The 72,089-nt window shown below is 43.5% G+C and overlaps 1 long non-coding RNA gene across 3 annotated transcripts; it reads right to left on the bottom strand.

Moving 5' to 3' along the window:
* Positions 1–13,798: 13,798 nt before the first annotated feature.
* LOC138855500 (uncharacterized) lies at positions 13,799–57,388 on the bottom strand. Of its 3 annotated transcripts, none has more exons than XR_011394747.1 (5): positions 57,356–57,388; positions 48,372–48,515; positions 47,384–47,747; positions 21,752–26,693; positions 13,799–21,702 (listed from the first exon to the last, which is right to left on the bottom strand). It is a non-coding gene; the product is annotated as an uncharacterized lncRNA (long non-coding RNA). The 3 variants fall into 3 exon arrangements; XR_011394746.1 differs by having other exon boundaries at positions 13,799–24,485; positions 24,535–26,693; XR_011394745.1 differs by having other exon boundaries at positions 13,799–26,693.
* Positions 57,389–72,089: the final 14,701 nt, after the last annotated feature.

The following is a 72,089-nucleotide window of genomic DNA, read 5'->3' as shown; positions in this document are numbered from 1 at the left end:
GCAATGATATCAAAGTTCCCAGCACATGCTACCAAACGTAGTTCATTAATTTTATTTCTTGCACTTTGACTGTTAGCATAAAATACCATCATTTGTACTTTCTTCTGCACATTTTTCCTATTGATCTTTGTTTTTACACAATTTCTGAAATTATCATTACCCAGAGTTACTCCATGACAGTTACTATTAAGATTTTTAATATCAGAGCATAAGTCAATATATCCATACTCATTATTTATCATTTCTAAACCCATACCTCTAACTAATCCTAGTTTAAAGTCTTAACAACCCACTCAACTGAGTTAGCAAGAAAACCCACACCTGCCCTGGATAAGTGAACCCCATCCCTGGCATACATGTCATTTCGGCCATAGAAGTTGTCCCAGTTGTCAATGAATGGTACTGCATTATCCTTACAGTGTTTATCCAGCCAACAATTAATACCAATTGCTCTGGACAACCATTCATTACCAACACCTCTTCTTGGCAAAATGCCACATATAACAGGGCACCCCCCCTTCTTCCTAATTATGTCTATAGCTGTCCTGAACTTTCTAACTAAATCCTCATTTCTACGCTTGCCTACATCATTGCCTCCAGCACTGAGGCAAATAATAGGATTGATCCCATTACCATTTATGATGATGTCAAGCCGGCTAACAATGTCCTCCATCCCAGCCCCAGGAAAGCAAACCCTGTCTCCTACTCCTGTCCTTCAAGCAGAATGCCCTATCCATGTATCTAACCTGGCTATCCCCATCAACAACAATATTCTTACCTTCCTTGTCGTTCGTCGTGACGATCCCAGTAGTCGACTCACATTCGTCGGGTGGCACCGAGAATGTGTTGGAGGTTTCCATGAGTTTCCACAGCAGTCTCTTTCTTCATCGTTTCTGGCTTTCTATTCGTCGTCTTGATCGTCAACTTCGTCCCCTGCTGTCCAGCCACTGACCACGATCCCTTCTTGACCTGAGGACTCGAAACAGGACTACTATTACGAATCCTCTTGTTTTCCTCGGTCAATCGCCGTATCTCCATCTTCTCTACCCTCAATTCTTCCTTAAGCTGCTGGTAAAGTTGCTCGATGGAGGGCATCTTGGTTCAGTCCACGGGGAGCACACAAGACACTTCTTCACAGAGTTAAGTACAGGCCACCACTGAGAGAAGTACAGGTCACATGCTATCAAACGTAGTTCATTAATCTTATTTCTTGCACTTCGACTGTTAGCATAAAATACCATTATATGTTTTTTCTTCTGCACATTTTTCTTATCTTTGTTTTTACACAATTTCTGAAATTATCATTACCTAGGGTTACTCCATGACAGTTACTATTAAGATTCTTAACATCAGAGCTAAGTCAATATATCCATACTCATTTTTTATCATTTCTAAACCCATACCTCTAACTAATCCTAGTTTAGTCCTAACAACCCCCTCAACTGGGTGGGAGGGGCTGGGTTTGATTGGTGTCATTGGGCATGGGAGTTATTTCTTGGGTAGCTTTAGGTAGAGGTCATTTTGATAAGGACCTGCCTCGCATGGGCCAGTAGGCCTTCTGCAGTGTTCCTACATTCTTATGTTCTTATGTTCTTAAAAATACAAAGGTGGTGGTGGTAGTGGTAGAGTGGAAGCAGTTGTGATAGTGGTTGATGGTGGTAGCAATGGTGGTAGAAGGTAGTAGTGATGGTGGTAACAGTTGTAATAGTGGTAGAAGGTCATAGTGATGGTGGTAGAGGGTTCCTTCTTTAGTGATTCAGCGATTCTACCAACTCCTCCAATGTTGTTGGAGTTATATAGGGCTACAGAAAACACCACTGCCTCAGCTGCTGCTTCACCACCATTATGGACGGCTTACTCTCGGTGGCCCTTATATACCCAACAACAACACAACACAACACCTCTCGTGACATACGTAATGACTTATTTTATTCATTCTAGAGTATATTCCATATTTCTATGTTATTAATATTGTTTATTATGCCATATTAGTTGAATTGTGATAGATAAATAAGCCGAAGAGTTGATATTAGTGTCATAATCTCCAACAATAAACTTGCCATCCCTCCCTCACACAAACAAGTCTTCAATAAGAACATAAGAAAGGAGAAACACTGCAGTAGGCCTGTTGGCCCATACTAGGCAAGTCCTTTACAATCCTTCCCACTAAGAACATAACAATAGAAGAACACTGCAGGTCTACTGGCCCATACAAGGCAGGTCCTTATCAAAATGACCTCTACCCAAAGCTACCCAAGAATTTACTCCCGTACCCAAATGACAGAAATCAAACTCAGCTCCTCCAACTCGTATATTTGTCCAAGCTCTTCTTAAAGCTACCCAGGTCCTAGCCTCGATCACCCTACTGGTAAATGTGATGTTAAATAAGAACATAAGAACTTAAGAAAGGAGGAACACTGCAACAGGCCTGCTGGCCCACACTAGTCCGGTCCTTCACAAATCCAACCCACTAACAGAACAATGCTACCCAAGCAATAACCTCAGGTGAAAGTCAGACTCAAATCCAACCCCTCTCACTCGTGTATTTATCCAACCTAAATTTGAAACTACCCAAGCCATAGCTTTTAGAACATAAAGGAGGAACACTGCAGTAAGCCTATTGGCCCACACTAGGCAGGTCCTTCACAAATCCAACCCACTAACAGAACAAATGCTACCCAAGCAATAACCTCAGGTGCAAGTCCGACTCAGATCCAACCCCTCTCACTCATGTATTTTCTTTCTTTCAACACACCGGCCGTATCCCACCGAGGCGGGGTGGCCCAAAAGGAAAAACGAAAGTTTCTCCTTTTACATTTAGTAATATATACAGGAGAAGGGGTTACTAGCCCCTTGCTTCCGGCATTTTAGTCGCCTCTTACAACACGCATGGCTTACGGAGGAAGAATTCTGTTCCACTTCCCCATGGAGAAAAAAGGTTTACAAACAAACCACGGTACGGGTGGTGTTAGAACCCATAACAAGCGAGTCGTAAACTCCAGGCAGTTCATAAGCCACTGGGCTACCTGGCTTTTTTTAATGTTTTTCTTCTTAATATATATATATATATATATATATATATATATATATATATATATATATATATATATATATATATATATATATATATATATATATATATAATATACATACATATACGTACATATACATACATATACATACATATACATACATACACATACATACATATATATACATACATACATATACATACATACATATACATACAAGGAATTCGCAAGAGCAGGCGAAATTTACACAAACACTGATCTCTGGCTGAAGGAGACTCGAGCCTACAAACCTTGGAACAAGGTACGCAGTGCTTTACCAATCTACGCACACTGGACCAGTGTTTTTAAAAGTCTCCACAACAAGTGAAGACTGGCCAAAAAATATGTATAACATTTTTAGTATATATCCATATATATATATTTTAGTATTTATCCAACCTAAATTTGAAACTACCCAATGTTTTAGCTTCGATCACCCTACTAGGCAGACTGTTCCACTCATCAACTACCCCTATTACCAATGTTCATTTATGCATTTTATTAGTGCCCTAGAGTCCTTATGGAGGGGGATTCCCCTTCCAAATAACCTCTCTTCCCTCTATCCTCCTCCCTGTCTTCCATTCATCAACAACAGCCTTCAATAAAGGTAACTGTCATGTTGAATGTTCATTCTTTTGTGCATGTAAATATATCTTTTAGGTAAAAAAAACAATTGTTTTTGATACTTCTGGGTGTCTGGAATGAATTGGATTTACATTATTTCTTATGGGGAAAATTGATTCGAAAATCGTCCATTTCGATAATAGTCCCACTTCCAGGAACGGATTAAGGACGATAATTGAGGGACCACTGTATACACTTTACCAGGATTCAGCCCTTAATGAAAGGTGTCTTGAGCAAAGGAAATGGAGATCACCTTTTTTTTTTTCCTTGTGATTATTGCCTTCCATTCCCATAAGGTAGTGTATAACCCTTAAGAGTTTAATTTATCCCCATCCTGATAATGTAGTCCAAATTGGGTTTCCTCTCTTTTTCTCTCTCCCTTTCTCTATCCCTGCTAACCTTCACATTCCTATCCTCATCCATCCGAATAGCAGGTGGAGTTGTGGACAGGGACGAGCATGTAAGTCTGTGAGAGGCAGCACCTCAGGGAGTGGAATAAGCCCGCAAGCATGGTCCCCCACTGGTTCCCCAATGGGTTACCCTCGGGGGTTTCTCAAAGGGGGGTCGACTTCTCACTTACTATCTCTAGGGTGTAGTGCTGTATAGCCCTTGTGGTTTAGCACTTTTTTATTATAATCTAAGGTCTAGTAAGTGGCTGGTGGGGGGGACGAGTCCTCACCTGACAAGCCTGACTGACACACTCTTCATAATGCTCAGGGATGACCCACATTATGTTAGCAGACAAGCAGCAGCACAGCGATCCTCACAGCATGTAAGACTGCCGGATCTTACTGGATAACCAGGGGACCACTAACGGCCTGTAATCCTGCCCACTTAACCATCCTAAGTCACTCCATATACCTTACCTTTCATCATCCTGTAATCCTACCTGCACACCTATCCTAAGTCACTCCATATATTTTCTCTCCGATCTCTCCCTCGTATTCTCTTGCCTCCATCTCTTCCTCTCTCCTGACCAACTCTCACCCTCATTTCTTCCCTGTGAGCAGTAATAGTTGAAGGTTTTTACGAGAAATGCTATGAATAGACGTTAGTGAGTAAATTATAATTTTCATTACAGGATTGTGTGTACAAGAAGTGAGGATCCAGAGAGGTGACTGCTTTTCAGAGAACTTAAGTGTCAGGTCAAGAACAAAGGTAAGAAGGTTCTTGAACACCTTCAGTGTCCAGACTCCTGATCTGAAGTGTCCAAGAATCTTCAAAACAATAACAAAAAAATATTTATTTCTTATGACATGGTAGAGAATCTTTTTCTGAAGGCAGTCAAACAAAAAGCACAAAATTTGATGGAAAATTTTTGAAAAAATTCAAATTATGCTGAAATACCAGAAAAGTGGGACTGATTAAAACTTGTACCACTAATTGTTATGAATATAGAGATTATAATAATTCAAAAATTACTGAGCAACAAATAATATATCTTACACTGATAATAACGTCTGATGGTTCGAGTATATAAACAATGGAACCTTGGTATAAAATCTTAATTCATTCCAGAAGGCTGTTCGAGTGCCGCTCCGTTTGAGTAACGAACAAGTTCTTCTCGACCAATTTTCTGTTTGGTCGGCTGTTATCACTAATCGTAGGCCCCATGGTGACTTATTTATACAGATAATTGAAAAAAAACACCAAAAGATGTGAAAAAACATGACATAGTTTACAGTGAAGTTCTGGCAGGTCGTATTTCTTTGGTCGAGTGGTGAGTTTTGTTCGAGTATGGAGCTGGTTGTATACCGAGGTTCCACTGTAGTTAAAATATGAGATGCTATGCTGCAAAGACAGTCATGTGTGAATAATGGTAAAAGTGTTTCTTTTTTGGTTCACCCTGCCATGGTGGGAGATGGCTGGCGTGTTAAAAAAAAAAAAAATAGAAGATTTACTGTATGCATTATTGTAATTGTATAAATAATGTCAGCACATTTGTGTATCCATATTAGACTGACCAGTTGGAAACATATTGGATGAGTGATGTGATTTGTTTGCTCTAAAATATCGCAAAAAATCTAATATTTCCACTTCTTAGAGGGGGGACGAGTCCTCACCTGACAAGCCTGACACTCTAGTCATAATGCTCTGGGATGACCCACATTGTTAGCAGACAAGCAGCAGCACAGCAATCCTCACAACATGTAAGACTGCTGGATCTTACTGGATAACCAGGGGGCCACTAATGGCCTGTAATCCTGCCCTCTCAACCATCCTAAGTTGCTCCAGATACCTTTTGATCCTGTAATCCTACCTGCACACACATCCTAAGTCACTCCATGTATTTTCCTTCTGTTATCTCCCTCATACCTCTTCAAGGGGGGCTCCTTGGCGTGGTGAAGAGGCTCTTGGTCTGAGGAATTAGACCTATCGGTCTTCTTCCTCAGACCGAACCTAATTACCCCCCAATCTCCCCTCCCCTATCCCATCCTCCCCTTTTTCCTTTCCTCCTCCCCCTCCCCACCCCTCCCTTTTGCCCTTCCTCTTTTTGTCCTTTGGGATTTCTCCCACAGGCGCGCTAGTTCCTAGGTAGGGGAAAGGATACCGGGGTCCATCCCATTCCGTTGAGGTTCTTAGCGGTGGCATAGTTTGCCGTGGAATCTGGATCGCCTGGGGATGTCCCGATTCCTCTCCGGTATCCCAGAGTAGCTTTGGGTGTCTTTCGGGCGACGGGTGTATCTCTGGAAGCCACCTTTCGGATTCCGGGGGTGGTGGCCGAAGGAGGTATGCTTTGTGGCGGATATCCAGCCGCCCTCTCTTTTGTCCACTGAGGTAGCTCGGCAGATGTGAGGTTGCTATCCCGGATTGTTAGTTTACTAGCATGATGGGTAGGGTATGGCACGGGTTCCATGCTGCATCTGCGCTACTTGCGGTGCTGAGGTCCTCTTGGGCGCGGAGGGAGATTTCTGGCCCTTTCATTCCTCCTAGGACCTATCCCTCCCCGGTCCCCCCTTTTTTTTTATCTTTTTTTTATTTTTATTTTCTTCTTTCTTTTTTTTTCTTAAAAACAAAAAGAAAGAAGTAACCTAACCATGGCAGCCCTAGTCCATGAACCTGGTACCCCCGGGCCCCTTCTTGATACCGCACCCTGTTCTGACCCCACCTCGTCTTTGGACCACTCTTCAGACATTCCTCATGCCTCTGTACCTATTGCCGGTGCTGTTTCCTCACCCGCTTCAGGTACTGAGGCCTCGACTGACTCCTTCGATTTATCGGACCTTCACTCTCCTCTGACTATGCTTCCGGCCTCTCCCTCTACGGTGCGGCAATTTTCAAATCGCCGACCCGTTCCACGTCGGACCAACTCTGGTCCCACGCCTAAACGCCAACGACAGTTACCTGCTGATGATACTTCTCCACCTTCTCGTTCTTCTCAGAAACGATCGACACGTCCTTCACTACCTTTCCACGCTCAGTTTCAGACTGAACAGTGGACTAAATTCTTCACTTTACGACCAACTTCCTCTACTGCCTATCTTTCTGACCATAGTATTGGCAAGGCACTCCTACGCCATGTTGGTAAAGATATTTCTTTTCATGCTCTTAAGAGCGGTACGTGCATCATTACCGTACAGAATGCTACCCAGGCTCATGAGCTCTCTCGTCTTTCCCATATCGATACTGTTCCTGTCACTCTTGAAAAACATCATTCCCTCAATTCTTGTAGTGGTACCGTCATTCTGCCACATACCATAGTTCAACAAAATTTCCAGACATGTGGCACTGACATTCTAGAACAGCTGGAACTCCAAGATCTCCCAATCCTCAAGGTAGACACTTACGTTCTTCCTGCCCGTGGGCAGAGACGATACCCTAGCAATGTGGCTCGTTTAACTTTTGACAGCCGAGAACTCCCATCCTCAGTTTATATAGCAGGACATCGGTTACAAGTTCGAAAGGTGATCCCTACACCACAACAGTGTAGAAATTGCTGGCGATTTGGCCATCCAGCGAAATATTGCAGATCTATCGCCGAATGCCCAGTCTGTGGTGCCGATGACCATTCTAATACGTCTTGCAATCGATCTCCCTCTTGCCTTAACTGTCATGAGGCTCATCCTTCGTACTCTCGCCGTTGTCAGGTCTATTTAAACGAGCGGGAAATCCGTTACCTCAAAGAGACAGAAAGTCTCCCTTATGCCATGGCAGTTTCTCATCTCCGCCTCCAAGGAAGACTCCCACGTGTTTCTTATTCCCGTGTTTCAAAACGTCCCCCCACTTCTGGTATCCCATCTTCTACACCCACCTCTGTGGTTACCTCTCCCATAATCACTCCTGTATCTAATCCTTTTGCTGTCCTCGGCTCAGACGTCCCTACTTCAACGCCTCAGTCTAATCTCGCTTCTTCGAGTTCTCTCTCACAAGCCTCAGTATCGACGAGACCTCGTACGACACCTCCTCCCAATCGTCCCTCTACTTCTCAAAAGTCAAAAAAAGGTCCGGTAACACCTCCTACCCATCTTCCACCTCCTCATTTTACCCTCCCTGTCTCTGTCCCTAGTTCTTCCCCTCTCACTGGCTCAGTTACAAGTGCAGAGGTTCACCCTCCTCCTCGTAATGTACCTTCCTCCCCTGTTCCCTCCCAAGTTTCTTCCTCTTCTGCCACCTCCCAGGTTCCTGCCTCTTCTGTCCCCTGCCACGCTTCTCCAGTTCCCTCCACCCTTTCGCCCCCCCTACCTTGGTACAGTCCAATACAGTTCCAATCTTTACTCATCCTCCCCCTACCATTCCCAATATTGTCTCCCATACGACATCTCTGAATTCCGAAACACTTGAAGCAATCTCTGAATATATTGCAGAGACCAAACCATCAATGGACACTGATCCACCTTCCGCTCTTTCTCTCTCCTCTGCTCCATCTGCGCAACTCCTTTCTTCACAGCGCACCGTTCCTTCGCTGCTTGAACATTTTCCACTGCCTCCGCATGTGGACTTTTCTAACCCTTCTAGTCCGTAGGAACCCTTACCTGCGGATTTCAAGTATCTTTATCATTGCCAATCATGGCCTATTTACAGTGGAATATACGCGGCCTCAGGGGTAATCGGGGTGAGCTTCAGATGTTACTCTCCCAGTTTGCCCCTGTTGGTGTTTGCTTACAGGAACCAAAATTACACTCTGCTGTTATTTCTCACATCTCAGGCTATAATTTATTGTATTCTTCAGATCCTTTTCCTGATGGGACCTTTAATGAAAGTGTCCTTCTTCTCCGCACTGATATTCCGTACCATCAGCTATTTGTTCATACTTCGCTGCATTACACAGCAGCCCGTATCCACTTACATAGGTGGTATACGCTCTGTTCTTTATATCTCTCTCCTTCTCGGGCATTATCTATTCCGGATTTTGCCTTCCTTGTTTCGGCATTACCGCCACCGATTCTGTTACTTGGTGATTTTAATGCCCACCATTTCCTCTGGGGGGTGGGGGGTCTCACTGTGATTCCTGTGGAATTCAGTTAGAGGCTTTTCTTGCCACCCACCCCCTCCATGTTTTAAATACAGGTACTCACACCCATTTTGATCCTCGGACTCGTACTCTCTCTTGCATCGATCTCTCAATCTGCTCTTCCTCCGCCGCATTAGACTTCACTTGGTCTGTTCTTCCGGACTTACATGACAGTGATCATTTCCCAATCATTCTTACTTCCCCTTCATATTCGCCACCTCTTCGCACCCCACGCTGGCAATTTAATCGGGCAAATTGGAACCTTTACTCACACCTAACTGTTTTTAAAGAGGTTCCTTCTTCGTCCTCCATCGATGAGCTTTTACACCTCTTCTCGTCCTCCGTTTTCACCGCAGCTTCTCATTCTGTACCCCAAACTTCGGGCAGGCATTCTCAGAAATGCGTGCCTTGGTGGTCTCCTGCTTGTGCTCGTGCAGTACGTTTGAAACGCGCTGCATGGGGCAGGTACCGGTACAATAGAACCACAGAGCGACTCCTTGATTTTAAACAGAAGCGTGCGATCGCTCGCCGTGTCATCCGTGATGCTAAACGCACTTGCTGGCGAGATTATGTCTCCACCATCACCTCTGCTTCCTCTATGAGTGCAGTCTGGAAAAAAGTACGAAAACTGAGTGGTAAATATTCTCCTGACCCGGCTCCTGTTCTGCGGGTTGCAGGTGTTGATATAGCAAACCCACTAGATGTTGCCAATGAAATTGGCAATCATCTGGTCCGTATTTCTCAGGGACTCCATCTATGCCCCTCATTTCTTTCCTCAAAGTCTGCCAGAGAGTTAGCACCCTTGGACTTTTCTTCTCTCAGAGAAGAACAGTATAATGTGCCTTTTACACTTCAAGAACTGGAGGCAACACTCTCAGCTTGTCGATCATCGGCAGCTGGGCCCGACGACATTCATATTCGTGTGCTACAACATTTACATCAGTCAGCCCTTGCAGTCCTATTACGCCTTTACAATCTTATTTGGTCACAAGGAGTTCTTCCACAGCTGTGGAAATCCGCCATTGTTCTCCCTTTCCGCAAACCAGGCACTACGGGACATGAAACCTCCCACTATCGTCCCATTGCTCTTACCAGTGCAGTTTGCAAAGTAATGGAACGCCTAGTAAATAGATGTTTAGTGTGGTATTTAGAGACACACAACAGTCTTTCCACTCATCAATATGGCTTTCGTAAGGGACGTTCTACCATAGACCCCTTACTACGCTTGGATACGTATGTTCGTAATGCCTTTGCGAATAACCACTCAGTTATTGCCATATTTTTTGACCTTGAGAAGGCATATGACACAACTTGGAGGTATAATATTTTAGCCCAAGCCCACTCCTTAGGCCTTTGAGGCAATCTACCATCCTTCCTTAATTACTTTTTAACTGACAGGCATTTCCGTGTTCGGGTTAATGTGCTCTCCCCGGACTTTATCCAAGCTGAAGGTGTCCCCCAGGGATGTGTTCTGAGCACAACACTTTTTCTCCTTGCTATTAATGATTTGGCCTCTAGTCTTCCATCAAATATTTGGTCATCACTCTATGTTGATGACTTCGCTATTGCCTGTGCAGGCGCTGACTGTCACCTCCTTACAGTTTCTCTCCAACATGCAGTCGACCGTGTTTCCAATTGGGCCACCACACGTGGGTTTAAATTTTCCAGCACTAAAACCCACCAAATCACTTTCACTAGACGCTCTGTCATCTCCGATCATCCTTTGTACCTCTATGGCTCCCGTATCCCTGAACGTGATAGTCAAGTTTCTGGGCCTCCTCTTTGATCGTAGGTTATCCTGGAAACCTCACATTACCTCTCTGAAGGCAACTTGTCACAGCCGGCTGAACCTTCTTAAAACCCTTGCTCATCTTTCGTGGGGAGCTGATCTTCGAACCCTCCTTCGCCTACATTCCACCCTTATTTTATCGAAACTTGATTATGGTGACCAGATCTATTCAGCGGCATCTCCTGCTACTCTCTCTAGCCTTAACCCCATTCATCACCAAGGATTACGTTTATGGCTTGGTGCTTTTCGCTCTTCCCCTGTCGAGAGCCTCTATGCAGAAGCGAACGTTCCATCCTTATACGATCGCCGTGATGCCCATTGCCTGCGCTACTATGTACGCTCTCATGATCTCCGCAATCCTTCCATTTATAGAATGGTCACTGATATTAGTAGACATTATTTGTTCGCCGCCCCTGTTTACTCCGTCCCTTCTCTCTTCGCCTTCATTCGCTCTTGTCTTCTCTTCAACTACCACCTTTCTATGTACATGTAGCATCTCACTTTTCCCTACCCCCCTGGGAAGTTCCAGCTGTTCGAGTCTGTTCTTTCTCCCTCCCTTGCTCGAAAGCCCAACTGTCTACGGTCGCTTCCCACTTTTTCTTGACCACTTTCACTCTCATTCTCATGCCATTGCTGTGTACACAGATGGCTCTAAGTCTTCTGACGGCGTAGGATTCGCAGCAGTGTTTCCGGACAGCGTCGTACAAGGGCATTTACTATCTTCGGCTAGTATTTTTACTGCTGAATTATATGCCATCCTTACAGCACTTATCCGTATTGCATCTATGCCTGTGTCATCATTTGTGGTTGTCTCAGACTCCCTTAGTGCTTTACAGGCTATACAAAAATTTGATACACCTCACCCCTTAGTCCTCCGTATCCAACTTTGGCTACGCCGCATCTTTACCAAGCATAAAGATATTGTTTTTTGTTGGGTCCCTGGTCATGTTGACGTACAGGGCAATGAACAGGCAGACACTGCTGCGCGGTCAGCAGTACATGACCTACCAGTTTCTTATAGAGGTATTCCATTTACGGACTATTTTGCTGTAATATCTTCCCACCTTCACACCCGTTGGCAACAACGTTGGTCTACTATGCTCGGCAACAAACTTCAGTCTATTAAACCGAGTATAGGTTACTGGCCGTCTTCTTATCACCAGTGTCGAGGTTGGGAGACTACTCTCTCCCGTCTTCGCATTGGCCATACTCGTCTTACTCATGGATATCTCGTGGAGAGGCGTCTTGCTCCTCTGTGAGAATTGCCAAGCTCCATTATCAGTCAGCCACATTCTGTTGGACTGCCCACTTTATGAACGAGCACGCAGAATTTACCTCTGTCGTCGTCTTCGCTCCGCTGCTCTCTCTTTACCTCCCCTTCTCGCTGATGGACCCACCTTTTCTGGACTCTCTCATTGACTTTTTGACAACGACTGACTTCACAAATTCTGATACCTTCAGCCCTTTCTACTTCAATCTCTTGCTACCCTCTACCCCCGTACTATCCCCTGCCCCGCTGTTTTCTGTAACCTGCTGATCCCCCCTCCCTTCTGCCATCCAATTCCCTTGCTTCCTTCCCTACCCTGCAGCGCTGTATAGCCTTTGTGGCTTAGCTCTTCTTTTTTGATTATAATAATCTCCCTCATATTCTCTTGCCTTCATCTCTTCTGACCAACTCACACTTGCCCCCCCCCCCTCCCCTTGTCATTTCTTCCTATTCTGACCAACACTTGCCCTCGGCTCTTCCTCCTTGCCAACTCGCTGATCTCTTCCTCCTCGACAACTTTTAACCTTAGTCTCTCCTTTCCAAATCTTGCCCCCCTCTTTCTCAACACTTCTCACCTTTGTCTCTGCCCCTCTCCTTTTTTTTTCATTACCTTTGTCTTCCTCTAACAAGTCTCTATACTTCTATTTCTTTCACCCTCTTGCTTATCTCTATGCTCTTTCCTCTCTGGTTTCGTTATCAGGGAAATCTCTTGCTTATACCTTGTCTCTTGTGTTTTCTCATATTCTTTGTCATCTCAGCTTCCCACGTAGTCATTTTTCTGTCTACTTCATGTACTTTCTTGTCCTTTATATGCCTCCTCTCCTCTGTCTCAATAGCTTGCACTTCTACCTGAAAACCTCTTGACAACTATGGAGGTTAAAATAAAAAGTAATAATCTTAGGGAAAACTTTAATTTTCCTTAGTATACATATATATACTGAAAATTGTATAGCACTATTAGTGTAAATTCCAATTCTATGGCCAGAAAGTCTATGGGAATTTCACAACCACTTTCAGAAAAAAAATTTCCCATTTTCTTTGATGCCTACATCATAGAAAACGGAAAAGTCTATGGGAATTTCACTCCCACTTTCAGGAAAAAAAAATAAATTTTCCCATTTTCTTTGATGCCTCTACCATAGAAAACGAAAAAGTCTATGGGAATTTCACTCCCACTTTCAGGAAAAAAAAAATGAATTTTCCCATTTTCTTTGATGCCTCCATCATAGAAAACGAAAAAGTCTAAATTTCACTCCCGCTTTCATTTTCTTTGATGTGTCCATCATGTCTATGGGCACTCCCACTTTACCATTTTCTTTGATGCCTCCATAAAAAACGAAAAAGTCTATGGGAATTTCACTCCCACTTTCAGAAAAAAATTTCCCACTTTGATGCCTCCATCAGAAGTCTAAATTTCAACTTTCAGAAAAAAAAAAAGAAATTTTCCCATTTTCTTTGATGCCTCCATCATAGAAAACGAAAGTCTATGGGAATTTCACTCCCACTTTCAGAAAAAATTTCCCATTTTCTTTGATGCCTCCATCATAAAAAACGAAAAAGTCTATGGGAATTTCACTCCCACTTTCAGAAAAAAATTTCCCATTTTCTTTGATGCCTCCATCATAGAAAACGGAAGTCTATGGGAATTTCACTCCCACTTTCAGAAAAAAAAAAGAAATTTTCCCATTTTCTTTGATGCCTCCATCATAGAAAACGAAAAAGTCTATGGGAATTTCACTCCCACTTTCAGGGAAAAAAAAAATAAATTTTCCCATTTTCTTTGATGCCTCCATCATAGAAAACGAAAAAGTCTATGGGAATTTCACTCCCGCTTTCAGAAGAGAATAAAATGGAAATTTCCCCATTTTCTTTGATGTGTCCATCATAGAAAACGAAAAAGTCTATGGGAATTTCACTCCCACTTTCAGGAAAAAAAAATAAAATTTCCTATTTTCTTTGATGCCTCCATCATAGAAAACGAAAAAGTCTATGGGAATTTCACTCCCACTTTCAGGAAAAAAAAAATAAAATTTCCTATTTTCTTTGATGTGTCCATCATAGAAAACGAAAAAGTCTATGGGAATTTCACTCCCACTTTCAGAAAAAAAAAGAAAATTTCCCATTTTCTTTGATGCCTCCATCATAGAAAACGAAAAAGTCTATGGGAATTTCACTCCCAGATTCAGAGAAAAAAAAATTTCCCATTTTCTTTGATGCCTCCATCATAAAAAACAAAAAAGTCTATGGGAATTTCACTCCCACTTTCAGAAAAAAAATTTCCCATTTTCTTTGATGCCTCCATCATAGAAAACGAAAAAGTCTATGGGAATTTCACTCCCACTTTCAGAAAGGAAAATTTCCCATTTTCTTTGATGCCTACATCATAGAAAAAAGTCTATGGGAATTTCACTCCCACTTTCAGAAAAAAAATGAAAATTTCCCATTTTCTTTGATGCCTCCACCATAGAAAACGAAAAAGTCTATGGGAATTTCACTTTCAGAAAAGGAAAATTTCCCATTTTCTTTTATCCCTCCATCATATTATAATAAAAAAAGAAGCGCTAAGCCACAAGGGCTATACAGCTCCCTCCATCATAGAAAACGACAAAGCCTATGGGAATTTCACTCTCACTTTCAGGTTTCCATCATAGAAAATGGAAAATTTCCCATTCTCTAGCCAAGTAGCCTATAAAATTTTTCACTCCCACTTAGATTAAATTACCCATTTTTTGAGATCTTAATAAAGTAAATGGGAAGCTAAATTTCCGATAAACCACGAGTGGGAAATTTAAAAATTCCATTGTCATTTACCCAAGAAAATTCAGAACTATAACAGAACAAAAGAAACAGCTTCCCATTAGCTATCAAAATGAGACTTCACCAAAGAAAATGGATTAGAGAAAATATTTTGACAACGAAGTAGATTTTTCCAGAACTTGCTTGTATTAACATCCAGCTCTTACAATTTTTATGGAGGAAATACCAAACCTGTCCAGGTGAAACAGGTACATAAACCTGATCCAAGATGGATTACCTTGCATTAAGACATAAGGGGAAGGGAAGAGGTTGCAAGAGGCACAAGTGCACTCCCACTTGGAGTATGCTCCACTTTCTTGGAATGACTGGACAGATCTGCCAGTTCAGCAGAACATTCAACACCTGAGGGATGCAAGTGACCTTACTGTCGTGTACAAAAACCTATGTTTAGGTACCACACTTGGATCCACTGTGGACAGTGAGAACATGGCTACACAAGACAGCGAGAAGACTATACCACAAGATAGTGAGAAGACAGCTACTATGTTACAGTGAGAAGACAGCTACTATGCTACAGTGAGAAGACAGCTACTATGCTACAGTGAGAAGACAGCTACTCCGCTACAGTGAGAAGACAGCTACTATGCTACAGTGAGAAGACAGCTACTATGTTACAGTGAGAAGACAGCTACTATGCTACAGTGAGAAGACAGCTACTATGCTACAGTGAGAAGACAGCTACTATGCTACAGTGAGAAGACCGCTACAGTGAGAAGACAGCTACTCCGCTACAGTGAGAAGACAGCTACTATGCTACAGTGAGAAGACAGCTACTATGCTACAGTGAGATTACACAAGATAGAAGACAGCTACTATGCTATAGTGAGAAGACAGCTACTACGCTACAGTGAGAAGACAGCTACTATGCTACAGTGAGATTACACAAGATAGTGAGAAGACAGCTACTATGCTACAGTGAGATTACACAAGATAGTGAGAAGACAGCTACTACGCTACAGTGAGAAGACAGCTACTATGCTACAGTGAGAAGATTACACAAGATAGTGAGAAGACAGCTACTACACTCCAGTGAGAAGACTACATCACAAGATAGTGAGAAAACAGCTATGCTACAGTGAGAAGGCAGCTATATCACAATAGTGAGAGACAGCTACACTACAGTAACACAGCTACACAAGACAGTAAGACTACATCACAAGATAGTGAGAAGACTATGCCACAAGATAGTGAGAAGACAGCTACTGCATCACTGGATAGTGCAAAGACAGCTACACAAGACAGAAGACATCACAAGGTGGTGAGAAGACAGCTAATCACAGGACAGGGAGGAGAGGACAGCTTCTACACCACAAGACGGTGAGAAGACAGATACAACACCACTGGACAGTGAGAAAGCTACATCAATGGACAGAAAGCTACACCACAGCAAATGGTTATGATTATAAACATTTGTTTTTGGTACCTACAGCAAGGCAGCCAAGATAATACAAAATTGTGCCTCACACCTGTTCAAGAAGAGAGGCTACAAAGCTTTGAATGTGGCACTGGTGTACTCTCACCTTGAGTACACGGCACTCTCCTGGCTTGCCTTACCCCCTCTCCACCATCTTATCTACCACTTTTCGACAAGATAGAAAACTGTGCGTGGAAATTGGGAAGCAATCAGGTCAGATCTAAGGAAAGGAAATAACTATTTTGGATCAAAAACCCATCACTGGCATCAAGGCAGCTCCCTAGAGGGAAGGAGATGAAAAGATAAAAAAGAGAGAACACAAAGTCATACAGTGCATGACAGGTTATCAGGTTCATCTATAAAGTATGAATCACCTCCCAGGTTAGTAGTAAGGAACAATATTGCAAAGCCTAATACAACATACAATATACAATAACACAATGCTTGTATCATCTTAGATCACATTTACAGTGGGAAATTTAAATCACAGAATCTCTGGTCTTCACTTCAGACCCACTGAGTAACTTATACCATCTCATCTGTGTTTGAAATTCCTTTACCTGTGCTCCTTGGAATGAGAACCAATAAGATATATAGTTTACACCTGGAAGATTCTAGGGACTGGTTCCAAATCTGCACTCAGAAATCCCTCCCTATGAAAGCAAGGGGCTGCTGGGTAGGTGGTGCAAAATGATCCCATTGAAAAGCAGGGGTCACACAAGGGCTGTCTTCCATCAGGAACTTCAAGAGTGCTTTGAACCCTGGCCCCTCAAGGAAGGTTCCTTGATGTTGGTGAGGGGCTCTTGATTTAGGGAATTGGATCTGTGCTCCAGTTCCCCGAATTAAGCCTGAATGCCTTCCACATCCCCCCCCAAGGCGCTGTATAATCCTCCGGGTTTAGCGCTTCCCCCTTGATTATAATAATAATAATTTGAACCCTGGCTGTCTTCACACAGGAACTTCGAAGGTGCTTAAAGTACGTCCCTGATCAGTTGATGCAGCTGGGTGTGTGGCAGGGCCATGGGGGGTGCTGACTCCCAAATATATCCTTTAGGCATCCTTAAGGCTCTGAAAATTCAGAATATATAAATCATCTATCAACAAACTGGCCATATCCCACCAAGGCAGGGTCACCCAAAAGGAAAAACAAAGGTTTCTCCTTTTAAATTTAGTAATATATACAAAAGAAGGGGTTACTAGCTCCTTGCTCCTGGCATTTTAGTCACCTCTTATGACACGTATGATTTATGGAGGAAGAATTCTGTTCCACTTCCCCATGGAGATAAGAGGAAATAAAAAAGAACAAGAACTAGTAAGAAAATAGAAGAAAACCCACAGGGGTTTGTATATATATGCAAGTGTAGTGGGACATAAGTGTAAGCAGAAGCAGCAAGACATATCTGAAACCTTGCATATTTATGAGAAAAAAAGACACCAGCAATCCTACCATCATGTAAAACAATTACAGGCTTCCATTTTACAAGCATCTGGCAGGACAGTAGTACCTCCTGGGCGGTTGCTGTCTACCAACCTACTACCAGAATGTATAAAAACTTGAATAATATAATTTGGAATTGGTAAGCTAACCCCAGCATCTATTTACACCAGCATAAAACAAGGACCAGCTTCAGCACAGTTTCTAACTCCACTTGAAGAGTTAATCAGTTCATTGCAGCACTGTCTCTGTTGGGAAGGGCTTCTTTGTCAGCCTACAAGTCTTTACTCCATCTTGGCTTTATCAGTACAAGGACATAATAGAGATAAATGGTATAAAATGCCAACATGATGCAAAAATAAACACGAATGCAGAATAATGTGATCCTTTAATGACAACAGTGGGTTTTATCAAGCCACAAACAGATCTATTTGTGACTTGAAAAAAACCCACTGTGTGGGCGAAATGTAGTCAGTGTGGGCAAAACGTAGTCAATAAAGGATATCATTATGCTGCATTTATGTTTATTTTTCCTGAGGGACATAATGTGAAGATTGTAGAGCTACATGCATAAGACGAGGTAATCAGTCCCTCAGACTTGGAGTTGATGATCACCGTAATTGTGATGACTGTGAAGCACAGGCGGGAAGATTGGTGGTTATATACCGGCGTCAGGTGAGGGAGGTGCAGCAGATGAAGGTATTGTCAGTGGTGGTAGGTCAGCTTAAGGGATAGGTAGTGGGGCAGCAGTGTTTTAAACTGAAGGATAGTGGGGTAGCAGGGCCCTCAAGTACAGCAGTAGTGCAGAACCTAACATTCTGTATACACAGGGTCCTCCTGTACAGCAGTAGCCTAGAACCTAACTTGCTGTGTAAGCAGTGCCCTCCTGTACAGCAGTAGCCCAGAACCTAACATGCTGTATAACCAGGGCCCTCTGTACAGCCCAGAACTTAACCAGCTGTATAACCAGGGCCCTCCTGTACAGCAGTAGCCAAGAACCTAACATCCTGTATAAGCAGGGCATTCCTGAACAGCAGTTGCCTGGAACATAACCTACAGTATAACCAGGCCTCTCCTGTACAGCAGAAGCCTGGAACATAACCTGTGGTATAACCAGGGCCCTCCTGTACAGCAGTAGCCAAGAACCTAACATCCTGTATAAGCAGGGCATTCCTGAACAGCAGTTGCCTGGAACATAACCTACAGTATAACCAGGCCTCTCCTGTACAGCAGAAGCCTGGAACATAACCTGTGGTATAACCAGGGCCCTCCTGTACAGCAGTAGCCTGGAACTTAACCTGCTGTATAACAAGGGCCCCTCCTGTACAGCAGTGGCCTGCAACTTAACTCAACAGGAGACAAGGATGGTTGTTGAATCTTTGACATAGCTCTAGTAATTGCGCTGAGAGGAAATAAAATAGATTCTCTCTACAAGCTTCAATGGCATAATTATCATCAGTGTTATTATCAATCACAAGTGGTTCTTTACATATACCAGCATGAAGGATGTCGTTCCCTATCAACAAGTCCACTGACCTGATGGGAAATACACCACTGGATATACTCACTGAAATATAACTAGTATAATAGCTTGTTTCAATGTATATTTTGTGAAGATGTGCTTCTAACATTACATCTATCTTGCAATAGGTATCGTCAGTTATGGGCAGTACATCTTCTCTTAATAACGTGAGATAACTGCCTGTCGAGCAGTAGCCTAGAACTTAACCTGCGGTATATGCAGGGTGCTCTACAGCTGTAGCCAGGAACTGAACCTGTAAAGCCCTCTTGTAAAACAGAAGCCCAGAACTTAACCAGCTATATAACCAGGGCCCTCCTGTACAGCAGTAGCCCAGAATTTAACCTGGAGTATAACCAGGGCCCACCTGTACAGCAGTAGCCAGGAACTTAACCTGCAGTATCACAAGGGCCCTCCTGCACAGCAGTAACCCAGAACTTAATCAGCTGTATAACCAGGGAACTCCTGCACAGCAGTCACCCAAAACTTAACCAGCTGTATAACCAGGGCCCCTCCTGTACAGCAGTAGCTCAAAACTTAACCAGCTGTGTAACCAGGGCCCTCCTGTACAGCAGTAGCCTAGAACCTAACAAGCTGTGTAAGCAGGGCTATGCTGTACAGTAGTAGCCTAGAACCTAACATACTGTGTAAACAGGGCCCTCCTGTACAGCAGTAGTCTGGAACTTAACCTGCTGTATAACCAAGGCCCTTCTGTACAGCTATAGCCTGGAGCATAACCTGTGGAATAACCAGGGCCCTCCTGCACAGCATTGGCCTTGAACCCAACCTGTGGTATAACCAGGGCCCTCCTGTGCAGCAATAGCCTGAAACTTAACCTGCGGTATAAGGGCGCTCCTGTACAGCAGCAGGCAGGAACTGAACCTGCAGTATAACCAGGGCCCTCCTGAACAGCCCAGAACTAAACCAGCTGTATAACCAGGGCCCTCCTGTAGAGCAGTAGCCCAGAACTTTAAATCCTGTACAGCAGTAGCCCAAAACCTAAAATGCTGTATAAGCAGGGCCCTCCTGTACAGCAGCAGCCCATAACCTAACATGCTGTACAACCAGGGCCCTCCTGTACAGCAGCAGCCCATAACCTAACATGCTGTACAACCAGGGCCCTCCTGTATAGCCCAGAACTAAACTAGTTGTATAACCAGCGACCTCCTGTACAGCCTAGAACCTAACAAGCTGTGTAAGCAGGGCTATGCTGTACAGCAGTAGCCTAGAACCTAACATACTGTGTAAACAGGGCCCTCCTGTACAGCAGTAGTGTGGAACTTAACCTGCTGTATAACCAAGGCCCTCCTGTACAGCAGTAGCCTAGAACTTAATCTGCTGTATAACCAGGGCCCTTGTAAGCATCACTAGCCTGGAAATTAACCTACTGTATAAGCAGGGCTCTCCTGTAGAGCAGTAGCATGGAACTGAACCTGATGTATAACCAGGGCCTTCCTGTACAGCAGTAGCCTAGAACTTAATCTGCTGTATAACCAGGGCCCTCCTGAGCATCACTAGCCTGGAAATTAACGTACTGCATAAGCAGGGCCCTCCTGTACAGCAGTAGCCTGGAACATAACCTGCATTATAACCAGGGACCTCCTGCACAGCAGTTACCCAGAACTTAACCAGCAATATAATCAGGGCCCTCCTGTACAGCAGTAGCCTGGAACTTATCCTGTGGTATAACCAGGGCCCTCGTATACAGCAGTAGCATAGAACCTAACATGCTGTATAACCAGGGCACTCGTATACAGCATTAGACTGGAACTTAACCTGCTGTATAACCAGGGCCTTCCTGTACAGCAGTAGCCTGGAACTTAACCTGCTGTATAACCAAGGCCCTCCTGTACAGCAGTAGCCTTGAACTATACCAGCTGTATAACCAGGGCCCTCCTGTACAGCAGTAGGCTGGAACTTAACCTGCAGTATGATCAGCACCCTCCTGCACAGCAGTAACCCAGAACTCAACTAGCAATATAACCAGGGCCCTCCTGTACAGCAGTAGCCTAGAACCTAACATACTGTGTAATCAGGGCCATCATGTACAGCAGTAACCTGGAACTTAACCTGCAGTATAACCAGGGTCCTCCTGTACAGCAGTAGCCTGGAAGTTAACCTGCAGTATAACCAAGGCCCTCCTGTACAGAAGTAGCCTGGAACTTAACCTGCAGTATAAGCAGGGCTCTCCTGTACAGCAGTAGCCCAGAACCTAACATGCTGTTTAACCAGGGCCCTCCTGTACAACATTGGCCTGGAACCTAATCTGCAGTATAATAGGGCCCTCCTGTACAGCTGTAGCCTGGAACTTAACCTACAGTATAACCAGGGCCCTCCTGTACAGCAGCAGCCTGGAACTTAACCTGTAGTATAAGCAGGGCCCTCCTGCACAGCAGTAACCCAGAACTTAAGCAGCTGTATAACCAGGGCCCTCCTGTACAGCAGTAGCCTGGAAGATAACCTGCAGTATAACCAGAGACTCCTGTACAGCAGAAGCCTGGAACTTAACCTGATGTATAACCAGGGCCCTCCTGCACAGCATTGGCCTGGAACCCAATGAGCAGTATAAACAGTGCTTTCCTGTACAGCAGTAGCCTGCAACTTAACCTGCGGTATAAGGAGGGCACTTCTGTACAGCAGTAGCCAGGAACTGAACCTGCAGTATAAGCAGGGCCCTTCTGTACAGCAGTAGCCTGGAACTTAACCTGCAGTATAAGCAGGGGACTCCTGTACAACAGGAGCCAGGAACTGAAACTGCAGTATAACCAGGGCCCTCCTATACAGCCCACAACTAAACCAGGCATATAACCAGGGCCCTCCTGTACAGCAGTAGCCCAGGACTTAAAATCCTGTAAAGCAGTAACCCAGAACTTAAAATGCTGTATAAGCAGGGCCCTCCTGTACAGCAGTAGCCCTGAACCTAACATGCTGTGTAAGCAGGGCCCTCCTGTACAGTAGTAGCCTGGAACTTAACCTGCGATATAACCAGGGCCCTCCTGCAGAGCAGTACCCCAGAACTTAAGCAGTAATATAATCAGGGCCCACCTGTACAACAGAAGCCTAGAACCTAACATGATGTAAGCAGGGCCATCCTGTACAGCAGTAACCTGGAACTTAACTTGTTGTATAACCAGTGCTCTCCTGTACAGCAGTAGCCTGTAACTTAACCTGCAGTATAAGCAGGGTGCTCCTGTACAGGAGTAGCCAGGAACTGAATGTGCAGTATGAGCAAGGCCCTTCTGTACATCAGTAGCCTGGAACTTAACCTGCAGTATAACAAGGGCCCTCCAGCACAGCAGTAACCCAGAACTTAACCAACTGTATAATTAGGACCCTCCTGCACAGCAGTAACCCAGAACTTAACCAGCTGTATAACCAAGGCCCCTGTACAGCAGTAGCCTGGAACCTAACCTGCTCTATAACCAGGATCCTCCTGTACAGCAGTAGCCTGGAACCTAACATGGTGTATAACCAGGATCCTCCTGTACAGCAGTAGCCTGGAACCTAACATGCTGTATAACCAGGATCCTCCTGTACAGCAGTAGCCTGGAACCTAACATGCTGTATAACCAGGATCCTCCTGTAAAGTAGTAGCCTGGAACCTAACATGGTGTATAACCTGGATCCTCCTGTACAGCAGTAGCCTGGAACCTAACATGCTGTATAACCAGGATCCTCCTGTACAGCAGTAGGCTGGAACCTAACATGCTGTATAACCAGGATCCTCCTGTAAAGTAGTAGCCTGGAACCTAACATGGTGTATAACCTGGATCCTCCTGTACAGCAGTAGCCTGGAACCTAACATGCTGTATAACCAGGGCCCCCCTGTACAGCAGTAGCCTGGAACCTAACATGCTGTATAACCAGGGCCCTCCTGTACAGCAGTAGCCTGGAAGTTAACCTGCAGTATAACCAAGGCCCTCCTGTACAGAAGTAGCCTGGAACTTAACCTGCAGTATAAGCAGGGCTCTCCTGTACAGCAGTAGCCCAGAACCTAACATGCTGTTTAACCAGGGCCCTCCTGTACAACATTGGCCTGGAACCTAATCTGCAGTATAATAGGGCCCTCCTGTACAGCTGTAGCCTGGAACTTAACCTACAGTATAACCAGGGCCCTCCTGTACAGCAGCAGCCTGGAACTTAACCTGTAGTATAAGCAGGGCCCTCCTGCACAGCAGTAACCCAGAACTTAAGCAGCTGTATAACCAGGGCCCTCCTGTACAGCAGTAGCCTGGAAGATAACCTGCAGTATAACCAGAGACTCCTGTACAGCAGAAGCCTGGAACTTAACCTGATGTATAACCAGGGCCCTCCTGCACAGCATTGGCCTGGAACCCAATGAGCAGTATAAACAGTGCTTTCCTGTACAGCAGTAGCCTGCAACTTAACCTGTGGTATAAGGAGGGCACTTCTGTACAGCAGTAGCCAGGAACTGAACCTGCAGTATAAGCAGGGCCCTTCTGTACAGCAGTAGCCTGGAACTTAACCTGCAGTATAAGCAGGGGACTCCTGTACAACAGTAGCCAGGAACTGAAACTGCAGTATAACCAGGGCCCTCCTGTACAGCCCACAACTAAACCAGGCATATAACCAGGGCCCTCCTGTACAGCAGTAGCCCAGGACTTAAAATCCTGTAAAGCAGTAACCCAGAACTTAAAATGCTGTATAAGCAGGGCCCTCCTGTACAGCAGTAGCCCTGAACCTAACATGCTGTGTAAGCAGGGCCCTCCTGTACAGTAGTAGCCTGGAACTTAACCTGCGATATAACCAGGGCCCTCCTGCAGAGCAGTACCCCAGAACTTAAGCAGTAATATAATCAGGGCCCACCTGTACAACAGAAGCCTAGAACCTAACATGATGTAAGCAGGGCCATCCTGTACAGCAGTAACCTGGAACTTAACCTGTTGTATAACCAGTTCTCTCCTGTACAGCATTAGCCTGTAACTTAACCTGCAGTATAAGCAGGGTGCTCCTGTACAGGAGTAGCCAGGAACTGAATGTGCAGTATAAGCAAGGCCCTTCTGTACATCAGTAGCCTGGAACTTAACCTGCAGTATAACAAGGGCCCTCCAGCACAGCAGTAACCCAGAACTTAACCTGCAGTATAACAAGGGCCCTCCAGCACAGCAGTAACCCAGAACTTAACCAGCTGTATAACCAAGGCCCCCTGTACAGAAGTAGCCTGGAACCTAACCTGCTCTATAACCAGGATCCTCCTGTACAACAGTAGCCTGGAACCTAACATGGTGTATAACCAGGATCCTCCTGTACAGCAGTAGCCTGGAACCTAACCTGCTGTATAACCAGGGCCCTCCTGTACAGCAGTAGCCTGAAACCTAACATGCTGTATAACCAGGATCCTCCTGTAAAGTAGTAGCCTGGAACCTAACATGGTGTATAACCTGGATCCTCCTGTACAGCAGTAGCCTGGAACCTAACATGCTGTATAACCAGGATCCTCCTGTACAGCAGTAGGCTGGAACCTAACATGCTGTATAACCAGGATCCTCCTGTAAAGTAGTAGCCTGGAACCTAACATGGTGTATAACCTGGATCCTCCTGTACAGCAGTAGCCTGGAACCTAACATGCTGTATAACCAGGGCCCCCCTGTACAGCAGTAGCCTGGAACCTAACATGCTGTATAACCAGGGCCCTCCTGTACAGCAGTAGCCTGGAACCTAACCTGCTGTATAACCAGGATCCTCCTGTACAGCAGTAGCCTGAAACCTAACATGCTGTATAACCAGGATCCTCCTGTACAGCAGTAGCCTGGAACCTAACATGCTGTATAACCAGGATCCTCCTGTACAGCAGTAGCCTGGAACCTAACATGCTGTATAACCAGGATCCTCCTGTACAGCAGTAGCCTGGAACCTAACATGCTGTATAACCAGGATCCTCCTGTACAGCAGTAGCCTGAAACCTAACATGCTGTATAACCAGGATCCTCCTGTACAGCAGTAGCCTGGAACCTAACATGCTGTATAACCAGGATCCTCCTGTACAGCAGTAGCCTGAAACCTAATATGCTGTATAACCAGGATCCTCCTGTACAGCAGTAGCCTGAAACCTAACATGCTGTATAACCAGGATCCTCCTGTACAGCAGTAGCCTGGAACCTAACATGCTGTATAACTAGGATCCTCCTGTACAGCAGTAGCCTGAAACCTAACATGCTGTATAACCAGGATCCTCCTGTACAGCAGTAGCCTGGAACCTAACATGCTGTATAACCAGGATCCTCCTGTACAGCAGTAGCCTGGAACCTAACATGCTGTATAACCAGGATCCTCCTGTACAGCAATATCACAGAACTTAACCTGCTGTATAACCCGGGTCCTCCTGTATACATACAAGCGTACACACTGCTGGTACTCTCAACTTCCAACATTTATCATGACACCCACAGAGGATCAACCTTCACTTTCTCATTACTTACTCTACTTTCCACACTTTAGAATCAATCCCTAACACATTTAACATTTGTGTAAACACATCTAGCTAATGTCTGTTAATACCACAGTAATCTTTACTTAAAAATTACTAGGTACACTATCATAAAAAGAAATCATTGTATTGAGGTAAAAACTGCCATAATAATTCAATTGTCCACCAGACAGGACATACAAAACTGTCTCTTAATCAACTGTCTAATGCACATACAAGGACATACGTCTCCATACAAATACAGTGGACCCCCGGTTAACGAACTTTTTTCATTCCAGTAGTATGTTCAGGTGCCAGTACTGACCAAATTTTTTCCCATAAGGAATATTGTGAAGTAGATTAGTCCATTTCAGACCCCCAAACATACACGTACAAACGCACTTACATAAATACACTTACATAATTGGTCGCATTTGGAGGTGATCGTTAAGCGGGGGTCCACTGTAATACTCTCACATAAATACATTTCATTTTAATAAAACATAATTTACTGATTTTCACTTCAAGGTAATTAACAAACAAGTTACCATTATACACTGTGTCAATAAATAAAATAAATACGATGTTTTGCCCACATTCCTATTGTAATTTGGTATTACCATAAATATTTCTCACACAGAAGATATTTTTCATCTCCACTTGATGATTTGTTTAGACATCGGAGTATTCTTAATCCAAACATTAAGGTTGATTACTATTGTCCCAGAGACAAGCCTATAGGTATGCATCTTCATTATTAACCCAGACACAAGCCTATAGGCATGTATCTCTGAGAGAGAAGGGTAGAGAATTTGCTGTTGCTTCTCTCCTTCCTCTTCCTCTTCCTCCTCTTACTTGCTCTTCTCTCTAAATCACACCTGTATCAAGGGAAAATACTTACATTAACAACTTGTTATCTTCTTCCTCTTCTCTGGTTTTGGTGCGGTTTCTTTTACTGTGAGATAAGTCATCATGAGTCCAAAGAATGATAAAGAGATGAAATCACAAATAAAAGTTACAAAAAGTGCTGTGGAGTTTAAAAAAAAGAAGTCATTAGATAATATGAAGATAAACTTCTGCTTCTATCAACTTTTCTGTACTCGACTGAAGAAGCCTACTGTGTAGGCGAAACTTTTCGAAATAAAGATACCTAACTGTTGCATATGTGTCTTACCTAACAACCTGTCGGTATTTTATACCATTTTAATGTTCATGGTTGTTATAGCAAAACTTTTTGGTAAATCACAGTCTACCATTAGCACGATACTGGGCCAAAGGGAAAAAATTAAAGTAACTGACCTTACCTGTTTACTATTCCAAAAATCCATGAGTTTTTAAGAAGAACAATGCTATGAAAAATAAATTGGCTGTAATATGGAGGACCAACACGAAAGCTTAGGTAATAAGACAATTTTTTATTGCATGGGTTCATGAGGTCTTTGTTCCCACTGTCAAAAAATACCTCATTAAAAACAGTTAGCACTCAGGACCGTTTTACTAATGGATAATGTTTCTGCTTACCCTCCAAGCTTGGAAAAAGTTGCTGGAGGAGTTCAGTTTTATAACTTAAGTTTCTTGCCTCTTAACACCACTCCTTTCATCCAGATCATGGACCAGCAGGTCATTTCTAACTTCAAGAAATGCTACATCAAAGATCTGGAAGGACCATTTCAATATCCTCACCTGCTTCAAGCTTATAGAGAAAGCCTGAGGGAATTTGTCTTCCCGGATCATGTAGTCAGCATGGAAGAAATTATGGCCTGACTTTGTAGCAGCTAGGGATTTTGAAGGCTTTGGATATCACACTGGAGGGAGGGAGTATGAAAAAGTGAATGTGTTCAGATATTTGGAAGTAGATTTGTCAGCAGATAGGTTTATGAAGAAGTTAACCATAGAAATGATGAAGGTAAAAAAGTGAGTGGTGCGTTGAGGTGTCTGGAGACAAAAAACGTTATCCATGGAGGAAAAGAAGGGAATGTAGGAGAGTATAGTGGTACCAACACTCTTATATGGGTGTGAAGCTTGGGTTGTAAATGCTGCAGCGAGGAGGAAGCTGGAGGCAGTGATGTTGTGTCTAAGGGCAATTTTTTTTTTTTTTATCACACTGGCCGATTCCCACCAAGGCAGGGTGGCCCGAAAAAGAAAAACTTTCACCATCATTCACTCTAATGTGTGGTGTAAATATTATGCAGAGAATTTGTAGTGTGGAAATTAGGAGGAGGTGTGGAGTTAGTAAAAGTATTATTCAGAGGGCTGAAGAGAGGTTATTGAGTTGGTTTGGTCATTTAGAGAGGATGGAGCAAAAGAGAATGACTTGGAGGGAATATAAATCTGCAGTGGAGGGGAAGAGGGGTAGGGGTCATCCTAGGAAAGGATGGAGGGAGGGGGTAAAAGAGGTTTTGTGTGGAAAGGGGCCTGGACATGCAGCAGGCACGTGTGAGTGTGTTAGACAGGAGTAAATGGAGATGAATGGTTTTTGGGACCTAACGAGCTGTTGAAGTGTGAGCAGAATAATATTTTGTGAAGGGATTCAGGGAAACCAGTTAGCTGGACTTGAGTCCTGCAGGTGGGAAGTACAATGCTTGCCCTTTAACCCTTAAACTGTCCAAACGTTGATCTACGTTTGCACCGCTAGCACTCCAAACGTAGATCTGCGTTTTATTTTTCCTGCCTCCAAATTTGGTATGATTGGCCTGAGATGCCTGGTCAGTATAGAATGGGTCTTAACACAGTGTGCACAGTATTAAAAAAATTTGGGACCACTTAGTACCTTGTGGGAGCACCAGTTCAATTGAGTGCCAGCTAGAGCAAATAGCATTGCAAACACCAGGGATTCACTTATGTCATGTCATATTAACACTCCCCTTTTAACCTGTAAACGGTCCAAATGTATATATATATATACATTCACTACCCCAGTGCCCCGAATATTTTGAAAAATAAAAAAATAGTTGTGCTCCGTGTTTTCTCGTGTTTTCACGGTCGCTCTTACGTGCTAGAACTTTAATTTGTGCCATCAATCTTATACGATACATCCCTCTAGCGCTTGGAACCAATCTTGGGCAGAAAATAGTATATACTGAGTAAAAAAAAGGAGGATTAGTGTGCACTACCTGGCAGAGTTTACTGCCAGAGGGGAATCATAGGCCTAGTGTGCCGTGTGCAAAATAATAATAATAGAACTTTTCTTTGTCAGAGGAAAGAAAGTCTCCCTGATAATATTGTGTATACATAGTGTTATAGTGTATACTACAGTGGCACCCTAGTATATAGATAATAAATGCTAAAGTGTCATTTAAAACAGGTGTAATTCAAACTGAAGTGATAAGCCTAAAGAGGCAAGTGCCAGAAGTCGCCAGAAACTTACCACACAGGTCAGCTGTTTTAATAATCTTCCTGGCCTGCTAGTGTACCTCACATATAATCTTCCTGGCCTGCTAGTGTACCTTACATATAATCTTCCTGGCCAGGTAGTGTATCTCGCATATAATCTTCCTGGCCTGCTAGTGTACCTCGCATATAATCTTCCTGGCCTGCTAGTGTACCTCGCACATAATCTTCCTGGCCTGCTAGTGTACCTCACATATAATCTTCCTGGCCTGCATATAATCTTCCTGGCCTGCTAGTGTACCTCGCATATAATCTTCCTGGCCTGCTAGTGTACCTCACATATAATCTTATTGGCCTGCTAGTGTACCTCACATATAATCTTCCTGGCCTGCTAGTGTACCTCACATATAATCTTATTGGCCTGCTAGTGTACCTCACATATAATCTTCCTGGCCTGCTAGTGTACCTGCTAGTGTACCTCACATATAATCTTCCTGGCCTGCACATAATCTTCCTGGCCTGCTAGTGTACCTCGCACATAATCTTCCTGGCCTGCTAGTGTACCTTGCATATAATCTTCCTGGCCTGCTAGTGTACCTCGCATATAATCATCCTGGCCAGCTAGTGTACCTCGCATATAATCTTCCTGGCATATAATCTTCCTGGCCTGCTAGTGTACCTCACATATAATCTTCCTGGCCTGCTAGTGTACCTCGCACATAATCTTCCTGGCCTGCTAGTGTACCTCACATATAATCTTCCTGGCCTGCTAGTGTACCTCGCACATAATCTTCCTGGCCTGCTAGTGTACCTCACATATAATCTTCCTAGCCTGCTAGTGTACCTCACATATAATCTTCCTGGCCTGCTAGTGTACCTCACATATAATCTTCCTGGCCTGCTAGTGTACCTCACATATAATCTTCCTGGCCTGCTAGTGTACATCACATACAATCGTCCTGGCCTGCTAGTGTACCTCACATATACTCTTCCTAGCCTGCTAGTGTACCTTGCATATAATCTTCCTGGCCTGCTAGAGTACCTCACATATAATCTTCCTAGCCTGCTAGTGTACCTCACATATAATCTTCCTGGCCTGCTAGTGTACCTCGCACATAATCTGGTGATACCAGTGAATAGGAGAATACAGTGTTGTAGTAGCAACTAACCAGTAATATTCAATTCAATTCAAGTTTATTTTCTATAATGGTTACAATGTGGAGTTTACAGGTTTTGGGTATTTTGTGGTTTACATGTTATAAAATACTAATTACAGAGGGAGCCACTAGGACACCTAGCATGGCTAGGCATTTCCAGCAGACTTAGATTAATTCTTAACATTAAATCCTTACAGATTATAGTATTAAGGCTAAGTGACTAAATCATAGTTTTGAATTTAGCAATGTGAATGCTTTTGTTTTGGCACAATACAAGGTGTCTATATTTGAGTAACATAGGCAAACTTATGACTAGTTAGGATTTATTATTTTAAGATTAAGATTAGTATTTCTGGGTTTATAGTCAGTGGGTGAGTGAGTGTAATTTTGAACCACCAGGTGGTTATCATGTAGTTAGTTGTCGGGGTGGATCAGGGAGATAAGATGTTTTCTAACTGTAGTTTTGAAGGTGATGAATGTGTCTGCAGTTCTAGAGTTTTCAGGTAGGGTGTTCCAGATTTTAGGTCCTTTGAAATACATTGAATTTTTGTAAAGGTTTAGTCGAACACGGGGAATGTCATAGAGATGTTTGTGTCTGGTGTTATGCCTGTGGGTTCTGCCACAACTATCAAGAAAGCATTTTAGGTCAAGGTTAATATTGGAATTTAAGGTCCTGTAGATATATATTGCACAGTAGTAAGTGTGGATGTTCTGAACAGGGAGTAAGTTTAGATCTATGAAGAGTGGGGGGTGTGTTGCCAGGGATGGGATTTAGTGATTATTCTTACTGCGGCTTTTTGTTGGGTTATTATTGGCTTTAGGTGTGTTGCTGCAAGCACAGATAGCATAGGTGAGGTATGGATATATAAGTGAATGGTATAGTGTGAGAAGGGCAGTTTGCAGTACGTAGTATTGTATCATGGAGAGGATCCCCACCGTTTTGGATACTTTTTTTGTTATGTGTTGGATATGGGTGCTGAAATTTAGGTTGTTGTCGAGGTATAGGCCAAGGAATTTGCCCTCATTATGTCTGGCAATTAGAGTGTCGTTGATCTTAATGTTAAGTTGCGCAACACCTGCTCTGCTACCAAACATTGTTAAGTGTAAGTTTATTGACTGTCATCCAAGTCGATATTTTGAGCAGCTCCTCGTTAACAATGGTGTTGAGGGTGGCAAGATTAGGGTGGGAGATGACATAAGTCATGTCGTCAGCAAAGAGAATGGGTTTCAGGTGTTGGGATATGTTTGGAAGATCACTGATGTAAATGAGGAAGAGCAGGGGTCCAAGGACACTTCCCTGCGGAACTCCAGTATCAAGTGGCCGTGTTGCTGATGCTGTGTCTTTAATGGTGACATACTGATACCTATTAGAAAGGTAGGATTTAAAATATGCAAGCGCATGGCCTCTTATACCATAGGGGTCAAGTTTGTGGAGTAGGATGCCGTGGTCTACTGTGTCAAACGCTTTTCTTAGGTCAATAAAAATTCCTAGCAGATATTCCTTATTATATAATGGTACTTAGTGGAGTGGAGTGGCTTTCATTAGTTTTTTCTCCATTCTTGAAATACCAGACATATACTACAGTGAAATTCATATAACCTTTAGTTACCAGCGGTCGCAATATACACAACGAGAAGCCAATATTACTCCAAAAAAAGCGTCTTTCCTCCAATAATTCCACCAGTCAACTACAGAGATAATATAGCATTTGTTGTGGTAGAGACGGAAAAAACCTAGAAAAGCTAGATACAGTGATCTATAAACAAGGGCTGAGGCCTCGACCGTTCATCATTGTAGGAGCTGCCAGCAATCACCGGTTCTTCAACACGCAAGTTATACTTTTGTATCAATCAAATCACATATTACTCGGTTAGATAATTTCCAGTAGTTCTTTCATGTGATAGCCAAATCACCGACCAGTATGTTTTAAATAAGTGACCCACTGATCAGATCCGACTGGTTCCGAACCCTTGACTGGTTTCAAACGGATTCGTTGGACAATAAAGCAGACTATAAACAGACGGGGTTTTAGGCACCCTTATCAAACACAAACAATGAATATAAAACAGGAACGTACTCCGGTAAGCTGTCCTAATATACAAGTACAGTTAGAAATAGAAATACAAATAGCTAGAGCTTCACTTTAAGGAGGTTATTAGTAGAATATTCAAGAGGTTACTAGTAGAATTACAGTAAATCAACCATTCAAATCACATTATGAAGCTCTGTGTAGTCTGCAGTCAATCAAACAAACAAGCTTCTGCATGGATAAATTGCCATTTTTGTGAAAATTGGTGTCACGCCCCTTGTGCAGATATCCAAGAACTATCTACAAGCAGTATTAAATCAGGGAAGTGTTTTTGGGTATGCCCAAATGAGATCAATCTGTGGACTAAAATCACATTGGTATTAAAAGAGGATAACATCAAAGCAGCCTTCATAGAAAACCTGGAAGCATTCTATAACAGATGGGAAAATAAAAAGTCTGGGCTGGATGGTATCGCCCTTGGTGCTGGCCATGTAGTCAGAAACTGTAAGGCTGGAGGTGCTGCCCCGGTAGTCAGTAAATGTGGGGCTGATAGTGCTGTCCTGGTAGACCGTAAATGTGGGGCTGAAAGTGCTGTCCTGGGAGACAGTAATGGTGAAGCTGGAGGTGCTGTCCTGGTAGACAGAAATGGTGAGGATGGAGGTGCTGTCCTGGGAGACAGTAATGGTGAGGATGGAGGTGCTGTCCTGGGAGACAGTAATGGTGAGGATGGAGGTGCTGTCCAGGTAGTCAGTAAATGTACGCAGGAGGGAATGCATATAAATGACCTCGAGGGAGACAGGAGCTGTAGTGAGGAAACAAGTGTAGTCAAAGACAAGATAAAACCAATATTACAAACTAGTAATACCACAGGAGATAGCAAACAAGGGGACTCCACTAGCATTAGTGAGGATACATTACCAAAAACAACTGGTGAGAGCCCCATTGTTAGTGCTAGTGAGGATAGGAAAGACACAGGTAAACATGCACCAACAGGGAATACAGTCACAGAAACCCAAGGCAAACGGAAACCAAGCCTGTGCACATACTATGCACTTGGTATCTGTAGGCATGGGAAATCTGGAAAAACAGATGGGACGTGCAACTTTGACCACCCTAGAAAATGCCGTGCCCATATGACAACAGGAAAATGCAAACTCCCTTCCTGTAAGCTTTTTCACCCTGAAATGTGTCCCTCTTCAGTACAGGAAAGACTGTGCTATAACTTAAATTGCCAGGCACACCATCTAAAGGGGACAAAAAGATACAAAACATCCAGGCCATGGGAAAACCTGGGTAGCCACAGCCACTCAAGAGGGAGAGGTTTTTTAGTGCCAGGAAGGAAAAAAAACTGGCAGGAAATGGCAGAAATCGTACACCAAATCCAGTCATTCCTGGAGTGGAACCACAGTCGATGGCCTCCACTCCAAACCAACAGATACAGATACTAATGCCGGAAAAAAAAGTCCCCCCCAGTACCACCAATACCACCAGTCCGATGACATTCTTCTTTGCAAATATACAGGGTCTAAAGCCAGCAACGAACAACAAAATACCTTTCATCCGTGGACTGCTTGCAGAGGCAAATGCAATGTTTGCGGCTTTCACAGAGACCCACATAAAGGATCACTTGGACAACGAAATATGGATCCCAGGTTACAACCTATACAGATGCGACAGAGTGAACAGGCAAAAGGAGGGGGTTAGCCTGTATATTGCAGAGTCACTTATTTGCACAGAACTGCTTAATGCCTCAAATGATGTAGTGGAAGTTTTAGCAGTAAAGATCGAGAACCAAAACCTAGTCATTGTGGTAGTCTACAAGCCTCCGGATGCAACGTCCCAGCAATTCCAGGAACAGCTGTTAAAAATTGACCACTGTCTGGAAAATCTGCCAGCTCCTGCCCCCAACATCTTGCTCCTGGGGGATTTCAACTTAAGGCACCTAAAATGGAGGAATATAGCAAATAATGTTGTTGCAGTGATAACACCAGGAGGCAGCTCTGACGAAAACTCACACACACACGAGCTTTTAAATCTCTGCACAAAATTCAACTTAAACCAGCAAATAATAGAGCCTACTAGACTGGAGAATACACTAGACCTCATCTTCACTAACAATGATGATCTGATACGAAATGTCACCATATCAAAAACAATATACTCAGATCACAACATAATTGAGGTTCAGACATGTATGCGCGGAGCCCCAGACCGACATAATGAGATTAGTCACGAGGGAGCCTTCACCAAATTCAACTTCAATAACAAAAACATAAAGTGGGACCAAGTAAACCAAGTCCTAACCGATATAAGCTGGGAAGATATACTAAGCAACACAGACCCCAACTTATGCCTAGAACAGATTAACTCGGTGGCACTCGATGTATGCTCAAGGCTTATTCCTTTAAGAAAAAGGAGGAGTAGATGTAAAATAGAAAGAGACAGGCGCTCCCTTTACAGGCGACGAAAAAGAATAACAGAGCGGCTAAAAGAGGCCAATATATCTGAAATGCGTAGGGAGTCACTGGTCAGAGAAATAGCAAACATCGAACTTAAGCTAAAGGAATCTTATAGGAGTCAGGAATCGCGGGAAGAACTAAAAGCCATAAATGAAATCGAAAGAAACCCAAAGTATTTCTTTTCCTATGCCAAATCAAAGTCGAGAACAACGTCCAGTATTGGGCCCCTACTTAAACAAGATGGGTCCTACACAGATGACAGCAAGGAAATGAGTGAGCTACTCAAGTCCCAATATGACTCAGTTTTTAGCAAGCCGCTAACCAGACTGAGAGTCGAAGATCAAAATGAATTTTTTATGAGAGAGCCACAGAATTTGGTTAACACAAGCCTATCTGATGTTATCCTGACGCCAAATGACTTCGAACAGGCGATAAATGACATGCCCATGCACTCTGCCCCAGGGCCAGACTCATGGAACTCCGTGTTCATCAAGAACTGCAAGAAGCCCCTATCACGAGCTTTTACCATCCTATGGAGAGGGAGCATGGACACGGGGGTCGTCCCACAGTTACTAAAAACAACAGACATAGCCCCACTCCACAAAGGGGGCAGTAAAGCAATAGCAAAGAACTACAGACCGATAGCACTAACATCCCATATCATAAAAATCTTTGAAAGGGTCCTAAGAAGCAAGATCGCCACCCATCTAGAAACCCATCAATTACACAACCCAGGGCAACATGGGTTTAGAGCAGGTCGCTCCTGTCTGTCTCAACTATTGGATCACTACGACAAGGTCCTAGATGCACTAGAAGACAAAAAGAATGCAGATGTAATATATACAGACTTTGCAAAAGCCTTCGACAAGTGTGACCATGGCGTAATAGCGCACAAAATGCGTGCTAAAGGAATAACAGGAAAAGTTGGTAGATGGATCTATAATTTCCTCACAAACAGAACACAAAGAGTAGTAGTCAACAGAGTAAAGTCCGAGGCGGCTACGGTGAAAAGCTCTGTTCCACAAGGCACAGTACTCGCTCCCATCTTGTTTCTCATCCTCATATCTGACATAGACAAGGATGTCAGCCACAGCACCGTGTCTTCCTTTGCAGATGACACCCGAATCTGCATGACAGTGTCTTCCATTGCAGACACTGCAAGGCTCCAGGCGGACATCAACCAAATCTTTCAGTGGGCTGCAGAAAACAATATGAAGTTCAACGATGAGAAATTTCAATTACTCCGATATGGTAAACACGAGGAAATTAAAACTTCATCAGAGTACAAAACAAATTCCGGCCACAAAATAGAGCGAAAAACCAACGTCAAAGACCTGGGAGTGATCATGTCGGAGGATCTCACCTTCAAGGACCATAACATTGTATCAATCGCATCTGCTAGAAAAATGACAGGATGGATAATGAGAACCTTCAAAACTAGGGATGCCAAGCCCATGATGACACTCTTCAGGTCACTTGTTCTATCTAGGCTGGAATATTGCTGCACACTAACAGCACCTTTCAAGGCAGGTGAAATTGCTGACCTAGAAAATGTACAGAGAACCTTCACGGCGCGCATAACGGAGATAAAACACCTCAATTACTGGGAGCGCTTGAAGTTCCTGAACCTGTATTCCCTGGAACGCAGGCGGGAGAGATACATGATTATATACACCTGGAAAATCCTAGAGGGACTAGTACCGAACTTGCACACGAAAATCACTCACAACGAAAGCAAAAGACTTGGCAGACGATGCAACATCCCCCCAATGAAAAGCAGGGGTGTCACTAGCACGTTAAGAGACAATACAATAAGTGTCAGGGGCCCGAGACTGTTCAACTGCCTCCCAGCATACATAAGGGGGATTACCAATAGACCCCTGGCAGTCTTCAGGCTGGCACTGGACAAGCACCTAAAGTCGGTACCTGACCAGCCGGGCTGTGGCTTGTACGTTGGATTGCGTGCAGCCAGCAGAAACAGCCTGGTTGATCAGGCTCTGATCCACCAGGCGGCCTGGTCACAGACCGGGCCGCAGGGGCATTGACCCCCGAAACTCTCTCCAGGTAACTCCAGGGTCAGTACTTATCGAGATATGAGGCTGCAAAGTTGGCACATTGCGATCACCTGGCGGCTACATGGAGCACTGCCGCTTGCAGAAGTGTTGCCGATATATCTTTTTTTCCATTTTTCGTATTATTTTATATAATTTTTATGTTCTGATAATTACAAGTTATAGTAGTTCTTGTCATTTCATAATCAATTTTTGTTCTGATACTAATATTAGGTACTGAAATTGTACTCACATTGTCACAAACACATTGACGGGTAGACATTTACACCTGCCTTGGTCATTTACTATTGTCTTCAAATATATACAAAGTATTTATATGTCCCAGCAATGTTTTGGATATATGGAAGTATATAATAATAATGAGGAGGAGGAGGAGGAGGAAGAGGAGAAGAATACGTAATAATAATAAAATAATAAGTTCCCCTGAAGCATGAAAAACAAAGTCCGTCCCTGACAGTGTCATGATAAGATGAGATAACATCTGATAAGAGCTGACATTTTATAAGAGCTGACGTTTGATGAACATTGGCAAGGGTGCAGTGATAAGACTTGATAAGAAAAGCTTAGGGCTTGCTTTGTTTTTGCTGGTACACAAACATGTCTATTTGTCTGTCTGTCAAGCTCCCTGTCTGTCTGTCTATCCGTCTAGCTCTCTGTCTCAGTGAGAGCCACAAGACTGCGTCATCACGTTTACTCACATCTTCAAGCAGAGTATAGCACTTTGGATTTTTTGGGTTATCCTAAGTAATTTACACTATGTATACTTGTATTTATGTGTACCTGTGAGACAGAGATAGAGATACATAGAAAGAGATAGACAGGGATAGACAGAGACAAAGATAGACACAGACAGATAAACAGAGATAGACATAGATAGAGACAGACAAACGGAGATAGAGCCAGGCTGCCAGCCAGCCACTTAGCTGGCCAGCCAGCTAGCCAGCCAGCTAGCCAGCCAGCTAGCCAGCCAATCAGCCAGCCAGGCAGCCAGCCAGCCAGCCAGAATTGTTTCTCTCTACTTAGGGCATAGGTTATAAGACATTCTGAAAGGGTGTTGCACAAATGTTGCACATGGGTTATTATCGACGTTTTTTGATATTTCCTCAACCACTTGTGGCCACATCCACCTCAAAGCCACTAAACTCAGGGTCAAAATCACTTTCCTCTTAAAATGGGAGTGTTAATACTACATGAAATCAGTGAATCTCAGGTGTTTGCTGCGCTGTTTGCTCTAGCTGGCGCTCATTTGAACTGGTGCTCCTACAAGGTACTAAGTGATCCCAGTTTTTTTAATATCACGCACACTGAGTGTTAGGACCCATTCTATGCTGACAAGGCATCTCAGGCCAATCGTGCCAAATTTGAAGGCAGGAAAAATAAAACGTATATAGTGTACTTTTGGGGCACTAGCGGTAAAAAAGTATATATACGTTTGGCCCGTTTATGGGTTAAGAGGAAAGTTATGGATGTGGCCACAAGTGGTCGAGGAAATATCAAAAACCTTGATAATAACCCATGTGTAACATTTGTGCAACATCCTTTCATTTTTGATACGACTGGCTATCTGTCTGTATCTGTCTATATCTTTGTCACACGTACACATTAATACAGTTTCTTTCTTTCAACACACCGGCCGTATCCCACCGAGGCGGGGTGGCCCAAAAGGAAAAACGAAAGTTTCTCCTTTTGCATTTAGTAATATATACAGAAGAGGTTACTAGCCCCTTGCTCCCGGCATTTTAGTCGCCTCTTACAACACGCATGGCTTACGGAGGAAGAATTCTGTTCCACTTCCCCATGGAGGATTAATACAGTTATTATACATAATGTAAATTACCTAGGATAACCCAAAAATTCCAGGCAAAGTGCTATACAGTGCTTGTAGATAGAAAACATAATATTAATGACTGGCAACTCAGTGGCAAGTAATACACATTTTCACTTCATCAGGAATCAGACGTGGCTGCTGCATCGTGTGTAATATCTGTTGGTTTATGAGCCGCTCACTAAGACAGACAAGCAGATGGGAAGACACACACAGGCAGATAGAAAGACCAAGACACACAGGCAGACAAAACAACACACACACACACAGGCAGACAGAAAGACAGACACCCACAGGCAGACAGAAATACAGACACACACAGGTACACAGAAAGACAGATGCACAGGCAGACAGAAAGACTGAGACACACAGGCAGACAAAGACAGACACACACACAGGCAGACAGAAATACTGAGACACAGAAAGAGAGACGCACAGGCAGACAGAAAGACTGAGACACACAGGCAGACAGAAAGACCGAGACACACAGGCAGACAGAAAGACCGAGACACACAGGCAGACAGAAAGACTGAGACACACAGGCAGACAGAAATACTGAGACACACAGAAAGAGAGACGCACAGGCAGACAGAAAGACTGAGACACACAGGCAGACAGAAAGACCGAGACACACAGGCAGACAGAAAGGCCAAGACACACAGGTAGATAAAAAGACCAAAACACGCAAGAATATAGAAAGACCGAGACACACAGGAAGATAGAAAGACAGACACACAGGCAGACAGAAATACTGAGACACACAGACAGACAGAAATACTGAGACACACAGGCAGACAGAAAGACAGACACACAGGCAGACAGAAAGACAGACAGAAAGACAGACACACAGGCAGACAGAAAGACAGACAGAAAGACAGACACACAGGCAGACAGAAAGACAGACACACAGGCAGACAGAAAGACAGGCACATACAGGCAGACAAAGATAAGCAGAGATAGACAGACAAACATACATACATGTTTGTGTGTAACAGTGTAAACAAATATAGCCAGGGTTCCCTGCAGCGGTACACTATCATTGTGTCACTCCACTGCTTACCCTGTCAGCAGTTTAGACACACTTGTCATAAACACTAGGCTTCAACAAGTTTCATATATACTCCAACATGTCTAAAACATTGCTGAGACCTATAAATACTTTGTATATATTTCTAGACAATAGTAAATGACCAAGACAGGTGAAAATGTACACCTGCTGGGGTGATTGTGAAAATTTGAGTACTATTTCAGTACCAAACATTAGTGCCAGAACAAAGATTGGCTATGAAGTCACAAGAACTATTATAAATCGTAATTATCAGAACATAAAAATTACATAAATTAAAATAAAAACGAGAAAAAAGCGAGAAAAAAGGTATATCGGCAACACTTCTGCAAGCGGCAGGACTCGATGCTGCTGTCAGGTGAGCATCCAGCGCCAATTTTGCAATCTTATATCTCGGTAAGTACTAGTCCTAAATTTTTGTGTTTGGTCTTATAATACACAGAAAGTTATTTTTTTTATTTTATTAAAAAAAAAAAATTATTATCACACTGGCCGATTCCCACCAAGGCAGGGTGGCCCACCAAGGCAGGGTGGCCCACCAAGGCAGGGTGGCCCACCAAGGCAGGGTGGTCCACCAAGGCAGGGTGGCCCACCAAGGCAGGGTGGCCCACCAAGGCAGGGTGGTCCACCAAGGCAGGGTGGCCCACCAAGGCAGGGTGGTCCACCAAGGCAGGGTGGTCCACCAAGGCAGGGTGGCCCACCAAGGCAGGGTGGTCCACCAAGGCAGGGTGGCCCACCAAGGCAGGGTGGTCCACCAAGGCAGGGTGGTCCACCAAGGCAGGGTGGCCCACCAAGGCAGGGTGGCCCACCAAGGCAGGGTGGTCCACCAAGGCAGGGTGGTCCACCAAGGCAGGGTGGCCCACCAAGGCAGGGTGGCCCACCAAGGCAGGGTGGTCCACCAAGGCAGGGTGGTCCACCAAGGCAGGGTGGTCCACCAAGGCAGGGTGGCCCACCAAGGCATGGTGGTCCACCAAGGCAGGGTGGTCCACCAAGGCAAGATATACTAAGCAACACAGACCCCAACTTATGCCTAGAACAGATTAACTCGGTGGCACTCGATGTATGCACAAGGCTTATTCCTCTAAGAAAAAGGAGGAGTAGATGTAAAATAGAAAGAGACAGGCGCTCCCTTTACAGGCGACGGAAAAGAACAACAGAGCGGCTAGAAGAGGTCAATATACCTGAAATGCGTAGGGAGACACTGGTCAGAGAAATAGCAAGCATCGAACTTAAGCTAAAAGAATCCTTTAGGAGTCAGGAATCGCGGGAAGAACTAAAAGCCATAAATGAAATCGAAAGAAACCCAAAGTATTTCTTCTCCTATGCCAAATCAAAATCGAGAACAACGTAAAGTATTGGGCCCCTACTTAAACAAGATGGGTCCTACACAGATGACAGCAAGGAAATGAGTGAGCTACTCAAGTCCCAATATGACTCAGTTTTTAGCAAGCCGCTAACCAGACTGAGAGTCGAAGATCAAAATGAATTTTTTATGAGAGAGCCACAAAATTTGATTAACACAAGCCTATCCGATGTTATCCTGACGCCAAATGACTTCGAACAGGCGATAAATGACATGCCCATGCACTCTGCCCCAGGGCCAGACTCATGGAACTCTGTGTTCATCAAGAACTGCAAGAAGCCCCTATCACGAGCCTTTTCCATCCTATGGAGAGGGAGCATGGACACGGGGGTCGTCCCACAGTTACTAAAAACAACAGACATAGCCCCACTCCACAAAGGGGGCAGTAAAGCAACAGCAAATAACTACAGACCAATAGCACTAACATCCCATATCATAAAAATCTTTGAAAGGGTCCTAAGAAGCAAGATCACCACCCATCTAGAAACCCATCAGTTACACAACCCAGGGCAACATGGGTTTAGAACAGGTCGCTCCTGTCTGTCTCAGCTATTGGATCACTACGACAAGGTCCTAAAGGCACTAGAAGACAAAAAGAATGCAGATGTAATATATACAGACTTTGCAAAAGCCTTCGACGAGTGTGACCATGGCGTAATAGCGCACAAAATGCGTGCTAAAGGAATAACAGGAAAAGTCGGTCGATGGATCTATAATTTCCTCACTAACAGAACACAGAGAGTAGTCGTCAACAGAGTAAAGTCCGAGGCAGCTACGGTGAAAAGCTCTGTTCCACAAGGCACAGTACTCGCTCCCATCGTGTTCCTCATCCTCATATCCGACATAGACAAGGATGTCAGCCACAGCACCGTGTCTTCCTTTGCAGATGACACCCGAATCTGCATGACAGTGTCTTCCATTGCAGACACTGCAAGGCTCCAGGCGGACATCAACCAAATCTTTCAGTGGGCTGCAGAAAACAATATGAAGTTCAACGATGAGAAATTTCAATTACTCAGATATGGTAAACATGAGGAAATTAAATCTTCATCAGAGTACAAAACAAATTCTGGCCACAAAATAGAGCGAAACACCAAAGTCAAAGACCTGGGAGTGATCATGTCGGAGGATCTCACCTTCAAGGACCATAACATTGTATCAATCGCATCTGCTAGAAAAATGACAGGATGGATAATGAGAACCTTCAAAACTAGGGAGGCCAAGCCCATGATGACACTCTTCAGGTCACTTGTTCTATCTAGGCTGGAATATTGCTGCACACTAACAGCACCTTTCAAGGCAGGTGAAATTGCCGACCTAGAAAATGTACAGAGAACTTTCATGGCGCGCATAACGGAGATAAAACACCTCAATTACTGGGAGCACTTGAGGTTCCTAAACCTGTATTCCCTGGAACGCAGGAGGGAGAGATACATGATTATATACACCTGGAAAATCCTAGAGGGACTAGTACCGAACTTGCACACGAAAATCACTCACTACGAAAGCAAAAGACTTGGCAGACGATGCACCATCCCCCCAATGAAAAGCAGGGGTGTCACTAGCACGTTAAGAGACCATACAATAAGTGTCAGGGGCTCGAGACTGTTCAACTGCCTCCCAGCACACATAAGGGGGATTACCAACAGACCCCTGGCAGTCTTCAAGCTGGCACTGGACAAGCACCTAAAGTCAGTTCCTGATCAGCCGGGCTGTGGCTCGTACGTTGGTTTGCGTGCAGCCAGCAGCAACAGCCTGGTTGATCAGGCTCTGATCCACCAGGAGGCCTGGTCACAGACCGGGCCGCGGGGGCGTTGACCCCCGGAACTCTCTCCAGGTAAACTCTAGGTAAGGCAGGGTGGTCCACCAAGGCAGGGTGGCCCGAAAAAGAAAAACTTTCACCATCATTCACTCCATCACTGTCTTGCCAGAAGGGTGCTTTACACTACAGTCTTTAAACTGCAACATTAACACCCCTCCTTCAGAGTGCAGGCACTGTACTTCCCATCTCCAGGACTCAAGTCCGGCCTGCCGGTTTCCCTGAACCCCTTCATAAATGTTACTTTGCTCACACTCCAACAGCACGTCAAGTATTAAAAACCATTTGTCTCCATTCACTTCTATCAAACACGCTCACGCATGCCTGCTGGAAGTCCAAGCCCCTCGCACACAAAACCTCCTTTACCCCTTCCCTCCAACCTTTCCTAGGCCGACCCCTACCCCGCCTTCCTTCCACTACAGACTGATACACTCTTGAAGTCATTCTGTTTCGCTCCATTCTCTCTACATGTCCGAACCACCTCAACAACCCTCCCTCAGCCCTCTGGACAACAGTTTTGGTAATCCCGCACCTCCTCCTAACTTCCAAACTACGAATTCTCTGCATTATATTCACACCACACATTGCCCTCAGACATGACATCTCCACTGCCTCCAGCCTTCTCCTTGCTGCAACATTCATCACCCATGCTTCATACCCATATAAGAGCGTTGGTAAAGCTATACTCTCATACATTCCCCTCTTTGCCTCCAAGGACAAAGTTCTTTGTCTCCACAGACTCCTAAGTGCACCACTCACCCTTTTCCCCTCATCAATTCTATGATTCACCTCATCTTTCATAGACCCATCCGCTGACACGTCCACTCCCAAATATCTGAATACATTCACCTCCTCCATACTCTCTCCCTCCAATCTGATATCCAATCTTTCATCACCTAATCTTTTTATCCTCATAACCTTACTCTTTCCTGTATTCACTTTCAATTTTCTTCTTTTGCACACCCTACCAAATTCATCCACCAATCTCTGCAACTTCTCTTCAGAATCTCCCAAGAGCACAGTGTCATCAGCAAAGAGCAACTGTGACAACTCCCACTTTATGTGTGATTCTTTATCTTTTAACTCCACGCCTCCTGCCAAGACCCTCGCATTTACTTCTCTTACAACCCCATCTATAAATATATTAAACAACCACGGTGACATCACACATACTTGTCTAAGGCCTACTTTTACTGGGAAATAATTTCCCTCTTTCCTACATACTCTAACTTGAGCCTCACTATCCTCGTAAAAACTCTTCACTGCTTTCAGTAGCCTACCTCCTACACCATACACCTGCAACATCTGCCACATTGCCCCCCTATCCACCCTGTCATACGCCTTTTCCAAATCCATAAATGCCACAAAGACCTCTTTAGCCTTATCTAAATACTGTTCACTTATATGTTTCACTGTAAACACCTGGTCCACACACCCCCTACCTTTCCTAAAGCCTCCTTGTTCATCTGCTATCCTATTCTCCGTCTTACTCTTAATTCTTTCAATAATAACTCTACCATACACTTTACCAGGTATACTCAACAGACTTATCCCCCTATAATTTTTGCACTCTCTTTTATCCCCTTTGCCTTTATACAAAGGAACTATGCATGCTCTCTCCCAATCCCTAGGTACCTTACCCTCTTCCATACATTTATTAAATAATTGCACCAACAACTCTAAAACTATATCCCCACCTGCTTTTAACATTTCTATCTTTATCCCATCAATCCCGGCTGCCTTACCCCCTTTCATTTTACCTACTGCCTCATGAACTTCCCCCACACTCACAACTGGCTCTTCCTCACTCCTACAAGATGTTATTCCTCCTTGCCCTATACACAAAATCACAGCTTCCCTATCTTCATCAACATTTAACAATTCCTCAAAATATTCCCTCCATCTTCCCAATACCTCTAACTCTCCATTTAATAACTCTCCTCTTCTATTTTTAACTGACAAATCCATTTGTTCTCTAGGCTTTCTTAACTTTTTAATCTCACTCCAAAACTTTTTCTTATTTTCAACAAAATTTGTTGATAACATCTCACCCACTCTCTCATTTGCTCTCTTTTTACATTGCTTCACCACTCTCTTAACCTCTCTCTTTTTCTCCATATACTCTTCCCTCCTTGCATCACTTCTACTTTGTAAAAACTTCTCATATGCTAACTTTTTCTCCCTTACTACTCTTTTTACATCATCATTCCACCAATCGCTCCTCTTCCCTCCCGCACCCACTTTCCTGTAACCACAAACTTCGCTGAACACTCTAACACTACATTTTTAAGCCTACCCCATACCTCTTTGACCCCATTGCCTATCCTCTCATTAGCCCATCTATCCTCCAATAGCTGTTTATATCTAACCCTAACTGCCTCCTCTTTTAGTTTATAAACCTTCACCACTCTCTTCCCTGATGCTTCTACCTTTTACTCTCAGTGTAGCTACAACTAGAAAGTGATCTGATATATCTGTGGCCTCTCTATAAACATGTACATCCTGAAGTCTACTCAACAGTCTTTTATCTACCAATACATAATCCAACAAACTACTGTCATTTCGCCCTACATCATATCGTGTATACTTATTTATCCTCTTTTTCTTAAAATATGTATTACCTATAACTAAACCCCTTTCTATACAAAGTTCAATCAAAGGGTTCCCATTATCATTTACACCTGGCACCCCAAACTTACCTACCACACCCTCTCTAAAAGTTTCTCCTACTTTAGCATTCAGGTCCCCTACCACAATTACTCTCTCACTTGGTTCAAAGGCTCCTATACATTCACTTAACATCTCCCAAAATCTCTCTCTCTCCTCTCTTCTCCAGGTGCATACACGCTTATTATGACCCACTTCTCGCATCCAACCTTTACTTTAATCCACATAATTCTTGAATTTACACATTCATATTCTCTTTTCTCCTTCCATAACTGACCATTCAACATTACTGCTACCCCTTCCTTTGCTCTAACTCTCTCAGATACTCCAGATTTAATCCCATTTATTTCCCCCCACCGAAACTCCCCTACCACCTTCAGCTTTGTTTCGCTTAGGGCCAGGACATCCAACTTCTTTTCATTCATAACATCAGCAATCATCTGTTTCTTGTCATCTGCACTACATCCACGCACATTCAAGCATCCCAGTTTTATAAAGTTTTTCTTCTTCTCTTTTTTAGTAAATGTCTACAGGAGAAGGGGTTACTAGCCCATTGCTCCCGGCATTTTAGTCGCCTCATACGACACGCATGGCTTACGGAGGAAAGATTCTTTTCCACTTCCCCATGGACAATAGAAGAAATAAAGAAGAACAAGAGCTATTTAGAAAAAGGAGAAAAACCTAGATGTATGTATATATATATGCATGTGCGTGTCTGTGAAGTGTGACCAAAGTGTAAGTAGGAGTAGCAAGATATCCCTGTTATCTAGCATGTTAGTGAGACAGAAAAATGCCCTCTTTAAAAAAAAAAATATTTTTCAAAATGTTTGGAGCACTAGCAGTGAAAACATAGATCAATGTTTGGACAGTTTAAGGGTTAAAGGAGGGGGTTGAGATATTGGGTGTTTGGAATGACATCTAAACTGTCATATCTGGGCACCTCTGCAAAGACTGATTATTTGTGAATGATGGTGAAAGTGTTGAATAATGGTAAGTGTTTCTTTCTTTTTTGCGTCACTCTGCCTCGGTGGGAGACAGCCGACATGTTTAAAAAAAAAAAAAAAAAAAAATCTTAAGCACAAGAATGTTTTGTAAACACAAAAAAGAATATTTTGTAAGCACAAGAAAGAATATCCTAGGTAGTAGGTTGGTAGACAACAACCACCCAGGGAGGTACTACCGTCCTGTGGTAGTAGGTTGGTAGACAACAACCACCCAGGGAGGTACTACCGTCCTGTGGTAGTAGGTTGGTAGACAACAACCACCCAGGGAGGTACTACCGTCCTGCCAAGTGAGTGTACAATGAAAACCTGTAATTGTTTTACATGATGGTAGGATTGCTGGTGTCTTTTGTCTGTCTCATAAACATGCACGATTTCAGGTACGTCTTGCTACTTCTACTTACACTTAGGTCACACTACACATGTACAAGCATATATATACACACCCCTCTGGGTTTTCTTCTATTTTCTTTCTAGTTCTTGTTCTTGTTTATTTCCTCTTATCTCCATGGGGAAGTGGAACAAAGTTCTTCCTCCTTAAGCCATGCGTGTTGTAAGAGGCGACTAAAATGCCGGCAGCAAGGGGCTAGTAACCCCTTCTCCTGTATAAATTACTAAATTTAAAAGAGAAACTTTCGTTTTTCTTTTTGGGCCACCCTGCCTTGGTGGGATACGGCCAGTGTGTTGGAAGAAGAAAGAATATTTTGTAAGTACAAGAAAGAATATTTTGTAAGCACAAGAAAGAATATTTTATAAACAATATTCTGTAAGCAAGTTACCTGGTTTACGAAGGCACTGACTTGGTCGTTCAGTCTCAGCAACTTCCTTAACGACTTCTCAATCACTTGAGGAAATGAGAGCAGATGCAGTGCGTGTCCGGTCGGAGCAGTGTCGAAGACCACAACACCAGAGCAGTGTCAAAACACCGGAGCAGTGTCGAAGACCACAACACTGGAGCAGTGTCGAAGACCACAACACCGGAGCAGTGTCAAAACACCGGAGCAGTGTCGAAGATCACAACATCGGAGCAGTGTCGAAGACCACAACACCAGAGCAGTGTCAAAACACCGGAGCAGTGTCGAAGATCACAACACTGGAGCAGTGTCGAAGACCACAACACTGAAGTTCATGCCCTGAACCAGCCTGAAACACAATCAATGTTTTAGGACATAATTCAATATACCAGCCGTCCTCCGTAAGCCATATGTGTTGTAATTTTTTTTATTAATGCATTGGCCATTTCCCACCAAGGCAAGGTGACTCAAATAAGAAGTAACACTCTTAACCCCCCCCCCCCTTACTCCTAATGTCTCCCACCAGGGTAGGATAACCCCCCCCCCAAAAAAAAAAAGAGAAAACATATTCACCATCAATCAATCAATCACTGTGTTGCTAGAAGAGTGCAGGACTATGTCTGGCAAAGTGGTTACTTCAATCCCTTCATAATTAACCCTGCATTACATTGCTCACACACCAACAGTCAAATTTCTATATGTGTCAGCCGGCCACTACCAGCAATAACCTGGTTGACTAGGCAGACACCAGACAAGCCTGGCTCATGGCTGGGCTCTGGGAACACAAACACGTTGAGAACCTTCTGTACTGTGTATACCATCATTATTGTGTATATTATTATATCATCATTACACAGAATTCATGAGGTCGCAACGTGTTTGTAAGTTGCCAACTTACTGTACAAAAACTCTTGCAAGTCATCAAAGATTAAAATAGAGTAGGGTACTTCATAAAAGCTGGGTACAAACTTACTTCTGCATAGCTCATAGCTTCATCTATACCCGGGAAGGCCCCCAGTACCTCCTGCATGATGTCTCGACCCTTTAGCATGGCATCGGATGCTCCTTCAAAGTATTCGTCTGGTAGTTCCCCGTACCCAATATTTGGGTCAATTTCCTGCAATACACAAAAATAATGACTCAAGTGTATGGGATCCAGAGTACAATACACAAACATGGGATCCAGAGTACAATACACAAATATGGGATCCAGAGTACAATACACAAACATGGGATACAGAGTACAATACACAAACATGGGATCCAGAGTACAATACACAAACATGGGATCCTGAGTACAATACACAAACATGGGATCCAGAGTACAATACACAAACATGGGATCCAGAGTACAATACACAAACATGGGATCCTGAGTACAATACACAAACATGGGATCCAGAGTACAATACACAAATATGGGATCCAGAGTACAATACACAAACATGGGATCCTGTGTACAATACACAAACATGGGATTCAGAGTACAATACACAAACATGGGATACAGAGTACAATACACAAACATGGGATCCAGAGTACAATACACAAACATGGGATCCTGAGTACAATACACAAACATGGGATCCAGAGTACAATACACAAACATGGGATCCAGAGTACAATACACAAACATGGGATCCTGAGTACAATACACAAACATGGGATCCAGAGTACAATACACAAATATGGGATCCAGAGTACAATACACAAACATGGGATCCTGTGTACAATACACAAACATGGGATTCAGAGTACAATACACAAACATGGGATACAGAGTACAATACACAAACATGGGATCCAGAGTACAATACACAAACATGGGATCCTGAGTACAATACACAAACATGGGATCCTGAGTACAATACACAAACATGGGATCCAGAGTACAATACACAAATATGGGATCCAGAGTACAATACACAAACATGGGATCCTGTGTACAATACACAAACATGGGATTCAGAATACAATACACAAACATGGGATACAGAGTACAATACACAAACATGGGATACAGAGTACAATACACAAACATGGGATCCAGAGTACAATACACAAATATGGGATCCAGAGTACAATACACAAACATGGGATACAGAGTACAATACACAAACATGGGATCCAGAGTACAATACACAAACATGGGATACAGAGTACAATACACAAACATGGGATCCAGAGTACAATACACAAACATGGGATACAGAGTACAATACACAAACATGGGATCCAGAGTACAATAAACAAACATGGGATCCAGAGTACAATACACAAACATGGGATCCTGAGTACAATACACAAACATGGGATCCTGAGTACAATACACAAACATGGGATCCAGAGTACAATACACAAACATGGGATCCTGAGTACAATACACAAACATGGGATCCTGAGTACAATACACAAACATGGGATCCTGAGTACAATACACAAACATGGGATCCAGAGTACAATACACAAACATGGGATCCTGAGTACAATACACAAACATGGGATCCAGAGTACAATAAACAAACATGGGATCCAGAGTACAATAAACAAATATGGGATCCAGAGTACAATAAACAAACATGGGATCCAGAGTACAAAAACAAACATGGGATCCAGAGTACAATACACAAACATGGGATCCAGAGTACAATAAACAAACATGGGATCCAGAGTACAAAAACAAACATGGGATCCAGAGTACAAAAACAAACATGGGATCCAGAGTACAAAAACAAACATGGGATCCAGAGTACAATAAACAAACATGGGATCCAGAGTACAAAAACAAACATGGGATCCAGAGTACAATAAACAAACATGGGATCCAGAGTACAAAAACAAACATGGGATCCAGAGTACAATAAACAAACATGGGATCCAGAGTACAAAAACAAACATGGGATCCAGAGTACAATAAACAAACATGGGATCCAGAGTACAAAAACAAACATGGGATCCAGAGTACAATAAACAAACATGGGATCCAGAGTACAAAAACAAACATGGGATCCAGAGTACAATAAACAAACATGGAGTGAAAATACTTTTGAAAAACCAAAAAGCTGCCATTTGTACAACAATTTGGAATCTTTATTGTAGAAATGTTTCACCAGCCAGAGACTTCTTCAGTCCAGTACAGAGAAGAACAAAGGAAGATAAGGAGATGAGGTAATCAGTCCCTCAGTCCAATGTGTTCAAGATTAACGGACTGAAAACATCCACTCCAGGTTGAGGGACTGATTACCTCATACTTTTCTGTGATTCTCTGTATTGGACTGAAGAAGTCACTGGCTGGTGAAACATTTCCTCAATAAGATTCCCAAATCCTACACAAGTGTTTTACAGTGGACCCTCAACCAGCGATGGCATCGATTAACGATAAATCTGACTAGCGATACATTTTAACGCAAAAATTTTGCCTCAACTTGTGCTTAAAAAGCCGACCAGCGCTATTCGTTCCGTACCATACGCGTCCACTTTGGCCTGAGCGCACCTCGCTTGTCCCACATAGACCCATTCTTTCATATGTAGGCCTACCAGCTTTCTCTCACTAGATTTGAAGGCGCTAGAATTTAGGCATACTAGTACGTCATGGACACTGGTGCATAAGCCGTACTAATACGTCCGAAACCCTGAAAGGGTTAAAGACTGCTTAAGAACTATACATAGGTTATTAAGTAGGAGTTTTTAAATGTACACAAAAGAGAGGTAGCTAAATCAATAATAGTACAATTTTATGTATTAATACTTTGAAGTAATTCAGTGATCTTCAATTAACCCCATAAGTGTATGTGGCATAATTTGACGGGTTTGAAGTGTCTCTCTATGCCACAGTACTATGCCATGAGCTCGGTTCAGCTGTGAGCGGTAAATTTGGACCTAGATATGAGAGACTGGGTTGATGTGCTAAGTGTGCACCATATAAAAAGAGTCCTGCAGCATGCAGTGCATTATGGGAAAAACTGCAACTGTTTTTGGTTTAAAACAGTGACTCTGCAGTGTATTTTTCAATGGTTTTTATGGTTGTATTCCCGGTTTCTTGGCCATCTTGCTGGTCGCCACTTCAACATTATCTTTTTACTATTATTTATAAAATATGGTAAGAAAGGCAGTACGTCAGAGCAACCCTTCATTAAGGGCGGCGGCGGCAGCGGCAGCAACGGTATCCTACCAGCTCTTCTTTCTCAAAAAAACATCGCTCATCAAAACTTGTGATGGCCTAAGTGAAAGTTCAACTACATGAACCCACGTAGACCACAACATGACCCAAGAATACTAAGAATGTAACCCAAATCTTGACAAAATTAGAAGATCTAAGGAAGACAGCCCTGCTAACCCAAACACTGCCTCCGCTGCCAGACAACCACTTAACCCAAGCTCCGAGAAAACAAGCCTTCTCCTCCATTGCTACACAGTATCTACTTCAGTGATACTATGAAAGGATATCGCAGAAGAAACAACACCAGTAATAATAGAATAACAGCAAGGACCCTAGAACTCAACTTGTCTACCCAGCAGGACGCCGGTGTATCATCAACCCCCCTCACCACCGCCACCCAGGGACCAACAACAACAACAACAACAAACATGGCTGACTCCCCCTCCAACTCCACTCCCTTCAAAGGATTCACCCATGATAACTCAGGTATGATTATTCCTGACAATATCAAGGACTACATCGTTGCTCTAGAAAATGAAATCAAAGATATCAAAGCAACACTCGAGCGACGAGAATCCAAGATAACCAACCTCGAGAACAAGATCCAAAACCTTGAAGAGAAGATTACATCGGGAAGTGTTGACACAGAAAATACTCTAAAAGCAGCTATAGCCAGTCACACTGAGCAAATAACAACAATAAATATGAAGGTTGAAGAAGCAATCAAGGACTGGAATCAGAACATGCACACTCGACTAAATGAATACCTTGATTTCCATGACGACAAAACTGAACAAGATAAGTTGTCTGATGCAGTTATAATAAACAGTCCACACATTCCTAGTGACATAACACAAGCACAGTGCAAAGAAACTGCTATCAGGATAATACAGAACCACGTACAAGTCATCGTGCAAAACAATGAAATCAAAGAAACACGTTTGCTAGGAAAACCAGGAAGTAAACACAGTATAATGATCCGACTTCATTCATACGATAAAAGAAAGGACCTAATTAAATCAGCAATTACAATGAAAAATGGAGTGTACATAAATGAGTGTCTAACAAAAAAACGTCAAAACCTTCTGTTCAGGCTGAGAAAACTTAAACAGGAAAACAAAATACATCAGTGTTTCACGCGAGATGGGAAAATACTAGTAAGGAAAACATCAACAGGACAACAATATACCATCTCAAACGAACATGATTTCTCTACCTTCCTTAGAAAAGCTGACATTTCTGTAACAGATTAGATAAGTGCCCTTAATACATATATACGTGTGGTGCATATAGTGTACGTTACTATTATATTGTGCATTATTATTTTTATTATTTTTTCATCACTAGCTAATGCCAACTACCTCCAATACTCTATACTTCTTTCTTACTGCTATTAATTGCTCATAATTTTAAATTACAAGTCAAATCTTACTCCAAATTAATAATATTCATTATTCTTACCTGTCCATTTAATTTTGTTTATCACTACTTGTTTTTTAGTCACTTTTCATTGTGTATGCAATTAGTATATATTCCAATTACTTTTTTGCAAGTACCAAAACTATCTTTTGCTAGCTAGTACCAACTACCTCATTTTTTTTTTTTACTTTTTATTGTGCAATAAACTGCTCAATTTATTTAATATTACAAATCAGATCTTACTCCTAAACTAATATTATTTCATAGTGACCATCTGTCCATTTAACTTTGTTTACCATTACTTAATTTTAGTCCCTTATATATTTTCTCCTTTATTTTAGCTTTATATAACTACCCTAGTTTATATATTCACAATTGTTAAAATAATCAAGGTGCTAAAGTAGAATAAGTTCACAATTTTGCCATTATATTCCAAAGCTCATTTATTTGATTACCACTTCATTGTTCACCACAACTTATATTAGTCCCTTTTATATTATAATTTTATACTATAATTCTAACTTTAAAGAATTACCTTTATAGTACTACCTACTATCATATTCCCAAGCTCCATTATTTGATCATCACTTTATTTGTATTAGTCCCTTTTATATTGTCTCCTTTATTTTAGCTTAAAAAAAAAAAAAAAAAAAAAATACCTTAGCTCATTATTTTACATTTGTTAAATAATTCAGGTGCTATTTTTTAGCTTAAGACTATTTACTTTGTTTTATACTTAATTCTAACTATAGATTCACTACAAATCTTATGATTACAAGCATTGATCCTGATACCAACCTCTTATTTAATGACTTAAATGAATCAAACAGTTACTGTAATTACTACACTGCAGAACAATCAAAGGCACTTCTCAGTGCCAACAACAACATAACTATCTTTAACTACAATATCAGATCTTTAAGCAAGCATTACGATGACCTCATAGCATTACTAAATTCCTTACATGCCAATATGTCCATCATTACACTAACTGAAACCTGGCTAAAGCCTGATAGTACAGATGTCTATGCCATTCCTGGTTACACAGCCATACACAACTGTAGGCCAGACCAACAAGGGGGTGGCACAGCCATATACTACTCAGACCAACTACAATGTATCACTAATACTTGCACAAGGGATGAACATGGGGAATATATAATAGCTAAATTCAAATCCAAGTACCTACAAAAACCTCTCACATTGATAAACATCTACAGAGTTCCACAGTCAAACATTAGCCAATTTAGTCAAAACCTAGGAAGCATGATAACTGATGCACGCATGAACAAAGATCACTTACTACTCTCAGGTGACTTCAATATAAATCTCCTGCAAGACCAGGACCCACACGTTACTGAATTCACAAACACAATGAGTAACTGTATGTTGCTACCAACAGTAACAAAACCTACAAGAGTTACAGAGACTAGTGTTTCCCTACTTGACCACATCTGGACCAACACCATATCCCCTTTAAAATCAGGCATAATAACAGATAATACCACAGACCACTACCCTACTTTCCTCATAACAACTCTTGGTAAACTACCCCAAGACACTACTAAAGTCACCTTCAGACTTCACAATGAGGCAGCCATTAATAACTTCACAACAGCAGTAACAAACATTGACTGGCACATTGAGCTAGAAATCTATACAGATATTGACGAATGTATTAATAATTTTCTAAAAAAGACCCAATACCTCTATAACAAGCACTGCCCTAAAAAAAACTAAACAGATGACAGCTAAGAGACTGAACAGTCCCTGGCTAACACCCAGCATTCTCAAATCCATAAATACAAAACACCAACATGAAAAACAGTACAGAATGGGTCACATAACCAGAGACCAAACAAAACGTTACTCGTCAATCCTAACCAGCCTGATAAGAAGGGCAAAAAAATTGTATTATGAGAACAGATTATCCAACTTACGAGGTGATATAAAAAAGACCTGGAAAACCCTATCAGAAATTCTGGGAACAAAAAAGATATCACGAAATAGCGAAATAAAATCAGCAAAATCAGATGAACCCCAACTCCCACCAACAGAAACAGCAAACAGACTCAATGATTTCTTCTCCACTATAGGACAAAACCTTGCCAATAAAATCCCAAGCTCAGATACCCCACCAAATGACTACCTCACTGGCAACTACCCGAACACACTGTTCCTAGCTCCGACTAACCCATACGAAGTCTCCCTTATTATCAACGCACTAAAAAACAAGGCAGGAGATTTAAATACCTTACTACCTTTTATATACAAAAAAGTGTCACAAGTGCTATCACCAATCATTGCAACACTCTTTAACAAATCCATTGAATCCTCCACCTTCCCTACAGTACTCAAAATAGCAAGGGTCACCCCGATCCACAAAGGAGGAGACCAAACAGAGTTGAATAACTATAGGCCAATATCCAACTTACACCCTCTCTCAAAAATCTTCGAAAAATTAATTCATAAACGAATCTACTCCTACCTTATCTCCCAAAACATACTCAACCCCTGCCAATTTGGATTCAGGCCTAATAAAAATACTAATGATGCTATTATACACATGCTAGAACATATATACACTGCAATAGAGAAAAAAGAAGTCCCACTGGGGATCTTCATTGACTTACGTAAAGCTTTTGATACAGTTGACCATGACTTGCTCCACGTAAAATTGTCACACTATGGTATTAGAGGGCACTCCCTCAACTACCTCAAGTCTTACCTCAGCAACAGAAGCCAATATGTGTACGCAAATGGGGCAAGCTCTTCCGCACAACCAATCACAGTTGGTGTCCCACAGGGAAGTGTCCTTGGCCCTCTTCTCTTTCTCCTATACATAAATGACCTACCAAATGCTTCGCAATTACTCAAACCCACACTATTTGCAGATGACACTACATACGTCTTCTCCCACCCGAGCCCAGTCATGCTAGCCAATACTGTAAATACCGAATTACAGAAAATATCTACCTGGATGAGGACTAACAAACTTACACTAAACATTGACAAAACCTACTTCATTCAGTTTGGTAACAGAGCTACAGATGTCCCTCTGAACATAATGATAAACGGATCACCTATCACAAAGCTAACAGAGGGAAAATTCTTAGGAATCCACCTTGATAATAGACTCAAATTTCATACACATATACAACAAATTTCTAAGAAAATTTCCAAGACTGTAGGCATACTATCGAAGATACGGTACTATGTTCCACAGTCAGCCCTCCTGGCCCTTTATCACTCTCTTATTTACCCCTATCTCACCTATGGAATTTGTGCATGGGGCTCAACAACAATTAACCATCACAGACCATTAATTACCCAACAAAAGGCTGCAGTCAGAATGATAACAAATTCTCACTACAGGCAGCACACTCCACCAATATTCAATACACTAAACCTACTCACCATACAAAACATCCATACTTATTACTGCACCTATTACATACATAGAACACTTAACTCTGATATTAACCCTCCCCTCAAACATCTCCTTGCCAACCTCAACAGAACACATGACCATAACACAAGGCACAGATCACTCTTTGATGTTCCTCGTGTCCATCTCACGCTATGCAAAAACTCAATGCATATAAAAGGCCCTAAAATCTGGAATTCATTACCTGTAAATATAAAAGAAACACTACCTGTTTATAAATTCAAGCCTCTTCTCAAAGATCACTTACTCACCCAAAACCAAATAAATACTGAATAACTCAACCTTATAAATTGTATATCTTAAATGTTTCTCACAATTATATCACATAAATGTTAAACCTAAAACCCAATCTAACTTTATTATTTTTTAAATACACTACCTAACAGAATACTCCATTCTACTGAATGTACAACAATGCAAGCAACCCGGTGACCTGGTGGGTAAAGCTCCCGCTTCACACACGGAGGGCCCGGGTTCGATTCCCGGTGGGTGGAAACATTTCGACACGTTTCCTTACACCTATTGTCCTGTTCACCTAGCAGCAAATAGGTACCTGGGTGTTAGTCGACTGGTGTGGGTCGCATCCTGGGGGACAAGATTAAGGACCCCAATGGAAATAAGTTAGACAGTCCTCGATGACGCACTGACTTTCTTGGGTTATCCTGGGTGGCTAACCCTCCGGGGTTAAAAATCCGAACGAAATCTTATCTTATCTTATCTTATATGACCTGTCTTTGTAATACTCACTTGTGCTTTATAGTTATCTGTTTACAATAATGTCTTATCACTGATTTCATCATTGCTTAGTTAATCTTAAGTTAATTTTAAGCCAGCCCGTAATGCTATGCATATAAGTGGCTTTGGCATGCTGCTCTTACCTGTATTTTTTGTACCTCTGTATGTATGCTAAAATAAATAAATAAACACTCACGACTCTCTCCTCCCTCACTCATCTCATCAACACTACCTACCTAACTTTATTTACATTATTTTAGTAACTAGACCAACAACAAATTTGGCAAATTAATTACTAAATTTTATCTAACAATAATAATATTATTATTAAAATAATATTAAAACATATTTATAAGTAATATTTGACTTATTTGAGACAACTTTGAACCCGCACAAAGGAGAGACGAGCTTATGGCCTTTTTGTAGCAGGGAGGAGCTCTTAGTCCCATGCTATTTAATATTCTGATTAATGCTCTCCTAAATGCTCTACCTGCCTCACCTAAACATATAGCTATAAGCTATGCTGATGATATCATCATTAATACAACAGGGAATAAGATGAGCACCATTCTTAATGAAGTTCAAGCAATTTGTAATCGACTAGGCCTCATAATATCGTCCTATAAAACAAAGATATTAACAAGCAAACGACATCTTCCACCCATCAATAAGGGTGAAATCATTAGCTACGTTAAAACTTACAGATATCTTAGTGTAGATGTACCCTTTAACAAATCCACTATACCACAACTAAACAAGAAATGCAAAGCTAGGCTAAATGCTCTCAGAGCTGTTGCTGGCTACAACCCCAACTATGGTACTAATGTTGCTGGCTACAACCCCAACTATGGTACTAATGTTGCTGGCTACAACCCCAACTATGGTACTAATGTTGCTGGCTACAACCCCAACTATGGTACTAATGTTGCTGGCTACAACCCCAACTATGGTGCTAATGTTGCTGGCTACAACCCCAACTATGGTGCTAATGTTGCTGGCTACAACCCCAACTATGGTACTAATGTTGCTGGCTACAACCCCAACTATGGTACTAATGTTGCTGGCTACAACCCCAACTATGGTGCTAATGTTGCTGGCTACAACCCCAACTATGGTACTAATGTTGCTGGCTACAACCCCAACTATGGTACTAATGTTGCTGGCTACAACCCCAACTATGGTGCTAATGTTGCTGGCTACAACCCCAACTATGGTGCTAATGTTGCTGGCTACAACCCCAACTATGGTACTAATGTTGCTGGCTACAACCCCAACTATGGTGCTAATGTTGCTGGCTACAACCCCAACTATGGTGCTAATGTTGCTGGCTACAACCCCAACTATGGTGCTAATGTTGCTGGCTACAACCCCAACTATGGTGCTAATGTTGCTGGCTACAACCCCAACTATGGTACTAATGTTGCTGGCTACAACCCAACTATGGTGCTAATGTTGCTGGCTACAACCCAACTATGGTGCTAATGTTGCTGGCTACAACCCCAACTATGGTGCTAATGTTGCTGGCTACAACCCCAACTATGGTGCTAATGTTGCTGGCTACAACCCCAACTATGGTGCTAATGTTGCTGGCTACAACCCCAACTATGGTACTAATGTTGCTGGCTACAACCCCAACTATGGTGCTAATGTTGCTGGCTACAACCCCAACTATGGTGCTAATGTTGCTGGCTACAACCCCAACTATGGTGCTAATGTTGCTGGCTACAACCCCAACTATGGTGCTAATGTTGCTGGCTACAACCCCAACTATGGTGCTAATGTTGCTGGCTACAACCCCAACTATGGTGCTAATGTTGCTGGCTACAACCCCAACTATGGTGCTAATGTTGCTGGCTACAACCCCAACTATGGTGCTAATGTTGCTGGCTACAACCCAACTATGGTGCTAATGTTGCTGGCTACATCCCCAACTATGGTGCTAATGTTGCTGGCTACAACCCCAACTATGGTGCTAATGTTGCTGGCTACAACCCCAACTATGGTACTAATGTTGCTGGCTACAACCCCAACTATGGTGCTAATGTTGCTGGCTACAACCCCAACTATGGTGCTAATGTTGCTGGCTACAACCCCAACTATGGTACTAATGTTGCTGGCTACAACCCCAACTATGGTGCTAATGTTGCTGGCTACAACCCCAACTATGGTGCTAATGTTGCTGGCTACAACCCCAACTATGGTACTAATGTTGCTGGCTACAACCCCAACTATGATGCTAATGTTGCTGGCTACAACCCCAACTATGGTGCTAATGTTGCTGGCTACAACCCCAACTATGGTGCTAATGTTGCTGGCTACAACCCCAACTATGGTGCTAATGTTGCTGGCTACAACCCCAACTATGGTGCTAATGTTGCTGGCTACAACCCCAACTATGGTGCTAATGTTGCTGGCTACAACCCTAACTATGGTGCTAATGTTGCTGGCTACAACCCCAACTATGGTGCTAATGTTGCTGGCTACAACCCCAACTATGGTGCTAATGTTGCTGGCTACAACCCCAACTATGGTGCTAATGTTGCTGGCTACAACCCCAACTATGGTACTAATGTTGCTGGCTACAACCCCAACTATGGTGCTAATGTTGCTGGCTACAACCCCAACTATGGTGCTAATGTTGCTGGCTACAACCCCAACTATGGTACTAATGTTGCTGGCTACAACCCCAACTATGGTGCTAATGTTGCTGGCTACAACCACAACTATGGTGTTAATGTTGCTGGCTACAACCCTAACTATGGTGCTAATGTTGCTGGCTACAACCCCAACTATGGTGCTAATGTTGCTGGCTACAACCCCAACTATGGTGCTAATGTTGCTGGCTACAACCCCAATTATGGTGCTAATGTTGCTGGCTACAACCCCAACTATGGTGCTAATGTTGCTGGCTACAACCCCAACTATGGTGCTAATGTTGCTGGCTACAACCCCAACTATGGTGCTAATGTTGCTGGCTACAACCCCAACTATGGTGCTAATGTTGCTGGCTACAACCCCAACTATGGTGCTAATGTTGCTGGCTACAACCCCAACTATGGTGCTAATGTTGCTGGCTACAACCCCAACTATGGTGCTATTGTTGCTGGCTACAACCCCAACTATGGTGCTAATGTTGCTGGCTACAACCCCAACTATGGTGCTAATGTTGCTGGCTACAACCCCAACTATGGTGCTAATGTTGCTGGCTACAACCCCAACTATGGTGCTAATGTTGCTGGCTACAACCCCAACTATGGTGCTAATGTTGCTGGCTACAACCCCAACTATGGTGCTAATGTTGCTGGCTACAACCCCAACTATGGTGCTAATGTTGCTGGCTACAACCCCAACTATGGTGCTAATGTTGCTGGCTACAACCCCAACTATGGTGCTAATGTTGCTGGCTACAACCCAACTATGGTGCTAATGTTGCTGGCTACAACCCCAACTATGGTGCTAATGTTGCTGGCTACAACCCCAACTATGGCGCTAATGTTGCTGGCTACAACCCCAACTATGGTACTAATGTTGCTGGCTACAACCCCAACTATGGTGCTAATGTTGCTGGCTACAACCCAACTATGGTGCTAATGTTGCTGGCTACAACCCAACTATGGTGCTAATGTTGCTGGCTACAACCCCAACTATGGTGCTAATGTTGCTGGCTACAACCCCAACTATGGTGCTAATGTTGCTGGCTACAACCCCAACTATGGTGCTAATGTTGCTGGCTACAACCCCAACTATGGTGCTAATGTTGCTGGCTACAACCCTAACTATGGTGCTAATGTTGCTGGCTACAACCCTAACTATGGTGCTAATGTTGCTGGCTACAACCCCAACTATGGTGCTAATGTTGCTGGCTACAACCCTAACTATGGTGCTAATGTTGCTGGCTACAACCCCAACTATGGTGCTAATGTTGCTGGCTACAACCCCAACTATGGTGCTAATGTTGCTGGCTACAACCCAACTATGGTGCTAATGTTGCTGGCTACAATCCTAACTATGGTGCTAATGTTGCTGGCTACAACCCTAACTATGGTGCTAATGTTGCTGGCTACAACCCCAACTATGGTGCTAATGTTGCTGGCTACAACCCCAACTATGGTGCTAATGTTGCTGGCTACAACCCCAACTATGGTGCTAATGTTGCTGGCTACAACCCCAACTATGGTGCTAATGTTGCTGGCTACAACCCCAACTATGGTGCTAATGTTGCTGGCTACAACCCCAACTATGGTGCTAATGTTGCTAGCTACAACCCCAACTATGGTGCTAATGTTGCTGGCTACAACCCCAACTATGGTGCTAATGTTGCTGGCTACAACCCCAACTATGGTGCTAATGTTGCTGGCTACAACCCCAACTATGGTGCTAATGTTGCTGGCTACAACCCCAACTATGGTGCTAATGTTGCTGGCTACAACCCCAACTATGGTACTAATGTTGCTGGCTACAACCCCAACTATGGTGCTAATGTTGCTGGCTACAACCCCAACTATGGTACTAATGTTGCTGGCTACAACCCCAACTATGGTGCTAATGTTGCTGGCTACAACCCCAACTATGGTGCTAATGTTGCTGGCTACAACCCCAACTATGGTGCTAATGTTGCTGGCTACAACCCCAACTATGGTACTAATGTTGCTGGCTACAACCCCAACTATGGTACTAATGTTGCTGGCTACAACCCCAACTATGGTACTAATGTTGCTGGCTACAACCCCAACTATGGTGCTAATGTTGCTGGCTACAACCCCAACTATGGTACTAATGTTGCTGGCTACAACCCCAACTATGGTACTAATGTTGCTGGCTACAACCCCAACTATGGTACTAATGTTGCTGGCTACAACCCCAACTATGGTACTAATGTTGCTGGCTACAACCCCAACTATGGTGCTAATGTTGCTGGCTACAACCCCAACTATGGTACTAATGTTGCTGGCTACAACCCCAACTATGGTGCTAATGTTGCTGGCTACAACCCCAACTATGGTGCTAATGTTGTTGGCTACAACCCCAACTATGGTGCTAATGTTGCTGGCTACAACCCCAACTATGGTGCTAATGTTGCTGGCTACAACCCCAACTATGGTGCTAATGTTGCTGGCTACAACCCCAACTATGGTACTAATGTTGCTGGCTACAACCCCAACTATGGTGCTAATGTTGCTGGCTACAACCCCAACTATGGTGCTAATGTTGCTGGCTACAACCCCAACTATGGTACTAATGTTGCTGGCTACAACCCCAACTATGGTGCTAATGTGAGAATCGTGAGAATGATGTACATAGCCTATGTTAGGTTCTTAATTGATTATGCTGCTCCCATGTTGATATTAGCTAGAGAAAGTTCTCTCCGACCCTTGGAGTTAATGCAAAATGAAGCTCTCAGAATTATTCTTGGCTGTCCCAGATCTACAAAAGTTCTTAACATGAGGAAGGAGCTTGGTATTTCTAGCATCAGTGATAGGATTGTTGAGATTAACATTGTACTCGGTATTAGAATGTTGAGAAATGATCTAGACATTGTCACAGTGAATCTTACCAAGTGTCTAGAAGTAAATACACACGTCTAAATGGATTGTGAAAACGTGCAGTTGCATTAAGTTTTACAACCTGCATGAACTGTATCACTGTAGGCAACAAGAGCATTTCACCCCTCCATGGAAGATGTGTTCATTTAATATCACATACCTATAAGTCCCTCCCAAGAAGCTCATTGCTAGTAATCCCTTCCTTAAATCACTTGTTACAACAACTGCTCAAGAAGAAATTTCTCACCTAGCTGGTAGTAATAAGCTATCACAAGTTATATACACTGATGGATCTAAACAGGAGTCTTCTGGCAGGGCTGCATCTGCTCTTGTTGCCACCTCCAACAGGAGTCTTCTGGCAGGGCTGCATCTGCTCTTGTTGCCACCTCCAGCAGGAGTCTTCTATCAGGGCTGCATCTGCTCTTGTTGCCACCTCCAGCAGGAGTCTTGTGGCAGGGCTGCATCTGCTCTTGTTGCCACCTCCAGCAGGAGTCTTGTGGCAGGGCTGCATCTGCTCTTGTTGCCACCTCCAGCAGGAGTCTTGTGGCAGGGCTGCATCTGCTCTTGTTGCCACCTCCAGCAGGAGTCTTCTGGCAGGGCTGCATCTGCTCTTGTTGCCACCTCCAGCAGGAGTCTTCTGGCAGGGGTGCATCTGCTCTTGTTGCCACCTCCAGCAGGAGTCTTGTGGCAGGGCTGCATCTGCTCTTGTTGCCACCTCCAGCAGGAGTCTTCTATCAGGGCTGCATCTGCTATTGTTGTCACCTCCAGCAGGAGTCTTCTGGCAGGGCTGCATCTGCTCTTGTTGCCACCTCCAGCAGGAGTCTTCTGGCAGGGCTGCATCTGCTCTTGTTGCCACCTCCAGCAGGAGTCTTGTGGCAGGGCTGCATCTGCTCGTTGCCACCTCCAGCAGGAGTCTTGTGGCAGGGCTGCATCTGCTCTTGTTGCCACCTCCAGCAGGAGTCTTGTGGCAGGGCTGCATCTGCTCTTGTTGCCACCTCCAGCAGGAGTCTTGTGGCAGGGCTGCATCTGCTCTTGTTGCCACCTCCAGCAGGAGTCTTCTGGCAGGGCTGCATCTGCTCTTGTTGCCACCTCCAGCAGGAGTCTTCTATCAGGGCTGCATCTGCTCTTGTTGCCACCTCCAGCAGGAGTCTTCTGGCAGGGCTGCATCTGCTCTTGTTGCCACCTCCAGCAGGAGTCTTCTGGCAGGGCTGCATCTGCTCTTGTTGCCACCTCCAGCAGCTGCATCTGCTCTTGTTGCCACCTCCAGCAGGAGTCTTCTGGCAGGGCTGCATCTGCTCTTGTTGCCACCTCCAGCAGGAGTCTTCTGGCAGGGCTGCATCTGCTCTTGTTGCCACCTCCAGCAGGAGTCTTCTGGCAGGGATGAAACTGCTCTTGTTGCCACCTCAGCAGGAGCAGGGCTGCATCTGCTCTTGTTCTTCTGGCAGGGCTGCATCTGCTCTTGTTGCCACCTCCAGCAGGAGTCTTCTGGCAGGGCTGCATCTGCTCTTGTTGCCACCTCCCTAGTTAAGAACGATAATAAATTTGTTGAGTTAGGCATAAGAATTAACAACTGGGCGTCTACACTGCAAACTGAATTGTTTGCAATCCTAATGGCGCTAAAGCTAACCTATGACACTGCGCTTGACTCTATCATCATTACTGATTCTATGTCATCATTGAAGGCTCTTGACTCATATAATGACTCCAACAACATGCTCATTGGAGAAGTCAGGTATAGATACTCAAAAATCAGGGACAACGGAATTAATGTACAATTGCTATGGATCCCATCATACATTGGATTACTCCTTCATGATAAAGTTGATATGTTAGCCAAGAAGAGTACCCAGAAGGAGAATGTAGAATATAACTTTGGTATATCTGTGTCTAGCATTAGGAATAATATTAGGAGAGAAGTAAATAATGAAAATGATTGTTATAGGAATGCAGTTAGAAGCCTGAGTAGATCTATAACCCACTATGATAACATGAACGTAGATAAGTATGTTTATGGAGCAACGTGCAATGTGAACACTGATGTTGTAGTGGCCTGGCTTAGGCTTGGTTACAAGTACTGACTGATGATGTAGTGGCCAGGCTTAGGCTTGGCTACAAGTACTGGCTGATGATGTAGTGGCCAGGCTTAGGCTTGGTTACAAGTACTGACTGCTGCACGCAAACCAACGTACGAGCCACATGTTGTAGTGGCCAGGCTTAGGCTTGGTTACAAGTACTGACTGATGAGTTCGGTACTAGTCCCTCTAGGTATGTATCTCTCCCTCCTGCTTGGTTACAAGTACTGACTGATGATGTAGTGCTTAGGCTTGGTTACAAGTACTGACTGATGTTGTAGTGGCCAGGCTTAGGCTTGGTTACAAGTACTGACTGATGATGTAGTGGCCAGGCTTAGGCTTGGTTACAAGTACTGACTGATGATGTAGTGGCCTGGCTTAGGCTTGGTTACAAGTACTGACTGATGATGTAGTGGCCAGGCTTAGGCTTGGTTACAAGTACTGACTGATGATGTAGTGGCCTGGCTTAGGCTTGGTTACAAGTACTTCTGGCAGTTTGGGAGACACACAGATGATGATCAAACTAAATGTAAATTATGTGATCAGACATATGGTCACTCTCTTGAACACTATGTGCTTAATTGTCCACTTATTGAGGAATACAGAGACAGACAGTATAATAACCTATGTGACATGTCAAGATATCTTATTAATGAAAATAAGATACCAGATATACTAAGCAAATTTCCTAAATTTGCTTGTAACAGATAAGTGAACTATAGATATGTAAATATAAATCCATATGTATTCCTGTTAACCCTTTGGGGCCTAGTTCCTAGGCCTATCGTGTATCCATATGCTCTTGCGCTACCGTCCACAGGATGGATATGGGCTGCACAATAAACTAGCCACTTCGGTGGCAAAATCTAAATCTCTACAAGGCACATAATGTGTATGTGTGTGTGTGTGTACTCACCTATTTGTGGTTGCAGGGGTCGAGTTATAGCTCCTGCCCCCGGCTCTTCACTGATTGCTACTAGGTCCTCTCTCTCCCTGCTCCATGAGCTTTATCAAACCTCGTCTTAATTTCCTTTAACCTGTCTTCGTAGGACAATCCCCTTAGCTCAGGGACTAGTCTTGTTGCAAACCTTTCCACTTTCTCTAATTTCTTGACGTGCTTGACCAGGTGTGGATTCCAAACTGGTGCTGCATACTCCAGTATGGGCCTGATGTAAATGGTGTAGAGAGTCTTGAACGATTCCTTACTGAGGTATCGGAACGCTATTCTCAGGTTTGCCAGGCGCCCATATGCTGCAGCAGTTATCTGATTGATGTGCGCCTCAGGAGACATGCTCGGTGTTATATTCACCCCAAGGTCCTTTTCCTTGAGTGAGGTTTGCAGTCTTTGGCCACCTAGACTATACTGTGTCTGCAGTCTTCTTTGCCCTTCCCCAATCTTCATGACTTTGCATTTGGCAAGTAAATTCAAGGAGCCAATTGCTGGACCAGGCTTGTAGCCTGTCCAGGTTGCTTTGTAGTCCTGCCTGATCCTCGACCAATTTAATTCTCCTCATTAACTTCACATCATCTGCAAACAAGGACACTTCTGAGTCTATCCCTTCCGTTATGTCATTCACATATACCAAAAACAGCATTGGTCCTAGGGCTGACCCCTGTGGAACCCCGCTCGTCACAGGCGCCCACTCTGACACCTCGCCACGTACCATGACTCGTTGTCTCCCTGTCAGTTGTTCTCTGATCCATTGCAGTGCCTTTCCTAATATGTGTGCCTGATCCTCTAGCTTTTGCAGTAACCTCTTCTGAGGAACTGTGTCGAAGGCCTTCTTGCAGTCCAAGAAAATGCAGTCTATCCACCCCTCTCTCTCTTGTCTTCTGTCACCTTATCATAAAACTCTAGTAGGTTTGTGACACAGGATTTTCCTTCCCTGAAACCATGCTGGTTGTCAATTATACACTTGTTTCTTTCCAGGTGCTCCACCACTCTCCTCCTGATGATCTTCTCCATGGCTTTGCATCGTATACACGTTAGTGACACTGGTCTGTAGTTTAATGCCTCGTGTCTGTCTCCTTTTTTAAAAATTGGGACTACATTTGCCATCTTCCATACCTTAGGGAGTTGCCCAGTTTCAATGGATGTGAAGATCTTCGTTAGTGGCACATTCAGCATCTCTGCTCCCTCTCTAAGGACCCACGGAGAGATGTTGTCTGGTCCCACCGCCTTTGAGGTGTCAAGTTCACATAGCAGCTTCTTCACCTCCTCCTCGGTTATGTGTACCTCATCCAGCACTTGTTGGTGTACCTCCCTGTTCTGATTTCCTGGAGTCCTACCAGTTTCCACTGTAAATATTTCTTTAAATCTCATGTTGAGCTCCTCACATACCTCTTGGCCGTTTCTTGTGAACTCCCCATCATCCTTCCTCAGTCTGATTACCTGGTCCTTGACTGTTGTTTTCCTCCTGATGTGGCTGTACAACAGCTTCGGGTCAGACTTGACTTTCGATGCTATGTCATTTTCGTATTGTCGCTGAGCCTTCCTTCTTGTCTGTGCATATTCGTTTCTGGCTCTTCAGCTGATCTCTTTGTTTTCCTGGGTCCTTTTGTCTTCTGTACCTTTTCCATTCTCTAGAACACCTAGTTTTTGCCTCCCTACACCTTTGGGTGAACCAAGGATTCGATCTGGTCTTCCTACTATTTCTGTTTCCCTTGGGAACCTCTCCTCTGCCTCCTTGCATTTTGTTGTCACATATTTCATCATTTCTTTTACTGATTTTCCTTCCATTTCTCTCTCCCGCTGAATGTCTTGCAGGAAGTTCCTCATGTCTGCATAGTCCCCCCTTTTGTAGTTTGGTTTTTCCGATCCTATTCCTGCTACTCTCACCACTTGTAGCTCAACTATGTAGTCAAAGCACAGAACCACATGATCACTAGCTCCTAGGGGCCTTTCATACATGATATCCTCGATGTCCGAACTACTCAAGGTGAATACAAGGTCCAGTCTTGCTGGATCGTCCTCGCCTCTCTCTCTGGTAGTCTTTCTAACATGTTGATGCATGAGGTTTTCCAGTACCACATCCATCATCTTGGCTCTCCATGTTTCGGGACCCCCATGGGGCTCCAGGTTTTCCCAGTCAATCTCCTTGTGATTGAAATCACCCATGACTAGTAACTTTGCTCTCCCCATGTGAGCTCTTCTGGCCACCTCTGCTAGTGTGCCGACCATTGCTCTGTTGCTCTCGTCGTATTCTTCTCTTGGCCTCCTGCAGTTCTGTGGTGGGTTGTACATTACTGCAATTACCACCTTATGTCCCTCAGACTGGATTGTTACTACTAAGTAGTCCCTTTCGCCCATGCCATCCATTCCTTCCATTTTCTCAAATCCCCACCGGTTTTTAATGAGCAGTGCAACTCCTCTCCCTCTCCTCCCTCTATCTTTCCTGAAGATTTGATATCTGGGTGGAAAGATTGCATCTGTTATCATCCTGGTGAGCTTTGTTTCTGTGTGTGTGTGTATGTGTGTGTGTGTGTGTGTGTGTGTGTGTGTGTGTGTGTGTGTGTGTGTGTGTGTGTGTGTGTGTGTTAACACAAGGGGATTTCAGGTCATGTAGGTTTGCCAGGACGGGTCCTGACCCGGGTCTTCTCTATGTGGTCACTCGGCAGTGGCTTCCGATGGAGTGTCGGAGTATAAGTTATGTACCGTTTACAGCCTTATGGTTGAGGCAGCCCTATGGCGGGGACTGCACTATGGTGGGGGTGGCCCTATGGCAAGGGCACCCCTATGGCGGGGGCGGCCCAATGGCAAGGGCAGCCCTATGGCAGGGGCAGCCCTATGACAAGGGCAGCCCTATGTCGGGGGCAGCCCTATGAGAAAGGCATGGCGAGTCTTCTTCGTCTTAAGTAAAGTACCGTTTACAGCCCTACGGCAATGGCACGGTGACTCTTTCAACTGTATCTGAGCCATTCCTGGCACTCAGGCCGCAGCCTGAGTGCCAGGAATGGCTCACATGGAGATGTCAGATGTCTTGAACACCTGACATCTGACAGAAGTGTCACTGGTGCCAGAAGAGAATGACCGAGCTAGTATATATATATAAGTGAGGACGAGAGGGACGGGATGAAGAAAGGAAGAAAGCTAAGTGGTGGTAATGCTGATAATGATAGTAGAAAGTTTGAAGCATTTAACAATGTAATGAGAAAGAAAGGTGATCTAGCCGTAGTTCGATCTCTAGCACACTCAGCTTACCCACAGGGATCAATCCCCGGTATGGCCGAAAACCTTATGGCATGTTTCCTTAAGACACCTGCTGTTCCTGTTCACCTATCAGTAAAACAGGTACCTGAGCGTTAGTCAACTGTTGTGGATCGCATCTTGGGAGATAATTAATCTCTGCATAACTAAAAGCTTTCTTGTATGGAATATCAGTGGTGTCAACTATGGTCTGTATCAGTTGTACCATACTTGTAGAAATTATATATATATATATATATATATATATATATATATATATTATATATTTATATATATATATATATATATATATATATATATGTCATGCCGAATAGGCAGAACTTGCGATCTTGGCTTAAATAGCAACGCTCATCTTGCCATATAGGACAAGTGAAAATTTGTGTATGCAATAATTTCGCCAAAATCATTCTGAACCTAACGAAAAAAAATATATTTCACTGTGTTTGTTTAGTATTAAATTATTGTAAACAAATCTAAAATATATTTAGTTGGGTTAGGCTAAAATAAATTGTTCTTGTTATAATAAGGTCAGGTAAGTTTTCTAAGATTCTTTTGGCGCAAAATTATAATTTTTTGCATCAACATTAATGAAAAAAATATATCTTTAAACGTATAAGAGAAAATTTTAGAAAGGACTTAATTTTAAATGAGTTCTTGCTAATTGACCAGTTTTACATATTCGGCACGACATATATATATATATGAGAGAGAGAGAGAGAGAGAGAGAGAGAGAGAGAGAGAGAGAGAGAGAGAGGAGAGAGAGAGAGAGAGAGAGAGAGAGAGAGAGAGAGAGAGAGAGAGAGAGAGCAGTCTTTGACTGCTTGACAGAGTAGAGAACAGAGCAAGATGACTCATCTCTCGCCTGGACCCATCCTGGATAGATCTGTCATTTCAGCAGAGCCTTCAACATAGGAGGGATGTGGGTGGCCTTACTGTTATGTACAAGGCCAATATTGTCAAAATACCACACTTGGATCCACTTCGAGGACAGCGTGAAACAAGCTTTTATGCCACAAGACGGGCAGCCAGCAGCAACTTACTGTTATGTACAAGACCAATATTGTCAAAATACCACACTTGGATCCACTTCGAGGACAGCGTGAAACAAGCTTTTATGCCACAAGACGGGCAGAAAGCAGCAACTTCACTCTGGCTGTACCCTTCTCCAGAACATCACTCCATCTGAGATCATACATACCCAGGATGAGTCGAGTATGGAACACATTCGTACAGCATAATGATGTCAACGAGATAGTCAGTTGATCAAATGAAAATGCTGGCCCACAGATGGCTCCAACTTCATCCTGTTCCCTACTTGTATGTCTCATAACAATAAAAATGCTTTCAAATGAGCTGATGTAGGTAACAGCTCTTAGCTTGCCAATAAAGTTAGGAATCCTTAACCTGTAATATAGCTGTCAATAAAGCTAGGGATCCTTAACCTTGTCAAACACTGTGTAAAAAAAAAAGAGAGAGAGAGAATGAGAGAGAGAGAGAGAGAGAGAGAGAGAGAGAGAGAGAGAGAGAGAGAGAGAGAGAGAGAGAGAGAGAGAGAGAGAGAGAGAGAGAGAGCAAGAGAGAGAGCAACTATCTACATAACAGCCCTATGGTAGCGTACTGGGCTCACAATCAACAGACCTAGGTTCAATCCTGTTCGGGAGGGAACCTATGGGTTTACCAACACCTATTACTACCCCAGGCACCTATTACAACGGTAAATAGGTGCCTGGGTGTGCCACCTAATAATATCTGGATGTAGAGGATACAAACGCTCAAATGTTAGAGAGGCTTGAGTTAGAGAGACGTCAGAAGCACAATCCTGCAAGGACTGTCAGACTGCGCTAAGTCCATCATCTATGATAGATGACGCCATATATCCCAGTTCATCCATATTTTTCCAACATCTACGTGGCAGTGAGACGCCCAAGATGCCACTATATTCAATGTTTCTTGATACAGGTCTACTCTATGTAATAATAACAGTAAAACTTACAGAAATTTTTTTGTTAAAATCGTGGGCACTGGAGAGGTTTAAGTCTCTTATAACAATGGGATCCATATTTCCCAGTCAAATATCTATCGAAGAATTGGAGCTTCTGTCCTTTCTACTACTGCTGTTGTTACTACTAATACTACTACTGTTACTACTACTACTACTACTGTTACTACTACTACTACTACTGTTACTACTACTACTACTACTACTACTACTGTTGTTACTACTACTGCTACTGCTGCTGCTGCTGCTGCTATTATTGCTGTTGCTGCTGTTGTTGCTGCTGCTGCTGCTGCTGTGTTGCACTGCTGCTGCTGCTGCTGCTGTTGCTGTGCTGCTGCTGCTGCTGTTGTTGCTGCTGCTGCTGCTGCTGTAGTTTGTTGCTGCTGCTACTGCTGCTGTTGCTGCTGCTTGTTGTTGCTACTGCTGCTGTTGTTTACACTGCTGCTACTGCTAGTGTTGTTGCTACTGCTACTGCTGCTGTTGCTGCTGTAACATTTGTGCTGCTGCTACTGCTGTTGTTGCTGCTGCTGCTGCTGCTGTTGTGCTGCTGCTGTTGTTGCTGCTGCTGCTGCTGCTGCTGTTGCTGCTGCTGCTGCTACTGCTGCAGTTGTTGCTGCTGCTGCTACTGCTGCTGCTGCTGCCTTCAGTTGTTACTGCTGCTGCTGCTGTTGTTGCTACTGCTGCTGCTGCTGTTGCTGCTGCTGCTGCTGTTGCTGCTGCTGCTGCTGTTGTTGCTGCTACTGCTGCTGCTGTTGTGCTGCTGCTGTTGTTGCTGCTGCTCTGCTGCTGTTGCTGCTGCTGCTGCTGCTGCTGTTTGTTGCTGCTGCTGCTGCTGCTGCTGCTGCTGCTGTAATTGCTGCTGCTGTGCTGCTGCTGCTGCTGCTGCTGTTGCTGCTGCTGCTGCTGCTTGTTGCTGCTGCTGCTGCTGTTGTTGCTGCTGCTGCTGCTGCTGTTGCTGCTGCCAACATTTATTGCTGCTGCTGCTGCTGTTGTTGCTGCTGCTGCTACTGTGTTGATACTGCTGCTGCTGCTGCTGTTGCTACTGCTGTTGCTACTGCTGCTATTGCTGTTGCTACTGCTTCTGTGTGCTGTTGTTGCTGCTGCTGCTA

Source organism: Cherax quadricarinatus, chromosome 97, assembly GCF_038502225.1.
Source record: "Cherax quadricarinatus isolate ZL_2023a chromosome 97, ASM3850222v1, whole genome shotgun sequence".
Lineage (NCBI taxonomy): Eukaryota > Metazoa > Arthropoda > Malacostraca > Decapoda > Parastacidae > Cherax > Cherax quadricarinatus.
The sequence above is the reverse complement of the archived record's forward strand: the minus strand, read 5'-3'. Positions and strand labels throughout refer to the sequence as shown.